This window comes from Lycorma delicatula, chromosome 12 (genome assembly GCF_047948215.1).
Source record: "Lycorma delicatula isolate Av1 chromosome 12, ASM4794821v1, whole genome shotgun sequence".
Classification (NCBI taxonomy): domain Eukaryota; kingdom Metazoa; phylum Arthropoda; class Insecta; order Hemiptera; family Fulgoridae; genus Lycorma; species Lycorma delicatula.
The window spans coordinates 6,445,461-6,509,570 of record NC_134466.1 but is presented as its reverse complement, the minus strand read 5'-3'; the positions used below and the strand labels follow the sequence as shown (position 1 = coordinate 6,509,570).

The 64,110-nt window shown below is 30.5% G+C and overlaps 1 protein-coding gene across 2 annotated transcripts; it reads left to right on the top strand.

Annotated features, from left to right (window-relative positions):
- Positions 1 to 5,982: 5,982 nt before the first annotated feature.
- Positions 5,983 to 47,358, top strand: Fip1 (Factor interacting with poly(A) polymerase 1). 2 transcript variants are annotated; one of them, XM_075379863.1, is made up of 10 exons: positions 5,983 to 6,199; positions 6,822 to 6,939; positions 16,310 to 16,572; positions 22,889 to 23,015; positions 28,660 to 29,003; positions 33,910 to 34,010; positions 37,029 to 37,125; positions 37,750 to 37,854; positions 42,097 to 42,269; positions 46,887 to 47,358. In XM_075379863.1, exons 1-10 carry the CDS (start codon positions 6,062 to 6,064, stop codon positions 47,026 to 47,028), a joined length of 1,608 nt encoding a protein of 535 aa, XP_075235978.1. In that variant the 5' UTR covers positions 5,983 to 6,061; the 3' UTR covers positions 47,029 to 47,358. The 2 variants fall into 2 exon arrangements, with proteins under 2 accessions (XP_075235978.1, XP_075235979.1); XM_075379864.1 differs by lacking the exon at positions 37,750 to 37,854.
- Positions 47,359 to 64,110: the final 16,752 nt, after the last annotated feature.

Sequence of the window (64,110 nt, the reverse complement as noted above, 5' to 3'; positions counted from 1 at the left end):
ATATGTAATTAAATAGGTCTACAAGGAAGTCATGTGGTGTCCACATCATATTTTTTAAATAAAGATTAAAAATGTAAAACAAAATAAATTTAAAAAAACATCAAACCATAACCTTAAACATTACCAGATATCTCAGGAACAGTTGGCCTGAATCTGTACAAGACTACACCTTATAAACATATCTTAAAATATCATACCCATCTCAATGGGTTGTGGGGAGCTTGCTTGTTGTTCACTGGTTGAAGAGTTTGCAACGTACACTTAATTATTATTCCTAATGTGTACATTACCAACTGTTGAACAATAAGGTGTTAACAATAATCCAACTTGTGAACAATAAGAAAACTTTCATGGCCCGAATGAAATGAGGATGACATGCATGTCATGTAAATGAAGTGTCATCTTGTACAGACTAAGGCTGACCATTCCTTGATGAAGATAATGTGGTTAATTGAACCCCAACTACCAAAGTATACCAGTATCCACTGTCTAGTATTAAAATCCTTATAAAAGTAAGTAACTTTTTAAAACTAACTATTACAGAACGTTCAACTTCAAAATATATATGTGTATGTGCCTTATTTAATTCTTTATTTATTATTTTTCTATTTTTTTTTAAGTTAAACTATATAACGCAACAAATTGGTAAAAAACCAATATTAAAAAAAATAATATAATTAAATTATTCTTCTTGAAATTTTAATATTAGGAGTTAAATCATTGGCAGATGTTTTTAATCTAGTACCAAATTCTAAAAAAAAATAAATAAATAAAGAATAAGTTTTTTTTCTTTTTATCTCATTTATTAAATTAATTTTATTATTTTAATTTTTTATTTACATTCAATTATTTTCTCCCAAAGGTCATAAATCATATGTACATGTTTACTAATATTAATATCTTGTTTATGTTATTTTAAAAATCATAAGTTATGTTATTAATTTATGTTATGTTCATGAGTATTAGGTTTTAGTTAAATTTGAACTTGTAAAATATTAATAATGATGAGCAGAGAATTAATTGATGTCAGTTTATAGTGTTTTATTTAATTTATGTATATATTTTTTTGTAATATTAATGAAATTATTGTAATAGATTTTATAAACTGCTCTGCATGACTACTGACTAAAAGAGATTATCATGACGTAGAACTCTTTTCCTTTTTGTTTAACTTACTAATTTTTCCCTGGTTTTCTAGATTTAATATTGCAAGGATCTGGTGAATTTTTTAAAATAAATGTATGTATTTTTAAAATAGTAGAGTAGTTACCACTTAACAAAAAGTAAATATTTATAATTTCTAGAATATGTGATAGGTATATAATTTAAAATTATCTTTCCTCTGTTGGCTAGCTCCACATGCAAAATATAATATGTAAATTCTCCAGTGGATCTCTCTGTAGTTCAACCGAATTCTAGATAAATAGATGTAATTCAGTCTGACACTTCCACAATAAAACACAATGGTGGGAATAAACAGGATTATCTTGAAGAAAACCTGCAACTACAGCGTACAATTAAGCTGTTAATGTAAAACAGTTCCTGCAGTATGAATTGTTACATCTTGACTGGCTAAAGATTGTGTGGATAGGGGATCCTCTTCTTTGGAACTGAGAGAATAAGAATCCATTACTTGTAAAGATACTAGAATTTTGGATGAAATTATCTGTTGCTTTTCATGGCCCCTCTTTGGATAGATTGCCATTTTCTCACTACCCATCTTTTTATCTTATTGATAATCCTTTCATCTCAAGGATCTTCTTTTGGATTTTGCTAAACGCCCGATGGATTCATGCTAAGCATGTAGGGACGTAAACAGTTATCGCAATCTTGGTTTTTATATGGTTTGGTAGAAGCGGCTCAGTAGAAAAATAAAGTTTTCATGTTCAGTAGGAATATAATCCAGTATTGAGTTCAGGTACTTAGTGGATTAAATCAGAACTTCTAATCACTCTTAATACTACATGGCTTTTTAGTTAAAAAAATAAACATTTAACAAGAATTTAAAAAAAATACATGTTAAAACTTAGTATTATATTGAATAATCTGAGAAATTTAAGAATTTGGAGTTTTCATCAGTCCGTGTAAGAGACTTTTTTTAAATCAAGCTACAACATTTTTTTATTTTTCATATTTGTTTGTTGATTAGAGCTTACCAAATTAGAGCATATATTTTGAGCATACCAGATAATCTGATGATGCTCTAGCATGCTCCCGCATAACTGCATCAGTTTCTCGCAGACTTCTCCCACCGCATTCGTTTTTTTCTTCAGTTTATGGAGTCACATTACATAATGCCTTATTTTTATTTCCATTTATTTTTATACAACAAGTTAAAAATTCTTTTACATTATTATATTACTATCGTTTTCAGTTGGTTTTTTTTATTCAAAATTAAGTAGCTGTCTATTTACTTATTACATGGCACTTTGTTGATTTTTTTTTGCAATATTAACATCTTTGTTTGTTTGCCTATAAAGAAATTATTGTTTTAAAATGTATTTATTTGAATTTTGATATCCATATACTAATAACCAAAAGATAATATTTTTTAAGTTTGAAAACTTTGTTAAAAACCTTATTTTTAAAAGAGATCATTAATATAATAAAAGCTAGCTCAGAGATAGGTAAAGCTTATGATAATTTTCGCCTCTAAAAGTGTTCTACAGTTGATTTTAGAATATTTTCAATGTTTTATTTATTTAAAAATACATACATTTTTAAAATTCTGTCACATTATAATAACAAATAGACAAAAAGTAAAAAAAAAACCTTAAATTCAATCATTCTTCATACTTTTGCCAACTTTGTTAAAATATTTTTATCTTCATTTTTGAAATAAAATTTTATTTCTTTGCTTGTTGGCTACATCAGTCAGGTTCTGATATATTTACTTTTTTGGTTGAAGTTTTCACTTAATGAAACATAAAATTTTAAACAATATATTTTTGTTATTTGTGAAAAACTGTAAATTTTGAGCTGAATAAATGCAGTATTTTTTCCACTATTTCTATCAACTGAACCACAAACAAAAATTTAAGACACATTTCAGGAATCATAGGAATACCCTTTTTTACTAAAATATTTCTGTTTTACATAACAATTATAATGAACTATATTTATAAGTCAGACCCTGCACATTTTTATAAGTATGCTTGCTACAAATTTATGCATACATAAAAATTTATGTTGTTTTGATTAATTTTAATTTATTTTCTTATTAAATTTTGAGTTAGATTTAAATAACATAGACCTACAGTGGTTTTGGTATTAGGGTATTTGGAGCTGATTCTATGTGTACTTGTGCTGAATTCAAATATGGCATTAGTTTTTGTCGATAAACAGTTCATAAATTACATTACACTATTTTAAGTTGAACCTGTGGATCAGGAAAAAAAAATTTATTATTTTTTAGAAAAATTAAAGTAGCTTAAAAATGTTTTTTTTGTCTTCAGTCATTTGACTGGTTTGATGCAGCTCTCCAAGATTCCCTATGTAATGAAGCTCTCTGCATTTTCATATAACTTAAAAATTATATACAATAAATAAACATTTGAGAAAAGAAAATTTTAGTAATACTAAACTATCTAGTTACATATAATCATAAAGAAGAGAAAAAGTCACTGATGAAAGAAAAGTCAGTTAACACTTTTGGACGCATCTTTTATGTGACATTCTTAATGAACCTCCTTAGAACAGTCTCTTTTCAAGCTCCAGCAGTAATCTGCCATCATATGCATAACCCATCTTCCTTGGTAGCAGTCCTCCATAGTTTTTGTTTTTATGCCCTGGTGAAATCTTTCACCTTGTTCTTCACTGCTGTCTCCTAAATTTCACACTCCAATTTTTTAGCATCTTATAATTTGCATTTACTAGCTTTACATAGTGTGTAGCTTTGCGGTTGTTCAGAAAATTTTTTACAACTTCTACAAATGACACCCATGTTTTTTGCTTAGTTTCATTCATTAAATCTAAAAAAGCTGGATCCCTTATGAGCTATCTTATTTGTGGGCCATAAAAATTCCACCTTTTAATTTTTCTGTATTCAACTCAGGCATTTTTCTTCATATATACTCAAAGCATGCTCCGTTCTTACAAAGAACCTTTACAAACTGTAGGAAAGATGATTTTCTCTCGTCCAACTAAAGGTTCATTAATGACATTACTTTCCCCAACAACCATGATTTCTTTCTTAGGCCATTCTTTTTTTATCCCAGAGGCATAAGAAGCAAGAATATTTTGTGTAGCCACTTTGTTGTCCAAGGAGAAAGTTGACCATTTTTAAGACCACACAAATTACTCATTGATTTTCATAATACTTGATTTTTTCAATGGCTAAAGGTATGGTGACATGTTCTTTTCTCATTTTTGTTGAGTGAGCAATCTATATTAATCCATATTTGTTGCCATTGTATAGAACACATTTCAAACTTCGCTTAAAGCTCAATAAACAGGCACCAATCATCTGGAAAATATTCAGGAAGACCCATTATTTCCTAACAAGAGTCCTCTAACATCTTAACAGAATGCAAGATTGTTTCTTGAGAGAAGAATGGTAGCAGATCTTTTTCCCTTGTACGCTAGAACATGATTTTGGTTCCATGTTCCAGTAAATTCTTGTCGTTCAACCTGGAAGCAAGTAATTCAGAAGTTTCTTTCAAAAGGTTGAGATCTCTGATGAGGTCATTTATTCAGCTTGGTTGAAACGTTAAGGAGAAGATGACGCTCCCTCATAATCACAGCCACTTCCTTGATTTGTGTCAGAAGGGAAGGATTCAGAAATATAAAGTTCATACTCTCAAGAGTTCTGGTTGCTGCTATATATGATTTAATAACAAGTAAAATACAGTCAATGATTAACTAATTGTACGACTCTAATTGATCAAATTAATTAATTTATCTAACTGAGTATGATGCAAGGATTATCTAATCTTTATTAATAAAAATCAAATTATTTAAAGACAAAAGATAAACCAATTGAAGTTAACAGTAGTAAAACATAACCACAGTCTTCTATATATCTCTATAGACTGTACAACATTCTCCTTTCACATAAAGGCTACAGAGATTAATTACACGCAATAAAATAATCAGCTGAAGGAAATGGTAACAGAAGAACACTAATGGACAGATTTCTATCAATTCAGAAAAAGTTCTGCATTTTACACAGGACAGGTAGGATACAGTGCTTCACAATCATCAAAGAATACATAGAAGTTCTTGTCAGATTTTGTTTATCTATTGTACAAACTTATGTTAATAATTCAGTTTGTGATTTTGAAAGTATACGGTAAATTTTTGAATTTGAAAGTATACCTTCTTTCCAGAAAGAGTTGGATTTCCAACAAAATAAAATTCGTAAACTTTGTATATTAGAATAGCACCAACACTATTAAGGAAAGTACTACATTATTCCAGTTAACGTTTGCGATAACAATTAAAACATTTCGTTACATTACTACAAACGATTAAACTTCTACAACATAGCGCTGTTGCAGCAAAACTATAAACTACAGAACCTACAAATTGCTAGCGTTCGTTGGTAGAAATAGTGCAGCTTTCAGTGACTTTTAATTATTTAATTCATAAAATGCATTTAATTTTCTACTATAAAAACAATCAACTATTAATTTATAGCGAGTCTGTAAATGAATATGTCATTCAGTGAGCGATGTCCTATTATTCTCAGCGAGTGGATTTCAATTATTGTTAACTAATGAGATACATGTATTTATTAAACTAAGAAACATAAATTTCTGGTTGAATTTGTAAAAAGATACATTCAGTGCTATACACAGAGTTATAGTTATATTCTCCTATTAAAAGAAAACAACTGTAAATATGTTACTATTTTTTTTTTAATTTCCTAAATATTGTGAAATCTTGTATAACTAATTGCTGATATAATTTTCATGGAGATAATAATCGGTATTACAGACTGCATAACTAAAAATTTAATCATGTTACCATGCACTTGCAACTTAGTTGCTGAAGCGGCTGTAGCTTCCAAACCACAGTTAGGCCCTAGCAACATTGTAGGTTATGTTTAAAACGAGGCAAAATGGCTGATGATGATGTGAACGAAGATCAGTGGTTGTATGGAGATTCTAATCCTGATAAATCTGAAGATGCTGCGGCAGATGATGCCTTATATGGAGATAAATTTGATACTTCTCAAGATTCGAATGCAACTAATCAGGTTCAGTATTTTTTTTTTTGCTTGGGTCCCCCGTAAGGTTTTTACCTACCGGTTTGTTATTGATCATTTTCCTTGTTGTAATATCATTTTTATTTTTCTTCTGATTATAAAATTAGTGTAAATAACAATATAAATGTTATTGTACATTTAAATTGTTATTTTATTTGCATATGCTTTGTTAGCATGCTTTTTTTCTTCCTGTGGGGTGATTCGTAAAGTTTAGGAATAGTTGTATTAATTTTGTACCTAAAAGCGCCTTATTAAATTAATTTTTTCTTCTTAGGTTGTTTATTAAGTCTGTGATTTTTTTTCGATGGGATAATCAATGATCACATTCAAACCGAAAATTAACGATTTACTTTCGATCTTTGACTACTAAACTGTCATTCTTAATCGTAAAATTTTAGCTAGCGTTGTTTTATTTTTATTTACAGTATTGTTTACTCTAGTTGTATATATAAACTTCAAATCTTATAGTTTAAATGTACAGCTAGCAAGGTTATAAATAATTAAACGTAATAAAACTGAAGTCATACTGTATAACATTTGCTGTTAATATCTAGTTTATTTATAATTATATCCAATTCTATTAATTTAAAATTATTTCTTTGTTTTTATTTAGCTACCTCCAGTATTGGAACCACCAATTATAGAACCACCTCAGAAAAATTTTAATACAACAGACAGTTCTAATCATGACAAACTATTGAATTCTACTAGTGAACATGAAAAATTACTGGGTAATTATGTTTTGTATATTTAATATTGTTTACTGATAGTACACTTAAATAATAATTTAAATAAGTTTTGTTTTTCTAATAGTTAACCATTGATTATTTTTTCTTCAGCTATTAATCAATTTTTATATCCTTGTATACTTTTTCTCTGTACTGACTTCCTTTTTATTAACATTCCTGTACTTATTTACTTGTGATAACAATTGTTTTTTTAAATTGTCAGCATTGACTTATAACGGTAATTAATTATTCATAGAACTAAAGTCTTGACTTAATTTTTTAGAAAAATTATTTGTATTTCTTTATTTAGTTATTACCATTTATAATTTTAGTTATTTACCTAAGTTATTGATGCAAAATTAGAATTATGGTATACAAAATATTGTTAGGTATATTCGTATCTTGTGTAATACTAGCTTAATAATATTGTATTTAATTTCCTTTTCTTTGTTGATATGTAGGAAGTATTAAGGTTGCTTCCATAAAAATGTATTCTTTAAAAATTTTAATATTAAATTTGTTTTCTGTTAAATTATTTATACTTTCTAGTTCATTAATTTATTGCCCAGCTTATTACAACAGATATCTCGTGTCCAGGTGATGATAATTCCGAAGCGTTTTTCACCCAGAACAAACTAAAAAAAAAGTTAGCAGTCCTAATCTACATTCCTTTAATTCCATTTTTGATGTACACTCTGATAATCAATTAAGCATTAGTCGATTTCTTACCTAAGTATAAACATAATCTTTTATTTTTCAAATATTTTATTTTTGCCAAAGCTGATTGAACCATTGCAACACACAAGTGAGTTTCTGTTGGAATCCTAATCATGTGGGAATTCCAGGTAAATGAATGTGCAGATTCCGCTGCTAAACACGACGTAATCAACCTCCTTTCACCACTCGTGCTGCTGCTTCTGACTTTATAAATTGTATAAAACAGTCTCCTTGAGCAAAATGCCAAGGTGATGGGACGGTTACCATTGATAACAAACTCTGGCACATTAAAGATTCTGTGTTGCCATGGGACTCCTCATGCAGAAAAACTCATCGTGAAGTGGTTCTTCATCAGTTGTGGTTAAGACATACCAGAGGCATGCACGGGTACCTCATATCAGCAGGACACGCACCACTATGCATACGATACAACTACCGTTTTGACTGTGTGCCACTATACTTGTGGATTACATGTTATGTGGTGTGTTGCATTGTTAATTTAAATTATAGAGAAACATTCGTCAAATTCTGTCTGGGCAATAATAAGGAAGTTTTAGATCTGGTGTTGCTATTTTTAAGAGTGTTAATATTTTACACAAAATTTAAAATTGTAATATATTTTTTTGTACTAGTGTTGAAGAATTATTTTAATGTGTTTGTTTTTCTTTTCGTTTAATTCTTTTAATTTTAATTTTTTTAGTCGGTGTTGGAGAAGGGACCTTTTACACCCTCGTACTTCATTGATGTATTTAAATTTTTTACTTAATTTTATTTCTTTTTTATTATGTTTTAAATTTTATCTTGTTAAGTTTCTTACTGTGTGATATTAATTATACATTTTTTAGTTTTATAAGTTTTAAGTTTTACTTCACTTTCATTATTTTAGTTTTTAACCTAGTTTGTTTTATGTTAATCATAGTTTTATAGTCTTTCTGTTATTTGAGAAGAGGCCCTTTATACCCTTCTCAAACTTAGTAAAATTCTGTGTATTATTAGTTAAATTTTAGATTTTAGCTGTGATATTAGTTGTAAGTTTTTTGTTTTAATTTTTTATTTTAGTTTCTTTTATAAAAAATCATTTTAAACTGGGCAATGATAACGCAAAAGCGCTTTTCGCCCTCCAAAAAAAAAAGAAAAAAAAATTTTCGAGTAGTTTTCCTCTACTTACTAATTATAATTGTAAAACTCTATTCATGGGGACCTTTGCATCCTTTTATTAGACATTTTAAATTTATCTAAGTAGGTGTGTAATTCTTTTACAGATTGAAAATATTGCTTTTTACTTAGTTATGCTCGGAGGAAGTAATGTTTTACATGATATTTTGCATATATTTTCATTTTTTGAGTCTTAAACAGCGAAACCCAGCTGTATTGTGAGATTGATATCAAATCACTTTTCCCACTACATTCTCATGTTTGACAATATGATGATTTTATGAAATTAGAAATTGTATGAAATACTGTATAAAATGTGTTTGAAAAGCAGTTGTAAAAAATTGTTATGTTTTTATCATGAATAAAATTTCACTTAAAATTCTATTTTGTTATAAATTAAAATACGTGAATTTTGAAATAAACATAAAACATAGAGAACATTAAAATTCAAAACATACGCTAAAGAAAAACAAATTTAAACATATATTAACATTACCTCAAATCACACAACCTGACAAATTATCTGTTCTTAGAAGAACATTATGTCTGAGAAGTCCCTTTAGCCCTAGATAAGTTGTTTCAGTTGTTTTCTTTGAAAAATATTTTTTTTTTTAAATTTAACATTACTCTGTCAGTACATTCTTTCTCAGCTCACTGTAACCTTGTGCCGCCATACCTGTTGTGTCGTTGCAAATGTTGATAGCAAATACAGCTTTATCATTGTTAACTTTTAGGTGTCCTGCAGATGTCATGGTTCACATTATCTTATAGTGTATCATTTCAATCACTTTACAGATTATATTGTAGTTAATAAGGTCAGCATTTAAGTTGTCCTCAGTCAGCCATTGTCATATAAGGGGTATTAGTGGTGATTTAAAACACTCGTCTACACTGCAGACCTAATCTTGGATGAAGTCTTTTTAAAGAACAGCATTCATAAATTTACAAATTCAGGTATGATAGACATGTTTACTGACAACTTCTGTCTTTTTAAAAAAAACAGATATCAAGATTTTTTTTTAAAATTGTCAACAGTTACTGGCTGAGAAGTCCAGCCATTTGACTGGTTTGATGCAGCTCTCCAAGATTCCCAATCTAGTGCTAGTCGTTTCATTTTAGTATACCCTCTACATCCTACATCCCTAACAATTTGTTTTACAATTCTAAACGTGGCCTGCCTACACAATTTTTTCCTTCTACCTGTCCTTCCAATATTAAAGCGACTATTCCAGGATGCCTTAGTATGTGGCCTATAAGTCTATCTCTTCTTTTAACTATATTTTTCCAAATGCTTCTTTCTTCATCTATTTGCCACAATACCTTTTCATTTGTCACTTTATCCACCCATCTGATTTTTAACATTCTCCTATAGCACCACATTTCAAAAGCTTCTAATCTTTTCTTCTCAGATACTCCGATTGTCCAAGCTTCACTTCCATATAAAGCGACACTCCAAACATATACTTTTAAAAAATTTTTCCAGACATTTAAATTAATTTTTAATGTAAACAAATTATATTTCTTACTGAAGGCTCGTTTCGCTTGTGCTATTCGGCATTTTATATTGCTCCTGCTTCGTCCATCTTTAGTAATTCTACTTTCCAAATAACAAAATTCTTCTACCTCCATAATCTTTTCTCCTCCTATTTTCACATTCAGGTGGTCCATCTTTGTTATTTCTACTACATTTCATTACTTTTGTTTTGTACTTGTTTATTTTCATGCGATAGTTCTTGCGTAGGACTTCATCTATGCCATTTATTGTTTCTTCTAAATCCTTTTTACTCTCTGCTAGAATTACTATATCATCAGCAAATCGTAGCATCTTTATCTTTTCACCTTGTACTGTTACTCCGAATCTAAATTGTTCTTTAACATCATTAACTGTTAGCTCCATGTAAAGATTAAAATGTAACTGTGGTAGGGAACATCCTTATCGGACTCCCTTTCTTATTACGGCTTTTTTCTTATGTTCTTCAATTATTACTGTTGCTGTTTGGTTCCTGTACATGTTAGCAATTGTTCTTCTATCTCTGTATTTGAACCCTAATTTTTTTTAAATGCTGAACATTTTATTCCAGTGTACGTTATCGAATGCCTTTTCTAGGTCTATAAACGCCAAGTATGTCAGTTTGTTTTTCTTTAATCTTCCTTCTACTATTAATCTGAGGCCTAAAATTGCTTCCCTTGTCCCTATACTTTTCCTGAAACCAAATTGGTCTTCTCCTAACACTTCTTCCACTCTCCTCTCAATTCTTCTGTATAGAATTCTGGTTAAGATTTTTGATGCATGACTAGTTAAACTAATTGTTCTATATTCTTCACATTTATCTGCCCCTGCTTTCTTTGGTATCATGACTATAAGACTTTTTTTGAAGTGTGATGGAACTTCCCCTTTTTCATAAATATTACACACCAGTTTGTATTTGTATTACACACCAGATCTATCAATCGCTTCCTCACCTGCACTGCGCAGTAATTCTACAGGTATTCCGTCTATTCCAGGAGCCTTTCTGCCATTTAAATCTTTTAATGCTCTCTTAAATTCAGATCTCTGTATTATTTCTCCCATTTCATCCTCCTCAACTTCCTCTATAACACCATTTTCTAATTCATTTCCTCCATATAACTCTAATATATTCCACCCATGTATCGACTTTACCTTTCGTATTGGTGTACCATCTTTGTTTAACACATTATTAGATTTTAATTTATGTACCCCAAAATTTTCCTAAACTTTCCTGTATGCTCCGTCTATTTTACCAATGTTCATTTCTCTTTTTACTTTGAACACTTTTCTTTAATCCACTCTTCTTTCGCTAGTTTGCACTTCCTGTTTATAGCATTTCTTAATTGTCGATAGTTCCTTTTACTTTCTTCATCACTAGCATTCTTATATTTTCTACGTTCATCCATCAGCTGCAATATATCGTCTGAAACCCAAGGTTTTCTACCAGTTCTCTTTATTCCGCCTAAGTTTGCTTCTGCTGTTTTAAGAATTTCCTTTTTAACATTCTCCCATTCTTCTTCTACATTTTCTACCTTATCTTTTTTACTCAGACCTCTTGTGATGCCCTCCTCAAAAATCTTTACCTCCTCTTCCTCAAGCTTCTCTAAATTCCACCGATTCATCTAACACCTTTTCTTCAGGTTTTTAAACCCCAATCTACATTTCATTATCACCAAATTATGGTCGCTATCAATGTCTGCTCCAGGGTAAGTTTTGCCGTCAACAAGTTGATTTCTAAATCTTTGCTTGACCATGATATAATCTATCTGATACCTTGGAGTATCGCCTGGCTGTTTCCAAGTGTATATTCTTCTATTATGATTTTTAAATTGGGTGTTGGCAATTACTAAATTATACTTCGTGCAAAACTCTATAAGTCGGTCCCCTCTTTGGTTCCTTTTGCCCAGCCCGTATTCACCCACTATATTTCCTTCCTTGCCTTTTCCAATGCTTGCATTCCAATCTCCAACTATTACTAAATTTTCATCTCCTTTTACTTAAATTATTTTTTTAAATTATTTTATTTTTATTTAATTGCTTCATCAATCTCTTCGTATAACACCCTCTACCTCATCATCATCATGGGCGCTTGTAGGCATATAGACGTTAACAATCGTTGTCTGTTTAGATTTTGATTTTATCCTTATTACAATGATTCTATCGCTATGCATTTTGAAATACTCTACTCTCTTCCCTATCTTCTTGTTCATTATGAAACCTACTCCTGCCTGCCATTATTGAAGCTGAGTTAATTATTCTAAAATCACCTGACCAAAATTCGCCTTCCTCTTCCCACTGAACCTCAATAATTCCTACTACATCCACATTTGTCCTATCCATTTCCCTTTTTAAATTTTCTAGCCTACTAACCTTTTTTAATCTTCTAACATTACACGCTCCGACTCATAGAATGTTATTTTATCATTTTCTGGTGACCCCTTCCTTAGTAGTCCCCACCCGGAGATCCGAACGGGGGGCTAGTTTACCTCCGGAATATTTTACCAAGGAAGGCGCCTCCATCATTGCTATATGAAAATGCAGAGAGCCACATTTTCTTGGAAAAAAAGCAGCTGTAGTTTTCCATTGCTTTCAGCTGCGCAGTACTCAGAGGACTGAGTGATGTTGATATGGCCGTTAACAACTACTGAAAGAGCTGCTGCCCTCTTTCAGGAATCATTCCTTAGTCTGGCTCTCAACAGATACCTCTCCGATATGGTTGCACCTTCGGTCCAGCTACTCTGTATTACTGAGCACTCAAGCCCCCTCACCAACGGCAAGGTCTCATGATTCATAGAGGAGGCCTTTATATGATTCCTGATAAAAAACTTTTTTCTTTCTGAAAAGTATCTGAAATTGTACCTTTTTCTTTCTCAGATGAACCAGGAGTATAACATGTCCTTTTTTGGGGGAAAAATTCCTTTCTTTAATGTTTCCTGCCCTCCAGATACATTCACTAATTTTTTCATAAAATGTTTTATTTCCTCTTTACATCATTGAATATTATGAAAGGTTATAATGAGCTTCATTGAATCACCTACTTAATGATGCTATCTGCTCTTCACAATGCAGTCTGAATGATTTGCCATATACACTCAGGCTTAATGTTTTGTAAGATTTTTTTTTCCATTTTGATGACAATTCCATTCAAAAAATCTTCAAATATTTTGATAAAATTATGAAATCAAAAATAATTAATGTGTCTAAGGTAGTAGAACTCATTAATAACAGTAACAGTTGTACTGGCCATCATAACCTTACTCATGCGCTGAAACTGCTAACCAGTCCCCACCTACTTGTATAGCTTGATCATCCTACCCATTCAGCTACTTCTATCCTGCCAAGCATGTTATTATTGAAGGTATTGGGTCCAGATTGTCTAGAGTTAACAGTACCAATACATTTGCAGATAAGGTGAAATCAGCAATCTTCAAAAGGTGGTTTGACCAATGTAGAAGATGTGACAAATCACGTTACTTTGTAGTGTGGGGGGTATATCATCTTGCACTACTCTGTAAAATCGAGTAGTTAAGATAGGTGGATGACTTGGCCCTATTGGTCAAGGCAGCTGATAGAAGAGAAGCCGTGGAAAGGATCTCTGGTGCCTATTATACTATAAGCACCTTTTATTTTTATAGAGGGGAGGAATACTATTTACATACAAATTGTCGAGGTTGCTAACAGGTTTCGCAAGATGTTATTAAAGTTTGAATGTGTACCTGCGCCCTACCGACTAAACCTCCATCTCTATTTGTCCCCCCCTCCTGGAACTGTTTATGTGGCATTACTTCAGGAAGAGGGATGACGCCATCTGAAACAGGGTAAAGAGTACCCATGGTTTCATTGCACCAAGATTATCTCCACATGCTCGGGAGGCTCCCTAGGCAATCAGCTGCCAGCCAGTCCGACCCGGCATCCTTTGGCATCTCTTTCCCATATGGGACTCTTCTGTTGCATGTAGTTTTGCCATTACCTTCCTTGTGAAATCCTCAACAGCCTTCCAGCCATCCTCACTTTCCATTAGCATCAATTGTGTTTCATCCGGCATGAACATGTAGTTGCAGCTCAGCGTATCTAGCATTTCCACATGGTCTTCGCACCATGTGAAATGCAGGCACCAGAAGTAGACATGTTCTGGATTCTCCTCTTCCTGACACTCTGGTTATATGTCCGAATGGTCCAAATTAAATCTATAAAGGTAAGACCCAAAGCCGCATGGCTCATCAGGAACTGTGTGAGGCTGTATCCCGGCAAACCACGCAACCTCTCACCCCAACCCTTTAAGTTGCCAATGAGGTGATGGGTCCAGCAGCCCTTTGTGACAACCTTTCTACCTTCAAGTATAAAGGTCAGTGTAGACCTTCTTTTAGCAGAGGTGATGATCACTGGCTCTGTTTTCTCTGGTGCCAACTCCAGCCTGACACCAGTCATCCAGCCACTAATCACTGAAAAGGAGTCACAGATTTTGGTGACAGCCTCCTGCTGTGTACTAGCATCAATCACCATAGCCAGGTCATCCATGAATCCAAAAAGCATCACTCCCTGCAGAAGAGCGACCTGGAACACACAATCGTATGCCAGATTCCGGAGAGCAAGTTCGAGGACTGTCCTGTGGCACTCCCCTTTCTAGTCTTTGTTCTTCTAATTCAGTCTGAACCTGGCATATTAGCCTATGCCTGGTAAGATTCAGCTGGACCATCTGAGTCAAGTACTTTGGGACACCATAAGTCGCCAAGGAATGCGTAATGGTGATGTGAGAAATGCATTTAATTGCATTTCTCACATCCAGCGTTATCAGAACACATATCCTGCCACCACCACTTCTCATAGATCTTTCCGTCATTTCGCACACTCCTGCCACAGCGCCCAGGGTGGACCTACCTCTGCGAAACCCATTTTGCCTTGCAGAGAGTCCGCCTGTCTGCCTCTTCTACCACTCCTGATATCCACTGTTGAATCATCCGCTCCAATACCTTGGCCAGTGAATCAATCATTGCCAACGGCTGGTATGAGAAGGGGAGTGACAGATCTCTCCTCGGCTTAGGCACCAGTACCAACCGCTGCTTCCTCCATCTTTCTGAGAAGACGCCTTTGGTAAGGCAAGCATTGTAAGCTTCCAGGAAAACATCAGGTTCTGCCTGAGCTGCTAGTTTAACTACTAAGTTAGGCAGCCAGTCTGGGTCTGGTGCCTTATCAGCTGGTATCTGAGATACCGCAGCCGCAAGCTCCTCAGTGGTGAAGTGGAGCATGGGTTCTGCTTCTTCCCAGTCATCTGCCTCTAATTTGTCTCTGCGGGGGAAAAGCCGTGCGTGTATAATGCACCGTGCTTCATGTGCATCTCGTGTTACGGGTACCCTGGGTCTTAATGTTCTCCTGACAAGAATTTGGTATGGTCTTCCCCACAGATCAGAATCCACCTCCGAGATTGGTTGTTCAGGCCCTTCTTTTTGACTACCGAATTAATCCAGCAACTCTTTCTTGCAATCCCTGTATAGAGTCACATAAATAGCTCTCAGGGAATGTAGGCCCTGGTCATCTGCCTCCTGGCTCGATGACATTCCTCCCTTTTTTTAGTGATGTCGGGGGTCCACCTGTAAGCGGGCACTGCCCCCCAGGGTGTAGGGGTGGACAGGCGTCCACCCCTAGTTGAACCCCTGGTTGAGCAATTAGGGTGTCCCCTGGAGCGTGTGGGAGTCGCCTAGGAGCAGTGAAGCTGGGGCCACTCCATTCCCATTGCCTGAAAGCACAAGCACATGTTAGTATAAAAGTAAAAGAAAAAATGAGAAACATTTCAAATATAATTTAGAATTTTTAAAGCCATCAGATTTATTTCCAGCCTAGAATCCCACCAAAAAAAAAAATTGTCTTCCCTTTCTTTCAGATTAAAAGTAATCTATTTAACAGATGTTTATATAATTTGGCAAAAATTGTTTAATGTGGTTTTTGTGTTTACCTTAGTATTTTTAACATTATCGTAAACTTGTTAAATTTCAGGAGATTTAAATAAAGAACAAAAAACCCAAGAAGATGGTGAAGAGGAGGAAGAAGAAGACGATGAAGAGGAAGATGGTGAGGTGGATGATAGTAATAAAAATGATACAACAATGAATTCTGGTGCTCCCTGTGCTGAAGATGAAGAAGAAGATGATGATGATGATAGTGAAGATGATGTTAATGTTGTTATCGGGGAAATAAAAACATCTTCACAATACACTATTAAAAGAGGTGGTCTCCTTAATGCAGGACCACAATTAAAGGTAAATTTTCCTTTCTTATTTTATTTATTTACTTGTGTATGTTGTACTAAGGTTTTGTGTTTATATGTTTATATTTTCTTGTAATATTTGTATTACAAGAATATATTTATATTTATATTTGTATTTAATTGTAATATTATGGGAGTATGATCTGTAAAAGTGGCAAGATGACTGGATTGCCACAGTAGACAACAAGCTTCGTCATATCAAAGATATTGTGTTGCCATGGGATTCCTCCTACAGAAAAATTTTCCAAGAAGAATTGGTCCTCTTACGATTGCGGATAGGTCATACAAGAGCCACTCATGGATATCTGATGTCAGCAAAAACTGCACCACCATGCATAAGTTGTGACTGCCGCCTAATTGTGCGCAACATCCTTGTGGATTGCAGGTGTTATGCGCTTTTACGTTGTAAATTTCAGTTGCCCAGGAACATTCATCAAATCCTGGGTAATGACAAGGAGGTTTAAGCCCGCTGTTGTTATTTCTGTGACAGATCAGTTTAGTGTGTAGAATTTAATATTATTTTTATTAGTTTTTTAAGTTTGTTTTTTTTTAGTGTTCTGTTATCCAAGAAGGAGTCCATATACTCCTCTCGGACTTTGTTGAATGTTTTATTTAAATTTTTTATTTTATTGTTTGTTTTTTGTTAGGTTTTATTTTTATTTCTCTTGTTATTATTCAGACTGTGATTTTAGCTGTAAGTTTTTTTATGGTATTTTGTTTTTGTTATTAGATGTAAATTTTAGTTTTTTGTTTTTAGATAGTGTAGTTTTTAATGTGTTTTAGTTTTTTTGTTGTTTTAATGTTATTTTAGCTGATTGTTTACTTTTTTAGTTTTTTTATCATGTGGTTTTGGTTATGTTATTCCTTTTTTTCTCTTTTATTACTCCTGATGCTGATAACATGCAAGCGTTTTTCACCCCTGCAAAAAAATAAAATAAAAATGATATCTGGAGGTTTAGTAAAATCTTAATAGTTTTTTCTTCGATTTTCTCCTAAGGTGGAATTTTTTACATTGTAAATTTATTGTAATTTAACTATTTTTAATTTCAATTTTGATTCATAATTTCTTTTAGTATTTTAACACTTTGGATCATTTTTTATCAGTTAATATAATTCTCTACTTACTCTTAATTTTTGTTTTGTTTATTGTTAATAATAAAAAAAATTATAATACTTTCTTGGCATTTGGTTTTTGGTTTTATGAATTGAAAAAAACATTATCCCTTTTGGCATGCCGGAAGGTGGAGGTAGATTGTATCGGTGTTAAGTAGGAAATAAAAAATATTTCCACCTTTTCCAAATTAAGAAAAACTTCAAATATACTCAATATGACAATAGTTACATGTGAAAAAATGTTTAACATATGACAAGCTCCATCTTCTTACAATTCCAGCAACATTTTGGTGGTACCTTGCCGTAAGGGTTGGTCATGTCAAAAATTGTTTCAGACAAAAGTTTTAGGTAATGTTTAGAGGACTAAATGACCACTTTAACCAGAGGTATGATTAAGGGAGGTTTGATTTTTTTTTATCTTTGTAACCCCATTTTTTCCACCCCCTGGGCCGATGGTTGGTGATATCAAAAAACTTTACCTAAATTAGTTTTAGGCTGTTATCCAAAGAATAGTAGGAAGTTTAAACAAATTTGATATTTCACTTAATAAGAAAGTTATAAGGATATTTTGTTTTTTCGAAAAATCTCCCCCATTTCCATTCTGGTGGTCTGATTTTGCCCATTAACAAACTTGACTGAGATTTTGGGTTGTTACATTTTATGTATCAATTCGAAAGTGATTGGCACAAAATTATGGTAATTATAGTATCCACAAGAAAGTGAAATATAAGTGTATGTATATATATATATATATATATATATATATATATATAACATTTGAACTGACAGTGGTTTTGGGGTCTGGGGGATGTGAAGTGCGAAGATATTTCAAAATTTTCCAGAAGTCGAATCATGGTACCCATTACAATGGGTAGTTTTCTTATGAAATCTACCTAAAATTTCTTTTTTAGCGGTGGGGGGTGAATTATGTTGAAATTTTATTTTAATATTATTACTAATAGTCTATTACTTAGAATTTTAATAATATTAGAAATTTAAGTAAACCAAAAAAAGTTATAAAAAATTTATTTTTTAAACTTTGATTGGCTCCCTATCCCCTATATTGCCCCCAATGTTTTTTTTTTTGGGGGGGGCTGCTTGCACTGCTACTATGCCTAGAAAGACATTAACAAAAATTTGGTTGACTGTTCAGCACAGGAACCAGTTTGATATTTAATGCCATTACCTCAAAGTTGTTTCAGAAACTAAGCATTACCGTTATTATTAAAGGGTGGCAATTTATACTTATTTCTTTCCCATAAAAATAAGGATGGTGCAAGGATTTGTTTACTGTATGTGCTCGCATTTTTATCTTTGCTGCTATTGGCGCAGTGCGGATCAATGGGGGTGTACCGAATGGCTAAGCACAGCGCATAAACGATTCATTCATTCAATCAGTTTATACTTCTTGATATGAATGATTTCTCTAAAATTATATTTGTGTTTTGGGGATAAAAAATGAAAAAAAGGGTTAGACCTGTGTTAAAAAATCACAACTCAAGAAAAAGCTAAATATGTTAAAAATTTTGAAGCTTTTTGTTGTTAGTACACTAAATTCATGAACGTTATTCAGTTACTATTGGCAAAAACATTTAACAAAATCATATCTAATGAAACAAATCTTGAAAAATTTTCATAGCGAGCCTTTTTACTAGTATAGACATACAGTAAAACTTTTTAGCCTAGAAAATTTATTTGAAAATCCAATTTGATTTTAAAACTTTAGTTATGCAATTAATTACTCCATGAAAAAAATTAATCAGATTGACAGATGATGATAAGAAAAAGTGGTTTTTGTATAAAATGTAAAAAATTTATTCTTAACAATTTATCTAAGTCTTCGATCACATTGTTAAAGTAGTAACATTTTCGTGTTTCATTTCAAGTTAAAATTCTAGTGAGAATTTTTTTAAATAATTTATTTTCAGGAATGATCGTTATCTGTAGATAAAAAATATACCTTATAATCCCCAGATCAAAAAAAAAAAAAAAATAACTTATTAGAAAATGGAAATCAAAAGAAATGTTGAGATGAGGGTGATTTTTTGAAAACTCTGAAGTAATCTATCTTATATATCTATTCTTGAATATCTGTGTTCATAATCATTCATGTAACAATTGTTTTAGTATTAATGTTGTTTATGCATTTTTAAGCAAAACTAAAGCATGGTATTAATATTAAATCTTTCCGATCAATATTAAAACTGTAGTAGTTAGTGTGTTAAACAAATTATATTGAAAACATTGTGATTATTATTTTTTTTAATTTAAAAAAAGGCTGACAACAAAGTTGTAATACTTTCCTGCCATTGGTTATTTGTTCTTATGTAGTGGAAAAATAAAGATATATGAAAAACGTTACCTGAAAGTTAAAAACGTTTAAATAAACCAAAAAATGTTTTAAAAATTTTTATGCTTTGATGGCTTCCCCATTTCAAATATTGTCCTCAAAGTATTTTTTTTTTAATAACTTGTACTACTATTACTATTAGAAAGGTGTAAAAAAATATGAAGATAGCTTTTTTTGATTTTTTGGGGGAGTGGAATTTTGGGGAAAAGTTTTTTATAAAAAAAATAAGTATGCACACATGTACTGAGCTTTATAAAGGGGGATATATTTACAAAATTTTGTGAAAATTAACCCCCAAAAATCTCCATCATAACCTGGAGATATTGACCCCAAACATTTTATAAACAGTTGCCCATATACATGAGCCTCTGTATAAAAGTTCATCAAATCTGTTCATCCAACCAATAGTTAATAAACTTCAAACATGTCAACACATGTACATAGTATGTACAAACATTATTCTCTTTTTTTTGGGGGGGGGGGGGTTCCTGGGATATGAAAAGTCAAGAAAACCCATACCTCATTTTTTGGACTGATTATTAAGCTACAATTGATAACTGAATTAGTTTTTTATCAAGTGCTATATTACTAATAATTATGCAATATATATATATGTCATAATATAAATATACTAATATTAAATAAACCACCTAGTGCAGAATATTGAGATTTTTTTACTTCCTTGTATGAAGCAAAGGTAGTATTGTCATGAAAAATTTAGGTGGTCTGATTTGAACGGAAATATCCATTTTAACCATCCCTGAATCCATTTTGACTAGTTTCAGCATGATATCTATATATAATGTATGTATCTCGTATAACTCAGAAACGATTAGCTGTAGGATGTTGAAATTTTGGATTAGGTCTGCTGTAACATCTAGTTGTGCACCTCCTCTTTTGATTGCGATCTATGAACAAAAGTGTCCAAAAAAGCCCAAAATCCAAAAAAATCCGCATTTTGGACTTTTTCTTAACTGCAGTAATAAGCCCTCGTTGAGAGATTTTCAACAATATATCATAATTTTCATTGGTTCCAGAGTTATAGCCAAATAAAATTTTTATTTATGAAAAATTTGGTTCTTACAAGGGGAAGGCACATCGATTCAAATCCGACTTCATCTCCTTTCTTTTTTTAACTTTTTTTTTTTTTAATTTAAATATATTGATTTATTAATAATTATTAACTTCTGGTTGTAAAAAACTTTTACAATAAATAATCCAATAATAACAGTAAAAAAAAAAATATGAAAAATATCAAAATTTATTCATGAAATAAAATTTTATGTACTTTTCATTTAAAAAAAATGTGTATATGTAATTTAATAGGCATACAAGGAAGTTATGTGGTGTCCACATAAATTTTGTATGAAATACTTTCACAGGATCCTGTATCCTCAGTCATGTTTGAAATAATTCAGTCCACTGATTAACAACATTTTTTTTAAGTTTGTCACATATGAATTGGTTACCACTAAAAAATTCGTTCAATTTCCCAAACAAATTGTAATCAGAAGAAGCTAAGTCCAGACTATGTGGTGGGTAATCATAAATTTCCCATCGAAATGTTCTCAGTAAATCATGTGTTGAACCTGCAACATGTGGACGGACATGCATTATTGTCCAGCAGGACAACTTTGTCGGTCGGCTGCCCACATCACCGATTTTGAATGGCGCACCATAACTTATGTAAAGTTTTGCAGTAGGCTTGTGCATTTATAGTCATTTCACATTGGCATGAAATCAATCAGCAGTATGCTAACTAAACTGATCCCAAAAGACTGTGGTCATCAGTTTGTGTCTAAATGGCTATGGCTTGACCTTTGTTGGTCTGATTGGGGATTGAGGATGACGCCATTCACTTGACTGCAGTTTTCTCTCTGGCGTGTAATACAAAATCCATGTTTCATCGCTGGTAATTATTGGATTAAGGAACTATTCGCCTTTTGTATGTAGCGCATCAAAAATTCCAAAGCAGATCCCAATGTGCACAAACTTTTCTGAAGCCTAAATGCTTATGAACAAAGTAACCAATAACAACTCGTGAAACATCAGGAAAAAGAACCTTCTTCATTATGTACATTAATTCTGTTATTTCTAAACCTTTCACACCATTTTCAGACATTCTTTCATTCGTTACATTATCACCGTACACAGCAACCAACTCCCTATGAATTTCAGCCGGCTTAACGTTTTGATGGCTTAAAAATGTATGACCACATACATATTTCACAGTCAGCGGCAACATCAATTTTCCTATTCATTTTATAATGTAATAACTCACACGTACTCAAAAATACTACAATGCGATAACTTAGGCAACATTGCAGTGTATATATTACTAGCATGGCCATGAACGACACAGGTTCGCCAACCGTTAGGAGAGAAATTTCCCACCGGTCTTTACTTTAGAGATATTCCTTGGATATAGATAATGCATTTTAATCTGTAGGCAATTACCCACCGGGTTGGTCTAGTGGTTAACGCGTCTTCCCAAATCAGCTGATTGGAAGTCAAGAGTTACAGCGTTCAAGTCCTAGTAAAGCCAGTTATTTTTACATGGATTTGAATACTAGATCGTGGATACCGGTGTTTTTTGGTGGTTGGGTTTCAATTAACCACACATCTCAGGAATGGTCAAACTGAGAATGTACAGGACTACACTTCATTTACACTCATACATATCATCCTCATTCATCCTCTGAAGAATTATCTAAACGCTAGTTACCAGAGACTAAACAGGAAAAAGAAAGAAATCTGTAGGCAATTAAGTTTCCCCACAGTATCATTAAAATTCATTTGGATTTTTGGTCATAAAAAAGAAAATGATTTATTGTTTAATTTTCAGCAACCTGGTAAATTTTCAATTGAGGAATTTGAGACTATTGGAACAATAAATGGCATACCGACTCATGATTTTAGTTTGGATTCATTAGAAGATAAACCTTGGAGAAAGCCTGGTGCTGACATAACAGGTATCTGTTTCCATAGATTTATTTATATCTTTCGATTTATGTGTTATTCCTTATGGAAGTGCTTTTATAGCTCTCAACTGCATTATCAGTAAAGTAATTTACATAAATTTTTATCAGTTATTAATTAAAAAATAAAAATTTGTTCTTGCCAAATATTAGTGATATCTTCACTAGTCCAGAATAAATTTGTTTCTGTCATTATCTTATTAATAAAATCTGTTAAATCAGTTACCACAACTACATTTTATTAAATGTAATATTTCTCCTGTACACCCTTTTTTTTTTTTCATAATTTTTAGTATTTTAACATTTTTTATATGATAGGTTGTTTATTAAGATATATTTTAATCGTATATCCAGTGACATGTAGAATTGACTGATTCGTATCCATTTTTATAGTATGTGTAATGTTCGGAAATTTTCACACTTGTGGTTTTTTTCACTTAATGTTAACTGCAATCATTACATTTAATTATACTGATCTCATATGCAGTAATACATATCACATCCATTTTTATTTATTTCTATTGTATAAATGTATTTTTATCATAAATGTGGGTAATATTTTTGATTATTTGGCTTGAATATTCCTATTTCCTTGTTTGCTTTTCTTTAACCTGCTATTTTATCTGTTTAATTTTACAATATTTTTTATATTATTAATTTATTTACATCAGTAATGTAGAAGAGTACTGGGGAAAAACAACGAATGTCACTTTTCATACATTTTGAGAAAATCAAAAAATTTACTTTGTAGACATATCTCTTGGTTGTAGTAAAACCTTTCTTTAATTTTTTTTTTTATTAACCTTTTCCCATCACAATGATCCGTGGTTGATTAGCGCTCCATGAGAATATGTTGGTATCTGATTGCCTCCCTTCATAGTCTTATGCTACCCTCTTTTGAAAAAAATTTTGAAAAAAACATTACGATTGGATATTTTTTATGCCTGTAACAACAAAAAAATTGAAACAGTACAAAAATTACGATAATTTAATTGCAGAATTTTTTTTGCACATTTCTACCGCATTTTTTGTTAGCGAAATTTTTTTTTTGCTTTGCGTTTATGAAACATAGTTTGCCGATTTTAAAAATAATACTTTCAAGCAAATCAGATGAAAATTGGGCAAAATATGATGAAAATCCAGTGTCATAAATCACAGTAACATAGGTAAGTAGTAGTAACATAGGTTAGTATAAGTGAAAGTAGATTCAGAAAACTACGTTTTATAAAAATCCCCACCGCTCAAAAGGCTATTCAGATTGACAAAAAACCATTTTTACCATATACTGTTTTTCATTATGAATCGATATGTGTTACATGTTTACCGATATCATTTGTCTGAAAAGATATTTATAGACCTCAAGTAAAAGTGACGTATTTATGACCACAAATTCCTTCTATTTTTTTTGTGTGCCGCATATCATAATTTATTATGCGTTTCAATACATCGATATGTTGCTAATAAGATAAGCTATTTTTGTAGATAATAATTAAATCCGTAATCCTCATAGCAATTATAATACACAAGTCACACCCACAAGCGCATTTCTGAGAAAAAAATGGTCATATTCTTTTTAGTCTAAATAAAACATTTTACGTTGTATAAACGTCGTTCAATTTGTATAATAAAACTGATTCCTTTGCGAATATAAAAAAAATAACCGACTTAGATGCCATATAAAATGATTTTGTAACAGCGTTTTATAACTGACGCCGTACATAACCAGTTCCAAGTTTACATGATCTGAAAAGGTTAAGAAATACAGCTTATTTTATGACAGGATATTGTACGATAAGTCTTGAGAAACAACTGAATTTACGTACGGTCCGTTGTTTGATCTACGCATCATAATTTGAGGATACCGCTTATCAAAAATTATTTCTTTAATTTTCTCCATTTTGAAAGTATTTTCTTTTCTTTTACGATGGGTTCAATAGCTTTTCCCAGTCTTTCACAAAGTGTTCATCGACTTTTATTATGGTAAACGGTACCGGGTTGATTTTAGAATTTACAAGCAGTTGAAACCAATATTTTACCACATCCATTTTTGTTTTTAAATTACGATAGGGAAAGTTTTTATCACACTCCAAGCAAGAGTGTCCTCTTGCTCGATATGTATTGATAATGCACCAAATAATACGTGAACTTAAAAACATTAACATTTTTATTTTTTCTAACATCTTCATTTAATACATCGCACAAAAATTGATATAAAAATTAAATTACCTTATTAGACCCTTTCTTAGAGACTGTTTCAGGATATGTGTAAAATAGAGACTTTCCAGATGACAGTACATATAAGAAATCAATCGTTATTTTACGCTTATAAAACATGTTAGTGTGCATTAGACTGCGGGTAACCAAAACTTTCATTATATTTTTTTAATATTGTGTGATTCGTAGGACACCTTAATATTTTTATTTTCACTTGGAACATTTAAAACATTTTGCTAACGTTCAGTTCTTGAGGCAGGTATTTTTCAGCTATAATGGTTGCTTGCTTCTGTTTTTAAATTCTTTAAATGGTAGTATATGGTTTTTTATTGTAGCTGATGTTTAATCATAAGATTATTTCTGTACATTCCTTTTTTGTCTTTAGAAGACATTCCAACACTTGTAAGAGATTTTTATATATATTGAGCTTTTATCTTAGGAATCATAGGAGAAGAAGAAATGCTTTAAAGCAAACTGGTATCTCTTCAGTAACATTATTTCTTACAATATATGTAAGTGTACTTCCTGCTTCTTCACAAACGCTTATTAAGGAATTGGTTATTTCATTAAATTTTGAAATAATAAGATTGTTCTCAATGTCTGTGCGACTGAACTCTTAATTTTTTTAGCTACTGTGTGATTTTTTCTAGGTTAACCCTACATTTGGTAGGAATATTTAGATTTCATTCTTCATTACTAGCTTCTTGAATCATTTTAAATTGATAAAAAGAACACAGAACTCTATGATTAAACAACTAGAAACAAATGCACGCTAAAGCAGGTTACGGCAATAAAAAGTGAACAGCTAATGTAACATTACTTGTTCTTACCCAGTAACAGACACACCTGGTTTTAAGCTTGACTGATATATCTTCACAGCTGTTTTTTTTCTTCAACAACCCTGCTATTAACCTGAAAAGATAGTATTTCTGATAGTATATAAAAATAGCTAGTAGAAGGTGCCGGTAACTCAATTTCCAAAAAAATGGACCTGTACTCTTCATTTATATATTTAATCCTTTGGTAAAATGGCTTTGATGCTATTCCACACCGTTGAGGACAGGCGAATTATATATATTAAGTCTCGTGGTTGGCTGGAATTCATAGTGTTATTATTTTTTAATGATCTTCTATATACGGTTGAATTCCATTAAAATGCGATTTAACAGGATGAAGTGAGTACATTAATTACATCTGTTATTCATTTTATCTGCGACTTGGCAAAAGCATATCTACAGAATGAATACGGATAATAAGAATAGATGATAATAAGTATCATGAATTCGATTAACTTATGTACTGTTTTTACATTGTTATACGCCGTACTAATATTTAAAAAATACATACATTTAAAAAAAAATAAATAGTTATTTTAAAAACATTTCATCTGAATTTTATCCTAAATCTGTGATATAAAAAGCTGCTTATTCAATCAGATTAATAAACAGTTGTCTCGTTTTAGAAAAAAGAGTAAGGCTCTAAAACATTCTTGAAAAGTTATAAGTTTACCGTGTAAATTGAAGTACAAAATGAATCCGGTTTTCTGTTTTAGAAAATGAAGAGCGAAAAGGTTGTAAAAACTTGGATACTTTAAGCAATGAAAATCGATAAGCTATGTTTTAAAAAAGTTGACCGTCGCTTGTGTTACTTTCTCGGTGTACTTCATTTTTCTGAAACTGTCTCTTAAATCATCGCCTTTGGGATGTTATTTAGTAGTGCGGCTTCTAGATTCTAAAGATCCAGATAAAAGAGCCTTCACGTGCATCTTTCTGCGTAAAGGTTTTTGGGGTGGCTGTATTTTAATCTGATTTTGAATCGCTGCTGTTTTGTACATTATTAGAAATGTTCTGTATTATTTTATCGTTTTTAGAATTCCTCGATTTCTTCTCTTTTGTCTCTTTCTATAAATCGGTATAGGTAAACTTCTGAAAATGGACAATTGTTTCTGAAGTTTGATGACAGAAATTGTCGAGATAAAAGGGGAGTTACCGAGACTAAATTGTCTGTTCCACTCGTTTGATATGGACATTGAATTTAATCCAAAACATATGCTGACTCTTGGCGTAGAAACTTTGATGAAGAAAAACCAGGAATGAGCATACTGTAAGACCACAGCTGAAAGGAAAAATAGAAAATGTATGAATTAGCTCTATTAGGAGTTGTACGGGCTGAAAGAAATATAAACAGAATTTTAAGAAAATTGGAAAAGATGATCGATGGAATGATGTTATTTGAGAAGTTACCTTTAGGGGGTCTGTTTAACAAATATAAAATATTTTTAAGCTGGTAATTATAAAATTATAAAGAAAAATAGGAATAAGTATAAGAACAATATAACTTAGCAATAATAATATATATATAATAATAATAATATAACTTAACAATATATCACTTTAGGTGATACGGAGAAACAAAATATTGAAACAGAGGTTGGCAATCAAACCCAAGCAGAAGATGTAAGAAGATAACAGAAAGGAAGCGGAATTGGTCCAACCACATAGACAGAAACGATAGGTGGTCGTTCATAATAAATTGGTTGAAGGATATTAAAAAGAAATTGAGGAATTTTGGTAACTAGCTGGGAGGAGCAACTTAGCAAAGTGTGTTTGGTGAAAGACCAGAATGGGAGAAGAAAAAAGTATACAGCAGTGTATATAGAGTTTGATTTTTATACAGATATGAATGGGGGAACTGGTACTCATTAACTTTTTAAATCAAAAGGCAACCATGCTAGTAAGCTAAATTGCTAATCAAAGGTTATTTTTAACAATTATAACATTTAAAAATAAGTGTGAAAGAAATGAAAGTAATAATTGCTTTATTTATAAAAGAAGTAGCAGATTAAAATAAAAGAACAGACAATAGAAAGACTAACAAATGTGGAGGCTTGTTAGATGTTAACCCATCTGATGGATGTAATCAAGGAAAAATGATAAATTTTACCAAGCATTTTTGTAATTATTATTAACTTCCATTTTTAGGGTAGATTTTTAGATTTGAATTGAAGCTGTCTTTAAAGCTTTACCAAATGGACAACTTGGTCATTGTTGAGACCTTTTTTTTTGTATGAAACCCTGAATAGGAAACTAGAAGCAAGGTAATCTCAGACAGATTTACCATCCGCAGTAGATAACTGACTGATCTTGCCATAACTACTAGAAGGTAGCAGCATGTATTGCTACAGGAAAAGAGTAGAAATATGATATTATTAAAGGAATTGCTCTGACCAAGATAGTTTGCTATTCTTAGTATATTAGTTTACTATAATACAGGAGAAAGATGAGAGTTAATGAAAGAAAAGCTAAAAATGACCTTTGACAAAATTGGCAAATAGAAGTACAGCCTGTTGTATGAGTAATATATTTCAGAAACTATGCCAATTTCTTAAATCGTATGTTTAATAAATTATTTCTTCTGTTTTTAGATTATTTCAATTATGGATTTAATGAAGAAACATGGAGAGCTTATTGTGAAAGACAGAAAAGAATGAGAGTTCAGGAGTCAGGTGTCGGATTGGGTCAGTTGAGTGGTATAGCTCCCCAAGTTGTTAATCAGGCTACTGCAGTTCGTGGTAATATACCAGTTACAATCGTCAATGATAATAGTAAATATGCAGCTGCACCTGGTAGTATCGCGCCAGCTGTTGTTGGCCAAAGAAAAGCAGGACCACCTCCTGGTAGACGTGTTGCTGGAACGATCGATGTTCTTGGAAATTCCAATTTAAATCCTAATAGAGGTGAATCACCACCAAAAGGAAATGTTATACAGGTAATTCAGTTTATTTTAAATTGATATACTTTTAATTTTTTTTTTTCTTTCAATAAATACTATAAAAGTTTTTCCATCGACTTTGTAAGCATATATAGAAAAACTAGTGGTTACTTGTGGTTTTTACATGCATACTTATAACAATGTAGTCTATAAAAAAGAAATTTTGTATGAAAAGATAAATAAATAAAAGACTAATCAAAATTGGTGCAGTGGTACTTGCTGAAAAAAGAAATTTACATATTTCACAGACTGATGAATTTTTTCAAAATTGCATATATTCTTCATTTTTTTAAAAATTAACAGCTATTGGGTTTTTGGTAGTTTATATGTTTCTCTATAAAAAGAAAGAAAGAAAATAAAAAAGGATTGATAAAATTAGTGCAGTAATTTTTTTTGCATGATTAACAAATAAATTTTCAGATATATGCATAGAACTATATATATATATATATATATATATATACACAGGTGATTCCAAATTGCACAGCAATCTCTTGGAAGATGATTCTATAGCCTAAAATAAGAAAGAAGGCTCATGTAAACAGATCAGACAGTATAAACAGGAAACAGTTCACTAGAGAGTTTCGGCTGGTGAAACTTTTGCCCTGCTTTCTGCTCCCTCTGTGAAATTAAACCATACTAAAATTCTTGGGGTACAAATCGAGGGGTAAATTTGCTGTTTCCTTATGATTTTTGACTTAAGAATTTGAGTAAAAGTGACCCAGACCTCTAGCTCACTTAGGTTTTAAGAAAAACAGGGTAAAGCATGAAAATATTTTTGTTGGAAAATACACTTTTTTAGGTTTGGAGTAAAATAACTTTGTTAATTTACAATAAATAAATAAAAATTTTAAGTTAATTTTGTATAAAATTTATTTTTGAGAAAAATTGATGTAAATAATGTTTATTAATATTAAACGCAAATTTGAGAAGTTGAACTTTAATTGGAAACCGCAAAATGGATTGGAAAAGTGTAATGATTTTAGAAAATTTTAGAAAATTTTCATCAATATTTTAACAACATATTGTATATGAAAGAAATAGAGAAATTAAAAACCGAAGAAAGTGTATTGCCAAAAACATTTTGTTAAAATTTAAGTGAGGTAGAGGTCTGGGACCACTTCTATTAAATTTCTTAAATCAAGAACCATAAGGAAGCATAAAATTTACCCCTTGAATTGTATCCCAAGAATTTTAATATAGTTTAATTTCACAGAGGAAGCAGAAAGCACTGCTAAATGTTTCGCGAGCTGAAACTCTCTAACAAACTGTTTTCTAATGTATGTTTATATGAATTTCTTTTGTTATTTTTAGTTACAGAATCATCTCCTGAGAGATTGCCATGCAATTTGGAATCATCTTTATGATGAATAGATTTTTGTGTATGTAGATTGAAATGAAAATGCAGAAAATCTGTGCTTATTTAATTTGTTATTTATTTAAATACGTAAAATGAAGAATTTTGTTAAATGTAATTAGATGTATGTAATCATCTAATTTAATAAAACGCAAATGGAACCATAATAAGTTAATTTCTTGTAGGCTGAAGTATTACATTTTATAATGATAATCACACAGTAAAATAGTACCTCCTACTGTAAGAAAAATTTCAAAATCAAACTTTCTCATTCATGATATATTGGAATTGTAAAATGTATAGAAGCTTAATAATTTAATTTATTAGCAGTTAAATCTTCTTTAGGTTCTAACAAACATTGTTTCCATTTCGTTAATAAGATGTTCAGGTAAGAAAAAAACTAGATATTTATGTTTATATAGAAAGTGAATTATTAATTTAATAAAAAAAAAAATTCACACTCATTACTGCATTAGGTCTTTGTTGATGAGTTTATCCGACTTGTCAATAACATTTCTGTTAACGTGTTCAATTTTATTTCATTATTTTACTAAGAGAAGCTACAAAAAATCCATTTACTTTTTAACATGATTCAACTTAAGCCCCATGAAATTTGCAAAACAAGATATTTAACCTTTTCCCACCACAATGATCCGCAGTTGATTAGCGCTCCGCGAAAATATGTTGGTATCTGATTGCCTCCCTTCATAGTCTTATGCTACCCTCTTGTGAAAAAAATTACAGTTTATTAAAGAGATTTAACAGATTCTGACAAAAAAAAACCATTACGATTGGATATTCTTTATGCCTGTAACAACTAAAAAATTGAAACTACAAAAGTTACGATAATTTAATTGCAGAATTTTTTTGCAGATTTCTACCGCATTTTTTATTAGCAAAATTTTTTTTTCTTTGTGTTTATGAAACATAGTTTGCCGATTTTAAAAATAATACTTTCAAGCAAATCGGTTGAAAATTGAGCAAAATATGATGAAAAGCCCGTGTCATAAATCATAGATTAGTAACATATGTTAGTATAAGTGAAAGTAGATTCAGAAAACTACGTTTTATAAAAATCAAATCCCCATTTGAGTGGTGGGGATTTCCATTTTTATAGTATGTGTAATGTTCGGAAATTTTCACACTTGTGGGTTTTTTCACTTAATGTTAACTGCAATCATTACATTTAATTATACTGATCTCATATGCAGTAATACTTATCACATCCATTTTTATTTATTACCTAGATTTTTATTTATTTCTATTGTATAAATGTATTTTTATCATAAATGTGGGTAATATTTTTGATTATTTGGCTTGAATATTCCTATTTCCTTGTTTGCTTTTCTTTAACCTGCTATTTTATCTGTTTAATTTTACAATATTTTTTATATTATTAATTTATTTACATCAGTAATGTAGAAAAGTACTGGGGAAAAACAACGAATGTCACTTTTCATACATTTTGAGAAAATCAAAAAATTTACTTTGTAGACATATCTCTTGGTTGTAGTAAAACCTTTCTTTAATTTTTTTTTTATTAACCTTTTCCCATCACAATGATCCGCGGTTGATTAGCGCTCCATGAGAATATGTTGGTATCTCCCTTCATAGTCTTATGCTACCCTCTTGTGAAAAAAATTTCAAAAAATTACAGTATATTAAGAGATTAAATAGATTCTGACAAAAAAAAAAACATTACGATTGGATATTTTTTATGCCTGTAACAACAAAAAAATTGAAACAGTACAAAAATTACGATAATTTAATTGCAGAATTTTTTTTGCACATTTCTACCGCATTTTTTGTTAGCGAAATTTTTTTTTGCTTTGCATTTATGAAACATAGTTTGCCGATTTTAAAAAATAATACTTTCAAGCAAATTGGTTGAAAATTGGGCAAAATATGATGAAAATCCAGTGTCATAAATCACAGTAACATAGGTAAGTAGTAGTAACATAGGTTAGTATAAGTGAAAGTAGATTCAGAAAACTACGTTTTATGAAAATCCCCACCGCTCAAAAGGCTATTCAGATTGACAAAAAACCATTTTTACTCTATACTGTTATTTATTACGAATCGATATATGTGTTACATGTTTACAGATATCATTTGTCCTAAAAGATATTTATAGACCTCAAGTAAAAGTGACGTATTTATGACCACAATATCCTTTCTTTTCTTTTTTTGTGCCGCATATCATAATTTATTATGTGTTTCAATACATCGATATGTTGCTAGTAAGATAAGCTATTTTTGTAAATAATAAATAAATCTGTAATCCTCATAGCAATTATAATAAACAAGTCACACACACACACAAGCGCATTTCTGAAAATAAATTTTGTTTTATTCTTTCTAGTCTAAATAAAACATTTTACATCGTATAAACGTCGTTCAAATTGTGTAACAAAACTGATTCCTTTGTGAATGTAAAAAAAAATAACAGACTTAGATGCCATATAAAAGGATTTTGTAAAAGCGTTTTAAGACTGACGCCGTACATAACCAGTTCCAAGGCTACATGATCTGAAAAGTTTAAATGCCCATACTAACTGCCTAATTACTAAAAATTGTTCTTGCTGAATTTTGAAATTTTTGAATTAAAGGTTTTCCAATTACTTTCAATTTTCTGAACATAATTATTTCTATAAACTTTTTTTTTAATTTAATAAATTTGTATGTAGGTATTAATATAATGCAACCAGTAATGAAAAGTATCATTACATCACGGTTAACTTGATATTTATAAATAAAAATATGAATAATTATTTTGTTTACCAGAGCAAGCATTGTACAGTAATCTCACAAGAAAATATTTTTTCTGCTCATTGTTTTATAAGCAGTAGTCTACAATGTAATCCATTTTGTCAAACGGTGGTATAGTATTTTTTCTTCTCAAATGGCAGTTAATTTAAAAGAACTTTTATTTTCAAATATTGTTTCACCCTCCATCTTGAAATAATAGTTTTTATTGTTAAGTTGTCATATTCACCTTACGAACAACAGTTTTTATTAACCATTCTTGAATTCTAAAATAGAGTTTTACTTGGAAAATAGTTGATAACTAGAAAGTATGCTCTAGTAGGGTCTGGTTAAAATAAAAAGTAGGTCAAAAATGTGTGTTAATTTAAAAAATAGTCAATGAAGATGTACTTATCTTAACTTCTTCACTTCCTGATGATAAATTTACACAATTCAATTTGAATAGCAAACTGATTAAGCGAATAAAATTAATTAGTAGGCATTTTAATAAACTTCAGACATCATAACAGTACTCAAGTATAATTAATTTAATATGTACAAATGATAAAATGCAATTAACAAAAAATAAAATACGGTTTAACGATCGACAGTGTCTATAAACTACAGTGATCAGTTCGCTTATTAACTTTAAAAATTTTCACAAAATTTATATATTATAAACATTATAAAAAATTATCGATTAATAAGTGAACATTTTTCTATTTTTAAAAAAAATTGTCTAGATTATTTTGTATGTTGTAGTTAATTGGCATTTAAATGCTACTGATATTTTTTATAAAGGTAATGACTGCAGATAGAAGAGAATATAGCCGTAAAGCTGGTTTTCCAGACATGTCTTTGCCTCCACCTGGAATTCCTCCTCCTGGATTTGATGGTGGCCCGTAAGTAATTGTTGTAGAATTCAAACTTTTATCCAAGGGTAGTAACAGTTGAAAAATAATTTAAAAAAAATTAAAAATAATTTCTTCTTAGATAAAGAAAACTAACTTTTTAATCGATTTTCTACTAGAATTTATTTAATTAATGTGCAACTTGATGTAAAAAATTAGAAAGAGAATTGGTCTAAATAGTAGACTAAAAAGTATAAAATTATATTAAATCTGTAGTTTTTATTTAGAAAAAAGGTAGCATCGTACAAAACTTTGGATCTTAAATTATCAAATATTTATAAAATGAAATCAGCATACCTGACTAGATCATACATGTGGCTTGTAATTCATTCTCTCCTTCATATTCCATAGGCCGCTACATTATACTTAATTCAGAAATAAGTTTTATTTTTATAATTTACTTTCACAAGCACATATATATGAAAAACTATCAGGATGGATAATATAAAGTATTATCAGATTTGCTGAAAGAAGGAAAAGAAGTAGATTGATGTCAGATAAATAAATAAACTAGTCTGGTAAAGAATAGAAGCGTTTGAAATTTGATTGTAAAAAAATGTTGGAAATTAAGTATTTAGACAAGTTTAAATGAAAAACTTTTAAGAGAAGAAACCTATCAAAAATCTTTATAAAAAGTTAATTTTTTTATTTTGTTTTTTATTGACTTTATTGCATCAGTTTTGATAATAAAATTTACAGATTTATTAATCATTTAACAAGGTGGTTGTACTTCAAATCTTTTGTAACCAAATTTTCTGGTTTTACCGTGGACATTGTGAAAACTATGGGCAATACAGTTCTGAGATCTGTTTTATTCAATTTTTCAGGTCAAAATGAATAAGAAACCATCAAGTTTACCCTATATATAATGTACATTTGTATAATACTAGCGGACCCGACAGATGTTGTCCTGACGCGGCATTATTATTATTCTGTAATAAATGCACACACATAAATATAAGTAACTTAATTAAGTTAAAATTAGCAGGAATGAGTATGATATTATCAGTTTGTGATTGTTGTATTATTGTAATGGGTTTATTGATTAATTATGTTTAGTATGGTTAATATTTATTTTCACTAAATATTGAGATGTCTGATGAAAATTGAATTAAAAAATCAAACGTCGTAAAATTAATAATTAGTGTAATTAATAAATCCACATTACTACTAATTTTCAGTTAACATCATTCTAAAAAAGTACCTCCTACATATTTTTTATTTATTTAATAATTTTGATGTTTCATAACCATGTAACAGCTTAATTAATCAATTAATTAAAAAATTAAAGCGCTGTAAAAAAGCAACGTAGTTAAAATTTTAGTAGAAATTTTTATCATTTTTCTCATTCTTTATTTTAACATCTATTTTACCAAATTTTAGATAAATTGTAAATTAAAAATAATTTTAGAAAACCTTTTATAATCAGCTAAAACATTATAAATTCAATTTTTTAAATATACTTTAAACTATATTATAAGTAACTTATATTTTTATTTTATAAATGTTATAATTTATTTTACAAACTTAAATTTTTATTTTCAAAGAGCCGTTCAATACTTCATAAGTTGCATAGAATCAAATGAGAACTGACAATTTATATTTGTAGGTTAAGTTGATTGTTATTGAATGCACATGTATACATCATTAAAATTCATGAAAAATCATGTAAAATACTCGCTTGAATACTGCACTTTACAAATTTGCACAATGTACATTTTTTAATGAAACTTTAAAACGTTATTTCAATAAATAATAATATAATATTTCTCAATACGCGTACAATTCTAAACGCGATCGCAGTGCTGCCTACTTGTTACTTAATCAGTTGTGATTTTGTTTACATTGGCAACGGCCATACAGGCTCTTTGTGATTGGTCGTTGTGTTTGACAGCGGCCATCTTGCATTGATCTGATTGGTTTTCCTTTGTTTACATTTCCATCTGATTTATTAGCTTCTTATTTATTAAAAAACTGTTTTCTCGTGATTTTTTGTAACACAATAATAACACAAAATTACGAAATATTTTTCTCAATTTGATCGCAGCACCAACTGTCTGGACAAACTAAAATTAAAATAGAATATTATTGAATATTCGATACTGCGATGGTAGTGCAATCTGCCGGATCCAATGTAAAACATTCCAAAATCAACAACTACTTATAAATAAAAAAATAATTAAAAAAACATTTTCCAGTGGACCAAATTGTGAATCTAAATCATTCTCGAATCCCCTTGAACATACACACAAAATTTCATCAAAATCAGTCCAGCCGTTTAGGAGGAGTTCACTTTCATACTCACGCACACAAGAAATATATATATATAAAGATATACCCGTCATATATATACCTCATTTCATTATGAGAACTGAAATCCAGACAAAATTTTTCACTAGCTGTAACTTGATAACGAAGCATTTTCAGACATTTATTTCAAGCTCTAAAATCAGTTTCAAAGTTATTTCCCTTCCTTTGTGAATCGCTCTGTGTAATAGATTTATTTTATATATACTGCTAACCACGAATGTATAAAATGAAAGAAAGATATTTCACCTAAATTCCTATGCTTTATCAAGTGCAACTCTTTCAAACTTCACATTACAATTTTTTTAATTTATTTAAGTCTTGAGATATCATTTCAACTCTTTGTGATGCAGTAATTGTAGTGGGCCCATAGGAATTTTAATTAATTACCTGACTATAGCATTTATTTGGCCAAAAATTTTGATGTTTTGGCAGCTTCAGATAAATGTAAGGAATCTGTATGAAGATTGTTTGTGTGCATCACATTTGTTAAAGCTTAGGCAAAATCTAGGCGGTATTTGTGTTATGTATTGGTCGGTTACCCCAAAAGTAAAGAATAATATTTGAAAATAAGATTTTTATTTAAATATTTTACTTTAAAAAATAAAATAAGTATAAGAAATATCATAAGTTAAGTAAAAAATTAAAATTCTGTTATTGAGATGTAACTGCAATTTATTTTCAAAGCTTTATTTCTTTTAGATTTGGCGCTGATTATAGTGGAGAATATTATAATTCTGAAATGGATCCATATTACCAAGCTTATGAACCTACTCAAGATTCACAGTGGGCTAATTCTGTAAGTATACTGATATTTAATGTGGAAATCATTTCTCTCTCTTTCTTTCTTTCTCTCTCTCTCTCTCTTTTGCTTTCTCTATCTCTCTCTCTCTCTCTCTCTCTCTCTGTGTGTGTGTGTGTGTGTGTGTGTGTGTGTGTGATGTAATTTGTTTATTTCTAAAAGATAGATAAGGAAATGAAAGTAGGGAAATATGCCCTTTGGTAAAATTTTTAACTATTTTGATTGACGAAGCAGAGTCTCTCTGTGGGTTAATTTTGTCTTCCTCTTCTTAGTTTACCGTTGATCCTTGTTTCCTTGTCATGAAATTTGTGACAGCTACAGTGCCCCTATTTTTGTGACATGCCAATATCACTTTGATAGCAGGTTGGGCTCTGCTGCATCGATAGGATAATTTTAATATATGATCATATTGAATAATAGTTAATGATAACCTAAAATTTATGGTTAATCCGATAATATTTCTCAGTATGAATCTATTAATGCTAGTACAAAAAATCTTTATGGAAAAAATATTCGGTAGTAAATAAAATTTACTGATTAGTTTAATTTATGTAACATTAGTTTAAATATATATATATCAAAAACTAGCCGTTACATTTAATTTTTTTCCTTTTTTTTAAGGGTTGGGATCAAGAAGACATGAAAGTAACTATGCCTCCAGCATATGTCCCACCAACAGCTCCCGCACATGTATTGACTAGTGAAACGTCAAATCAGGATTCTCAAGTAAGCATGAAGTAATGTTATTGTGTAATATAGCAAGTCCTGCTTATAATGACTAGTAATATAAGTCTTACTAATTTCAAGAATTGAACATTCTGTTTTCTACAATTAATAACAAACAAGATTGAAGGAAGACCGAGTGACATTGAATACTGAAAGATATCTTGTAAAATGATTTTATCTGTTTCTTAACTGTTTTGTATAAATTTCATATACAATTGTAAAGAATGTGAACACCATAGATCACTTAAATTGCTTTATCTCTTTTTATTCAAAATATGCATCGTGCAAACTGTTAATGTTTATAGAAAATCTACCTTATTACCCCTTCATAACTGTGGATGTAGTTTTTCAATTTTATTTTCTAATATAAAGAACAAACTTACAAAAGAACTCTTATACAACAAAATATTAGCACTTCTTGGGCTATGCACCTGCATTTATAGAAAAGTATGTTGCTTTGAAAACCATCAACAAAATACACAAGTTCATAAGGGTTCTAATAAAACAGTAACCTATACCGATTTAGCCTGATTGTAGATCATCCTCTTTCTTATTTCTGAACCTTTCTTTATCCATTATGTATTTTATAGGTACAGATCTGAATCTGTTCTCCGTACTGAGGATGCCAGGACCTGTAGAACCAGTGCATCCTTGATATCTAGTCGAATCTGCCTGTGGGCCAATTCAAACATTTTGTTTCTTGTCTAGTGTCTGCATAAAAAAACCTAATGACTGAAGCAACAAACAAGTAAAGCTGAACTTTTGAATCCCTTAAAAATACATGTAAATATTAAATAAAGCGATCTACCTTTACTTTATAAAAACTACACGTATATATGATTAAATATGAATTAAATGTTGACTATAAAATTGAGATAAACCTGCAATATTTATTATTTTTGTGTGATTTGAAAACATTTTGAATAAACTATATTTACAAACATGCTATATTTCAAGTAATTCAACATTGTTGGTGGCATTTATTAGAAGTAGAGGGAGTTTGGCGTGAACATAAATACGCGAGTGAGATGTTATTAATAGAGAGAGAAGAATATGTAGCAAGTATAAGCTGCAAAAAAATTTTCTGCTATAAAAATTACTACTACACATAATAGTTACTTATCTTTGCTTGCAATCTGATCTCTGTTATTTCGTATTTATAAATGCTGTATTGCACCGTTAAAAAAATAAACTATGTTTTTATGAAACTTATTTTATTAAAAAGCATTATATTTAACATGCAATTTCTGTATACTAGATATTCTCTCTTGCTATTACTGGCTTAGTTTTTAGCTAAATTAATTATATCATCGACTTGATTATCTGATTCGAGTCTGTTTCTATTAATTAATTCTCTTATTAAGTGTACTTTTTCAGTAATTTTTTCACGCTCCAAAAATAAATTAAAAAGTCGCAAGAAACTTTCATCATTAAAACTGAAATTCTAAGATTCAAGTCTTTGTAGTGGCAGTTGCTTTTATATTGATTTGAGTGCTAGACTGTGGATACAAATTTTCTGTAGCGGTTGGTTTTCAATTAACCATATGTCTCAAGACTGCATGTTTACCGGTATATTTAGTCGTACTTTGCACTACATCAGCAGCTATGTCAGGCCTGGTAAGCCGGTAGCAGTGACTGAAGTTGCTAATTGTACACATACCCAGACCTGGAAAAATGGTACCTGGAAAACTGGTTGGAGAAAAAAAAGTAGAATTTTACTTTTTTCTTTTTTTTAGCAGTGTAATTTTGTAAATATACCATTTTAATGTAGGTCATCATGATAGGTGCAATATTTCATTTATCATATTTTTTAATAATTTTATCCATTTTTTTTTTCTTTGTCTTCAGTCATTTGACTGGTTTGATGCAGCTCTCCAAGATTCCCTATCTAGTGCTAGTCGTTTTATCCATAACATACTTTTTTTTTTTATTTAGGCATATATAATAATATCTATATAAAACAAGTTTTTCCAATGATTATTTTTTAAATATGATGTTTCTGTTTTTTTAACTGGTCCTTTCATAACCTGTTTCCTAGAATTAGACATGGGTATTTCTGTAATAGTTTATTGTGAAAAGATTTATTTATCCACTATTATAAAACTTTTTTATAATGGATATTCCATCATTTTTTTCCCCGACCATTTTTTATAATTGTTAAAGTTCATCTTTTCATGACGCTATGCCAATTGAGTTTTGAATTTCCATGTCTTCTGCAAATTCTTGTTTACATCCAGCATTGATGATTGCCAATCTGTTGATCATTAAATTTTGTTTTTGAACAAAAAAAGCTTTTTCATTCAATCAAAAAAGCTTTTTCATTCAATCAAAAAAGCTTTTGAACATTTCTTTTTCAAACCTTCTTTGATCAATGCGTAAATTGTGAATGTAGGTTTTATCAGTATAATCTGCAATAGAACCGTTTATAAATAGTGTCTTCATGAAACCATTTGTGAATTTCTTAAACAGTTTCTTTGGCGATTATTGCTATAACTCTTATGTTTATAACTATTAGTACTGCAACATGATCCTAAACTGATAGAATTATTGGCTTCTTTCGAACAATTTCTTCTTGCATAAATTTCAGTATTTTAGCAATAATTTCACAGCATTGGGAATATAATGTTTTACTTTTCACATTACTAACAAAACTCGCATTACTAATTTTAATATCCTACTAACAAACTGATAATGAAATTCAATATTTGTGTAAAAACTGGTTGAAACATGAGTGAATAAACAATACTGGACTAAAATGCTCTAACATTTCTAGAAGAACATAGATACGAGTCCATAGGAGATTTTAATTGTATTAGTCAATTTTTGGAGTAACTATCACTTGTGTATTTAAGAAGGAGACTGTGATTCAACAAACTCTCTGTTCCAACTGAATCAGTGAGCATCTACAGCCATCAGCGCACTGTTAAATCACTTGGATTTTGCATTGAAAAAATCAGTGTTAAGTCAGTGATGAAATATTCTATTCAGCTACATGCTTTCAGGATTCCATAACTACTTCAAAACAAGTGCTGTTAGCAAAGACCATCCATAAAGGACCCGTGTAGTTAATACCTTTGTAATGATCTATTGAAAACAAAATTCCACATATTTTGAAAGAAAGTTCAGGTTTTTTTTTTTTTAGTCATTATCGCAGTTTGCCATCTGGATTAACAAATTTAAAAATCATTACTTTTACATTAATTATCGCAGTTTATTTTATTTTTTTTATCAGGTCATTTTCAGTTATCATTGCAGGATATTTATCGGCAAGAATATTTTTTAAGAACTTCAGTTATGAGTGTTTATTGATAAGATAAAAAAAAAAAACTTTTATTTCTCATTTTCTTTCTTTATTTCATGCATGCGATATAAAATTTCTTTGTTTTATATTAGTACAGCTGTAAAAAAGTCTTATTTTTTCATCAAATATTCTTTTTTAAAATAAAAACTATGTAAAAACATTACTTATACTATAAATTAATATTTTATCATATATAGTAGTTAGAGAATAAATTATTTCTTGTAACAGCATTTTATGCAGTTGAAGAAGAATCTCATGTTTTAGAGCAAAATGTTACATCTGAATATCATTAAAAAAAATCAATATTTAATTAATGTTTTCCACAAAAAAAAGCAATAGTACTGATTGGATAATTTTTTTACAACAAATAATTTTTTAATGGATCAATCTACTTAAATAACTCTTGTTTAAACTTTTCTACCCGTGTATAAAAACTCGCACAGTTCATGCAACTACTGCTGTATTGTTTGTTCATCTGAGTGAATATTTCTGATGGCTGTACACTTTTCTGAAAGTAAAAATCATTTCACAGAATGCTGTTTTTCAAAAGTACTTTTGTAAAGCGAACATACCATCGTAACTAAAGTTTTAGAGGTTATGTTTACGAAAATATTAATCGAACAGCTGACTAACATTCTTTGCAAAGTTGCCAACTAACACTTAACAAAGGTTTCGAGCTCCTGCATTAAGTGTTTCCTTTAATAAAAATGTTTGTCTATTTAATTATTGAAGACTCTTATATGATCTAATAATATTGCAATTTTTAACATTTGTTTTCCTTGTTTAAATAAGAAGTATGTTATCTTCACTAAGTAACAGAATAATCTGAGTGCCCATCTAATCCCATTCATCAGAATTTTATTTTCAGTAATTTACAGTCAGTCTATAATTTACAACCGATATTTGTTACTATGGTAAAGTAATCTTTAAATAAATTTCAGGATGCGGCTGACAAATCAAATTCAACATTACCTGGAGGAATTACTATTAAACAAGAAAGAGATACCAGCAAAGAAAGAGAAAGAGAACGCGATAGAGACAGAGATAGAGATAGGGAGCGTGACAGAGATAGATCTGAGAGAGAAAGGGAAAGGTCTGAGAGACATAGAGAGAGGTAAAGTATAATATTATTTTTCTTTCGTTTTATACTAATGTAAATTGAAGAGACCCTACTTTATTCATTTCTACTTTTTAGGAATTTTATGATATTTGAAGGATTTTAACAGTAAAAGATAGTCTATGTTTGTTGATATTACTTTATTAAAACATACTGTGAAGCAGAACATTAAATGAAAGAGCCAGGGTAGGTGTGCAAGGTCGGTTGCAGTTTAGATTTTTATTTTGACCAAGCATCTACATCTTTCAATCAGATTTGTCATCCCATTTGTTATAATGTCATAATTGTTAGGAAAGGTCTTGTTATTAACGTCTTCTTTCTTTCACTTTTCAGTTAAATAATTTAATGTTATTAGATTCGATTAAAGCTTGAAAATGTGAAGTTTTACTAGGTTGAATGTTCTTTTGTTAAATTGCTGTTACTTTGGTCCACGAGAGATTTTTATTTTCCAAGGCGCTGTCATCTGAGTATAGAGCCTCCAGAATGGGTCAGACCACAGACTAGCAGAATTTCTTTAGATATAACATTACATTACATTATCCTTGACTTGATAAATCTTGTGGATCCCATCATCTGGTACAAAAGCCTCCACCACCTCTGCTTATCCTTCGCCACCTCCATGCAGTCCTCACTAAAATCCTCTCTGATATCATCACACTGTCTACGTCTCTTCTCTTCTCTATGCCTCATCACCCCTGAAATTATCCTATCCTCTTCAGCTCTAGACACGTGACCCAACCATCTTGCTTTAATCATTCACACCACCCTCATCATTTTAATTCCATCACCAATGTATACCTCATTAAAATGATAACTACTGATCTTTTTGGAAAGATAATATACATTTTTCTTCTATTTATCATTCTGTAGTGAATTTGTATGCAACAGAATTAGTAATATATATATATATATGTATGACATCTTCCTGATATCATCCTCTTTCAGGTTTCTCCACCTCGTTGGTGCTCAATTTCATTTTTCTGTATATTATTTGCATTGTCATCACTCTAATTTTTTCACCTATTCTTCATATCTTTTCTCTTTTACTCATATTAACTCCAACCTGTTATTCTTGCTACATAACCCACCAATCTCCATTCCTTCCTGTATCCTTGAAAAGTTTCTTTTTCTGACCGTCAATTTTCAACTACACCACTCTTACCATTCTTCTCCAATTTTCTCAACCTTTCAATCATTTTTATTTAGTTAGTGCACAGTATTCATCTATACTTTTATGTTGATATCATAAACCGGGATAATACATTGTTTAAATAGTTTTGTCTTGTTTTTTCTGATACGGTTCGCAACATATTGCCTTATTTTTTAAATGAATTATTCACCTTATAAACTTAAACCTTGTCTTCGGGAATATTATTTGATTTTTTTTATAGCACTAAAATGCTAAGCCTGACGGGTTCAAATCTCAAAAACTTCCAGATGAAAGGCCTTCAGATGCTATTATTCTGGTACGGAAAAGTAATTATTAATCATTTAAATAATATAAAACATTAGAATAGACCTAGAAAAGTTAATATTCTGCAAGTTAAAGTAAAAATTAATTACATTAAAAATAATGTTAATAGAAGTAATAAATAAATTAAAAAAAAGAATAAATAAAAATTGAAAAGTAATTTAGGATTGCTGATTGCATTGTTAAACTTCATCTAATACAAAAAATTAATCCTTCTTAACCTACCCCTCGCCCTCCCATTTAAACTTTTAATGACAAAAATGCCTCCAATTAACCAGAAAAGATTCTAATTAAAACAAAAAGAAAAATTGAGTTTGGCTGATACTCGCTGTAAAAAAAAATATTAAAATTAAGTATATATGGAATACTATTACTACTACTAATCATTTGAATGTGTTTCACATCTCATGTGTAATATTTATCATAAAATTTTAAAATGTATGGTTTTAATGTATATAATAGGGTGCCCAAAAGAGTAAAATTGTGATTTATTTTTACGTTTTGAAAATTCAGTTACCTTCAAAGTACTCCACTACATACAGTGCAATACAATTGTCCAAATGTTTTTTCTGTGGTCAAAACAATCTTTGAACTCTTCTCTTGTAATGCCTTTCAAGGCATCAGTTGTGTTTTTGTTTCATCTCTTAAACTGTACCAAATCGCTTGCCCTTGGAAGTCTCTTTTCATCTTGAAATTTAAAAAGAAGTTGCACAGTGCGAGATGGAGGAGGTCATTCTTTTTTTTGTCAAAAACTGCTCTGTGGTTTGGATTAGGGGGGTATTGTTGTCATGCTGTATAAACCAGTCAGTCACCTGTTCGCTACAGTTCTGGTCATTTTTTCCATACAGAAACGCACAGTTTTTTGAGAAGTTCAGGTGAAGTAGCTAGTACCATCTTCATTGATGGTATCACAAATTGTTTCATTATTTTCATCGGTTTGAATGTTTGTAGGACACTGAGATCACCGGTGACTTTCAATTGACGTTTCTCCTTGTTTGTAGCATTATGACCGCTTCTCATAAACATGTGTTTTATGCTCATCACAGACTCTTTTGTAGGGTTTCTAAATCATTTCAAGAGTTTCTGCCCCATTTTTCCTAAAAAAGAAAAAATCACTGCATTTTGCTTATGATTTTCAAGCTGTGAGTTTTTGTCAAAAACATGAAATAATTCTATTTTAAAAATTCATCATGCTTGCAAGTACCTCTTTGGAACAGGTTCACTTTGCGTACTCACCCGGAAGGGTTCCATCTGGACTCTTCCAATGACTGAAGCGTGAACTATGACCCAATTTCCTGCTGTAATATAATTCTCATTATGTTTAGATCTTCTTTCATACGTAAACTTGTTAAACTTAAATTAATTACTTTTAAATGTTGTTGCTGTCTTTATCTAGGTTTTTAAAGTTTATTTTCAACAAGAATTGCTCTACAAATAGAATTAACCAAAATACTTACATTTGATTCAATAGTTTTATGAAAAAAATCATTTTTATAAAAAAAACTATTTTTATATTGAATCCAAAAAAATATTTAAATTTTTGAGGCGCATTTAAAAAAATAAATATACTTTTCTTCTTTTAGTAAGAACTTAAAAAATGCAGAAAGCTCTTGAAATAAAAAGATGTTTAGTATTTTAATGCTTTTTAAGTATTCATTTATTTTTATGGCTATAAATAGATCTTAGAGTAATATTTTTCTTTGGATTGTTGTCACAGTAAACAATTTTATAATTTTTTTAAATATAAAGAACCATGTAAAAAATCACATTCCAGCTGCCTTTTGTTTTGTATAAGCAAATATTGATTTTTTTTTTTTTCAAAAAAAAATTATCAGAAAAACAGAATTTTCTGATATTTTTTTCAGGTTATCTTTAAAAAAATGCATTGACATTTAAAGGTAAAAGTTATCTCTAAACAGATTGGTGTGTTATTTTCATGAGATTTTTACAAATATTTCTTATTTTGTTCCTGATAAAGCTAATTAATTTCATTTTTATTTAAATGCATGGGTTATTTGAAAATTACTAAAAACTTAATCATTTGACCCAACATTGTAACATTTTCAAAAATTAATAGAAAAGTTTTATAGAAAAAAAGTTAGAGATATACAACTCCCACCTACTCACACTTTTAAAAAAAATTGTCATTCATTGGTTACTAATAAAAAATTTTGTTTTTGAAAAAATTAAAAAAAAAAAAATTTAATGTTTATAATTATTATTTTGAAAATGTTAATGTTGTTCAAATAAAACCCTACATTAAGTATCTGATTATGAACTCCAAGGTAAATCCAGAGAGTAAGTTCTATTTCTAAATATTGTTGCTGCAGTGGTATAATTGCAATTACATATGCGTGTTTTCCAAGTTCAGTATTCTAGTCTTAGGCTTTGTAGTGTATGTTGAAATGTTTAAGAAGGCAAGACACTCCACATGTGAAATTTGGTTTGCGATTCATTTCTTGAATATAAGAAATATTAAACTGGTTGAAAAGATTTACGGTGTTTATGGAGAAAATGCGATGTCTGATTCCAGTGGTGGGTGCAATTGTTTAATGAAAAGGTATGGTAAGTGTGCCATACATCCATACATTTTCCAGAAATTTCTCGTTTACTTCTACATGAAATTGTGTGGATTTTGCATGCCTAAGATGTTTACAGAAAAGTTGGGAACAGTTCAAACATCACCTGTTCCTAGGTCTTGAAACCTTTCTTGTTCGCCAATTCCACATTGATGACAATGAGGTCAAACGATTAATAAATATATGGCCTGCTTGCAGGCGACATCATTCTATGACAAACTGGTTGCCTCAAAAATTGTAGGAATTATGTAGAGAAATAGAGTACAATTTGTAATAGAGTAAAAACTACTACTACCAGTCTAAATTAGTTTTCCTGCACCCGTGTCATTTATTTTGTCTTGTTTTTGTCTTAATAGAATATTATAGTTTGAAAATGTTGTCAAATTATTTCAGTTTTATTTTGTTCTGATTATGTATTTTTATGTGAAGGTTCTGTTGCGGTTAGTAAAATCATTTGCATTCAGTTATAAGGTACAGTAACTTAAGGAAAAACTTGTGGTATATCTAAAATGCGTATTTATAAAAACTTTAATTTTTATTTGTATTTGTATTTGTTTATTCTAGATCACACAGACATAGATCTCGTAGTAGATCAACTGAAAGGAGGTCACGTAAACATAAATCACGAAGTCGTAGTCCTGGTCATCGTAGTCATAAAAAGAAGAAATCAAAGAAATCTGATAGAGCCAAAGAAGAAAGCGATTAAACTTTTTAATACAAAGAGTAAAATTATGTAATTTATATGTACTTTTTTCTTTTGATGTACAAATAATAATTTAAATATAATGTAATTTTTACATTATATTAACGTGTGAAGTACCGTAGGTATTAATTATGTTATTTAATTTTTTTTCACAAGTTGCTGTAAGTTTCTTATAATATTATTGATTATGATTTTTATTGTATTTTTTTTTATTCATAAAAGTATACACATTCATTTTAATGTAATCATTTGTAAAATAATTGCAGTTAATATCATGCAAATATTATGTATTAATATTCTTTACTGTTATTGTAATAAATATTTCTAAAATTATTATTTTGTCGCATTTATAATATTAAACTATAGTGGTAGTGATGGTTCAGAGATCTCATAGTATTTTACTTATTTTTTTATATTTTTTTTTACAACCTCAGTTGTGCATTAACCCTTTAGGAGCTGGCTTGGTCAACATGTTAATGTAAGTATAATTTGCTACTTTTGTAGTCGACTACATATTCATTGCACTATAAATTTTCTGCTTATCCTTCTTTAGGTTCTATAATTTTGTCATAAATTACAAATAAAACATGTTTAAACATCTATAAGGTCTAATCAAAAAGTAGCCAACCTGGGCCCATTAAAACAAGAATACTTAAATTTCTTAGTTCAATGACTTGTCTGCTTCAAAGTAGGCCTGTTGTTATGTTTCCATTGTTGAAAGCATTTCTCAAAGTCATTTTCAGCGAGCACTACATTAGTCTTCTTGAAGTGAAAGGCTGAGACACTACCACTCTACCGGCCTTATGATGTTCACTAAAAATGATTAGAAAAATACCTCAAAAATGGAAACGTGGCTAGGATAAGAATGTAAAGACAAGTTAGGCCTTGATAAATACATTTTCCTGGAAATTTGATTTGTTCATATTAAGTATGATTGTCAAGACTTTAATAAAATTAATTTATTTATTATTATTTTTTTTAAATTTGTATTATTTGGTGTAAGTTGTTTATTGTGTAACTTTGCTTGATAATTAAGCTTTTTTCTTGAAGAATAATTATCAAAAGATGTGTTTACATATACAATGCACAAAGTACATTATTATGTACATACTACAATTTATATCTATATTTTTTATTTATTTATTATGTATATAACACATTTTGTATTTTATATATTATGTTCGGCCATATGAAATTTAAACTACTTCTTTCTTTTTTCAATAATTTATTACTATCTTTGTAAATCTCAAAAAAAAAACTTTAGTATTATTTTTTACTTAGTATTTATTAGTAATAAATTCAAAAAGTTAATGATTTTCAAATATAATTTCTGTAAGTTGTACCAATAACGTAACATAACCTCTGACATACGATCCATGGTGTTAACTCTGTTGTAATAGTAAATATATGTTGTAAAGTATATATATATATATATATATATACTTTTTTTCTATATTTTGAAGTATGATAGCAAGCCTTAATTACATCTATGAACATTTTAATTCAACTGAATTCAAATAATCAAAAAAATTTCAGACTTAAATGAAATTTTCAAGTATGCTTTTGTAGAAATTTTTTTTCTGTAAAATGTTTTACAGTTAAATTTGATGTAATCAGATTTATCCAACATCATAAATAGATAATGATAACATAACTTCATAAGTCGATCTTTTTTTGTAAACTTAAATAAATTTAAAACAAAATATAGCTTTCAGATTGCTGACACTTTTTAAAACTATTCTAAATAATGTTATTTAGTTAGGTTTTTTTTTAATCTCTGGATAGATGTTAGGAAGTAATGTTAACCCGTTACTGCCTGAATTAATTTTTTGTAACGCTTGAATTTTTTCATTATAAATACCCTTTCATTATGTTATTTTTCTACAAAAATTGATTTTATATTATTTATTGAAGCCTTATGTAAAACTTAGCATGAAAATTCAGCGAGTGCAGCTTGGCATTGCTAGGTGCTTATTACTTACTGCCTTCCTGGGCATGAGCTGCAATTGCTGTATTGCACCACTAGGCGTTCTCATTGTCTTTTTTTTAAATTGAGTTTTTAAAACTCAAAAGTTTTTAAAAAATTGAGTTTTTTAAAACTCTTTCATCATTTGGGATTTTTATTCATATTATCATATTTTTTTATCAAATTTCTGCAAACCTCTTTTTTAAAAGATTTATGCGAGGGTGAAATTTCCACATTTTCTCATTTGTCTTCATCATTTAGAGAGTAAATAAACCGATTTATTGACAGAAACTGATCTCTTCTCATTGATCTTTACACAAGTTCATTTCTCATATCGGAATTTATTTTCCAGTATTGATGTTTTCCTGGCAATATAATGTATTCAGAAACAATTAATATGCCAAGAAATACTTTTATTTCTTCCTTGGTGATGAAAGGATTTGGGTTATTTGTGAAAAGGCTATAAAGTGTCTCGGTTACTGATGCATGTAGGATCAGACCTCATCATCAAAAAAATAATTTGAAAATATCACACGGAGACATTTCACAATATTTCCTATAATTACTTTGCAGAAAATTTATGTTGTGACTTGATATGTCACTGTCTGCCCAAGTTGAAACATGTTTTTTACATGGTCGTGCTTTAAGCCTACTAGAAAGACAGGATGTAGAAGTAATACTTCCATAATTATTATGACTTGAACAAGAAGGGCTATCTGAATCATTACTGTTGACTAACAGGTATGTTTTCAAGTACAAAACCGATAAATTCTTCGCGAATCAGTAAAATGTACTGTGGGATCAGGTGGTTCAATAAATATAGATTCAACAGGAGGAATAAGAACTTTAGTACCATCAATATTTCATTCACATTCAGAGACCTGAAAACTGCCATTGCGAATGGGATTTCATACATACTATTTTGTAAAAAAATTAATAAAAAAGTTATTTTGTGAATAATCTAGAAACGATTTTCCCAGATATTTTAAAATGGTGACGTTATGGTAGAAATATTGAAAATTCTCTTTACAAAGTGTATTGCTTAGTATTTTTCTTTGTCTTACACAATAGCTATGATACCCATATATAATTATCATTTTTATTTATGTCAACTTTCAGTTGACATAAATAAAAATGATAATATCTAAAAATATCTCAATAATATCTAAAAATATTATTAAAAAAGAAAAACACAAAAATAATTAGCAAAATCAACATTGGTTAAATTAGCAGTGTAGGTGTTTAGTGGTGTTGCTTGGCACCCGCTATGGCTAGTTACAGTTATAAAATAACTATCTGGACTGTTGCAAAACTAGAATGTTATATGATTTTTAGGATCACTAACCAAGGTAATAAGACATTTTGTAGAAAAAAATTATAAGAAGCGACAAAGAAATTTTATTACTTACCTTGATGGATTATTCATTATAACAGAGTGCAACATGAAGTCATGAAAACAAAACATACAGTCACACTAACAAAGAATTGTGGGTGCTGTTAAGCACTACTAGGCGTTAAAACGGGTTAGGATAGCAAATTATTATTCAGAGAGTTAATGTAGTATATTCATTATGACTCCATATTTAAAGGGTTAATGTACATATTTTAATTAAGAACATTTATAAATTTACTTATCTTGATATAGAAATTGTACTCGAGACATGAGATCGCTAATAAATTAAGCAGATTTTTCCAGATTGTAAAGATTAATATGAATCGACCCCATATATGAGATAAAAGTGCTAAATGTGCACCTGTGTATTTTTTGCATTTAGGTACTTGGAAGTAGAGGTATGGGTAATATCTAAGATTGTGTAGGGCAGAAGTGTTAACATTTTTGGAGATCAGTGTTGGGTAAGCTGAGGAACTGTGATATTAGGAATACAGTTAATGTTAAATAGATAGATGGTTTGAACGTGTGAGCAGGATGAAAGAGAAGAAAGAATGACTAAGAAGAATCAGATAATGTATGATTGAGAGATGTAAGGAGATGTGGGAGGCAGTGGAGAAGGAATTCCTTCACAAATATATTTATTTTGCATGTAGAGTGCTGCAATTTCAGTGTATAAAGCATTTTTCTTTTTTTTTCCATTTGGCTGGGCATTTTATCCATTTATCTAGAAATTTGAAAACTGTTTGTAAATTGTATTTTAGTTTATATTATTCAAGAATATCTATCGATAATTTATTTTTAAGACAAATTAATTTGCATTTTTAAGATATTAATTACAATTTTTTTTTTGGCAGTATTTTCCTCAAAAGTTTTTTATTATCACTTTGTAACTTTTTTATGATGCCCCATGCATGACGAGAGAAAAGAGATCATATTACCAAAAGCTTACAATCATGTGAGCCAGTACCATCAGAAAAAACAACTTCAAAAGGAGTTAGGGATGAAGTAGATGTAGTTCAAAGAGCCAAAGGGAACTAAAGGATATTACGGTGATGATGATGATAATTCTACATCAGATGAGTAGTCAAATGAATATTTGAGAGTGATGGAGGACCCACAAACAACCCCTTTCAGGTAATACCAGCACACCATCTGACTCATTTCTCTCAGTCTCTGTTCCGTCCACTTCTACACAACAAAGGACTTTAGTACCAATAACACAATTCACTAAAGATCTAGGCATAATCAGGGGATGAGTGACAACTGGTGGTAGAAGACATTAGTTTCATATGTTAGAAGTTTTCTTAGTTTCAGCGGTTCGAAGGAAAAGAAGATAAAGATGACAATTAAGATTTGGGAAACAGGAGTAACTGCGGGAACCTTGTTAAAAGAAAGGAAGCCTATCATAAGCAAAAACTTTGCAACTTTCTACATTTACAATGTAGAAATATGTAAATAAACACTTTAAATACAGCATCGCTATTCAGCGCAACACACAAGCGAGTTTCGTCTGAATCCATAGCTATGTGGGAATTTCAGGTAATGGCATGCAGAATCTGCTGCTAAAGACACATGTAGTTAGTTAACTACAGAGAGTTAGTTAACAAAGAGAGTGATAAAGAACTTGTTCTTTATCACTCTCTTTGTTACTACAAAGATTCAGATTTTATTAATTGCATAAAACACACTCTTTGAGCAAAGCGGCAGTGTGATTGGACTGCTACAGTGGATAATAACTCTCAACACATCAAAGAATACTGTGTTACCGTGGAATTCTTCATGCAGAAAGATTTGCCCGGAGGAAGTGGTCCTGTGCCGATTGCAGGTAGGACATACCATAGCCATTCACAAGTACCTGATGTCAGCAGAAAACACACCACTGTGCGCACTATGTGACTGCCCCTTGATTTTGCGCCACATTCTTGTGAATTGCATATGTTATGGGCCTGACATCATAAATTTAAATCTCCCTGAAACAATTGGCAAATCCAAGGCGATGATAAGAAAGTTTTAGACCGCTTGTTGATTTTTCTATGACGTATCATTTTTTGCATAAAATTTAATATTGTTTTTGTTATGTGAAATATTCATTTGTATAAAGAAAATAAATATATATATATATTTTTTTTGGTGTTGACATTTTTTTTCTTATAATTGTTGTGGGTTTTATGTTAGTTTTGTAATCTTTCTGTTAACCGAGAAGGAGCCCTGAATATCCCTCTCAAACTTTGTTAAATTTTATTTAAGTTTTTATTTTTGTTTCTTATTATTAAGATTCCAGCTGTGATGTTAGTTTTAAGTAAGTTTTTAGTAATAATTTATCTGTGTTATTAGTTGTAAGTTTTGGTTTTTAATAATTAGTTTTTTTTTGTTATAATATTTTAGGCGATGAGAACACAAAAGTGTTTTTCATCCTCCAAAAGGAAGAAAAAAAAATCACTATTCACCTCTAAAATTAATAATAGTAATAAATTAGAATTTCATAAAACATGATTCATAAAAGTTTGTTTTTTGATACTATGTCAAACATCATGTATATTTAAAAAAATTGTAAGTATTAAAACATCACTGCAATCCAATTTTTTAAAGTGAAAATTATAAAAAAGAAACTTTATCTTCATCAGAGCTAGCTTTTGCTTTATATGTTGTCTTTAAAAAAACGCACAGTAATTTTTTTTTTTCATTGTTAAAAAACTTCATTGTTAAAAAAAAATATAATGAGCAGATTTTTATAATGTCCAAATCTGTAATATTAATTGATTTTAAGACTGTGTAAAGAAGAAATTAATAAATAACACAATAGAGAAACTTTAGAAATAAAAACTTAAAAACTCACGCTGAAAATATTTATCTAAATATTTTTTCAACCTATAAATATTGACCTTTGGAAGAACAACTCATTAAAAAAAAAAAAACAAACATCTTAACTTTAATTTAGCGCTTGCTTCAAGAAATGAACTGAAGGATTGAAAAATATAAATTTTTAGTACAGTTACTTTTTAAGTTTTATTTTTTATTAAAGATTTTGATAGGGATACAAAACTTGCTCTTCTTTGAAAAAGTACTGTTTGCAAAAAAGGCAAATCTGCACCTCCATAACAATAGGAACAGAAATGCCCAAAAACGACAGAATGTGATTAACCAAAAATGGGCTAAGACTCTTGAATATGAAATTGCTTTTATAGCATTTTGATAAAATAAGGAAAGGAATATCGGGTAAAAATGTTAAAGACTATGAGTTAAATCTCAGTTATTCAGGAATTTGTATTACACATTACCGATATTAAAAGAAATTTGCAAACATGTATAAAATAGATTACTTTTAAAATCAAAAATAAATACATCCTTTGACAAACTAACAAGTGATTGATACAGTAGTCGAGCTGTATGCAAATTAAACTACAGAGCGGGTATACTTTTACTCCTATATAAAAACCGTACAAGGACCTGTACAACAGAATTGACCTCATTGAAACTTGGACGCTGATATACAGGTATGTTAAATAAAACATGATAATTTTATACATACTCATAAGCAATGATCTTAAACTGTGCAATTTTCAAATTCACTATTTTTTTAATAAAAACAGCGTACAGTTTAATTGCATGCATAATAACCTTACGCTGTATTAGGGGCCATCCATAAATTATAAAAACATGCAGGAAGGGGGAAATGAGTCAAAACATTTTTATGTAAATATCTGATAAAAGTTTTTAGATGATTTACTTTTTGAAGGTTAGCAGTTCAAAGAAATCTTGATTTCTAATTTTAAAATAAAAAATAATATTGAAAATGCAGTGGCTACAGGTTACATAAATTTTTTTTTGAATTTTACCTGCTGAAAGTTGATTAACATTTTCATTTTACTAGTGGTATTTTAAAAAGTGTATTTTGCTTAATGCTGTAAAAAAATTTAAACCAAATTTGATTTTTTTTTTTTATATTAAAAACATAATAAAAGTAATTTTTATTTCTGATTAAAGATTACTTATTTTAATAATTTAATAATGTGTAATATTAATACTGCAGTTTAGAATAGATTGTTTGTTTAAAAAAGATTAATTATTGCCAGCATCCTTTTGTATTAAGTAGAAGACAGGAAGGTTCTATTTATATCCTATTTTCTTGTTTATTTTTAGAATTAATAGACAAGGTTAATTTCAAAAGATTGGTGTAATACATATATAAAAATAAATGTTAACAATCGGAAATCTTGAAATAATTTAATATTTTCCTTAAAAAAGTTTCATTTTTCCTTTTTTATTTATATATTTTTTTAACCAGAAGAAAATTTTCTCTATTTTTTATAATTTTTTCTTCGCATAAGAAAAGAGGTTTTTGATGAAATCTCACGTATAGAGGAGGACATCTAAAAGTCATATGTTATGTGAAGTGTTGGTGGCCCTAAGTGGTTTTCTAACATTTTAAGACGGACAACATTAACGCCGGTACCATATCCGATGGAGTTGGCTCCAATTTATTGAGTTGACTACACAACAGTTCTAAAAAGATCTAAAAACACTATTTCATATATTAATTTATTTTTAAATTTATTTATAAAAGAAAGATTAACCGCATTTTTTCCATCCTTATCAATGAACCACAACGTTTGATAAAAAAACATTTCAGTGATAATTAAACATACCTCATTAATTATTTTACAATAGTATCTTACCAAATTTATTATTCCATTTTACTATTGAGGATATCAATTAAACTATAAGCAATAAATAATAATCAATTACATGCTGGTTAATTAATCTATTTTAATGCCATAGTTAATAACAATGTTTTATTGTATAGTAATTAAAAATACGTTTACAAGCTGTTGTTTGAATACGTCACGGATAAGCAAAATTGTACAGGATTTGGAAAACTTTCTTTAAATTATTTTTTATCAATACCTTTAATTAAGTGAACTTGAATCGATTTTTGTTTAAAATAAATTTTTAAAAGAGACTAAACAATTGTCACTTCATATTATTATTAATTGTTAAAAAAAAAAACATTTTTAGCAAAGCAGCCAGTATAAACAAATCAAGACATTCATTCATATTTAGTATTTTCTTTAATTATAATACTTAAGATTACCAGCGCTGTGTAAAATATGAAGCAAAAATAAACAATACACAAAAAAAATTGCTTTATAGATAAAAAATAATTAACCAAACAAAAATTAGGGGTGTGCGTATTTTACATAATATCTTAAAGAAAAGAAAAAACATACATAGGCTTACATTTATATATACCCATGTATATACGAGGGTTATTTTTTTTCAAGGTCCAATCACTTGCGAAATAAAAACCCGCACAAAAACTGGATGAACCTTTGCGCATATGTGTTGCGCAGCGTCTCTATTATGGCTTTCAATCACGCCACGTCACTTCGTTTAGTTCTGAACATGCAGGTAGCACGTAAAGATGTCTACAACAATAGCATCTCCCGCCAAGTGTGAAATGGTCCAGTAATTCGATTTCTTCAGGCTGAGGGGTGTAATGTGGCTGAAATTCATTGACGAATAAGTAATGTGTACAGTGAAACTTCGAGTGACAGCAAAGTGCGACAATGGTGCAAGAACTTTAAAGCAGGATGTACAGATGTTAATGATGCAGGCGGTCATGGAAGGAAGCGAGTGTCAACTGATGATCTCGTTGAGCAAGTGGCTGAGGCGATTCGAGAAAATCGTCTGTTCACAATTGTATTGAGTGATTCGTTTCCTGAAATTTCAAGGTCGGCTCTCTACACCATTGTGAGTGAGAGACTTCAGTACTGCAAGATGGGTTCCCAAGATGCTGTCCGACCATCACAAAACAATGAGAACGGATGCCTCCCTAACATTTCTCCAGCGCTATCACAATGAAGGAGAAGATTTTTTGAATAAAATTGTCACAGGGGATGAGACACTGGTCCATTTCGAAACTGAAGAAACAAAAGAACAATTCAAACAGTAGATGCATTCTCATTCTCCGAGTAAACCAAAGAAGTTCAAGCAAACCTTCTCCAACAGGAAGTGTATGACTACTGTGTTCTGGGACTGCCTCCAAGAAATCGTGCTTTCACCTCCAAGAAGCCCAAATTTGATACCCTCTAGATTTTTTCTGTGAGGATACGTTAAAAACATTGTCTACACTGAAAAAATTAGGGATGTACAAGATTTAGGACAACTGATCACCACTGCTATTACAGTTATGCCTGCGATGATCCATGGGCAGAAGTTGATTATCAGCTGATTGCAGAACAACCTATTGAGTTGGCTTGGTTGAATTTATGGAACGTGGCACGACCACCACTGCAGCCTCATACTGCGTGACTCTTCAACATCTACGAAGGGCAATTCAGAATAAGCAGAGAGGAATGTTGTCATCAGGCATTGTCTTTCTTCATGACAAATGCTCGGTTGCACACTGCAGCTGTAACAAAAAAGCTCCTGCAGCGTTTTCGTCGGGAAATGTTTGATCACCCCCTTACAGCTCGGACTTGGCTCCATCCGATTTTCACCTCTTTGCTCACATGAAACGCTGGCTAGGAGGACAACAGACATCGAGCGGCAGGCCGGCGTAGAAACATGGCTGAAAACACAGGCAGCTCTGTTCTATGACAAGGGTATTGGAAAGTTGGTACCATGCTACGACAAATGTCTAAATCGGAGTGGCGACTATGTAGAGAAATAGCGTAACTATGTAAGTACTTGTTACAAATAAAAAATTTTTTATTTGCACTGTGGTTTTAATTTCATGACCAATCAGACCTTGAAAAAAAAATAACCCTCGTATAAAAACTGTTTACCACCAATAATAAAAAAAATAAAAAATAAATTTTTTATTTTATATTTTTAATTTTATATTTTTTAATATTTATGACTACATATTTTTATATGTTATAATTTTAATAGTTTGAATTTAATTTGTGATTTAGAAGAAAAAGTTTAATTGATGATGAGGGAAAACTTCAAAAGCGTTATTAAAAAAAATAATAAGCATAAGGTAAGAAACATTATCGAATTCTGTACTCTTGGTGGTTTTGATACTTTTGTCTTTGAGATAATAGTACAGAGGGGAGTATGGACAAATACTATAACAAAAGAATTGTTTTTGCTAAGTTAATAAATGAAAATATATATATATATATATACAGGTCATCAAAAAAAGTTGCAGCAATTTAAAAAAATCGTATCTTAGAAACTACTGGGGATAATCCGATTATTTTTTTAAAAATTCACTAACTCAAAAAGTTTTTTTTATATATTAACATCAAGTTAAACCTACGGATGTTACTAATTGTGTTGAATTCGCAAGTAAAATGCTTAATAACATTGATAATGACTAAACATTTTTAAAACATGTTATGTTTACAGACAGAAGTGACTTTCTACAACAGTGGTTGCGTCAGTCAGCATAATTGTAGGATACGGGGATTTCTGCAACATAGTGAAATTGATATGTCAGATTTCCAAAAATAAACGTGTGGTGCAGTTTGATATCCGATCGTGTGATTCACCCATTCCTTTTTAATGAGCCTACTATCACAGGGAATGTTTATTTAGACATTCTACAACTGTACATTTTCCCCACAAGTAGACCAAATTAACAAAAAAGTACCGTTGCTGTAATATTTCAACAAGATGGTGCATCCTCACACTTTAGTCTAGATGGTGCACTCTCAGTGAAAGATTCCTAATTGTTGGATTGGTAGGGTCGGTCCTGTGCTTTCGCCTCCAAGAAGCCCAAATTTGATACTCTAGATTATTTTCTATGGGGATACGTTAAAAACATTGTCTACACTGAAAAAATTAGGGATGTACAACATTTAGGACAACTGATCACCACTATTACCACAGTTATGCCTGCGATGATCCATGGGCAGAAGTTGATTATCAGCTGATTGTTTGCAGAACAACCAATGGAGCTCATATTGAAACATTCTAAGTTATGTAAAAAAACTTTTTGAGTTGGTGTATTTTTTAAAAAAATACTAGTTTGAATATCTCTCTCTAGTAGTTTCTGAGAAACAATTTTTTTAAATTGTTGCTACCTTTTTTGATGACCCTGTATAAATGCTTTTATATCCATATATTATATATGTATTATTACAGTATTATATACTGTATTATTACTATATATATATATATATAATATAGGTGTCAAAAAGTGACACAACCTTACAGGAAAATGAGTAAGTTACAATAGTTGTGGATGACCTGCATTATGTTATGCGATTCTAATAATTGAATACAATGTTGCATGTTCTTAAACACATGTTGTGATGTTTGTTGAGAAATTACAGCGACAGATTGATCAAATTTGCTCTGCAATTTGGGAATGGTGTGAAGACGAGTTTTGTAAGTAACGTCCTTCTTAAGTTATTCCCACAAGAAAAAGTTAGGAGGGGATAAATCAGGAGATTGAGGAGGCCAAGAAAAAAGGGAAATAATAAATACTCCAAAACTAAAAGACATAAAAATGAAATCACTTGTCGATAGAAACCGATCCAAGAAAGTCATAGTGTTGTTGGCTGTGTTAGCCATAGCATCTACCTGCTTAAACCATATGTGCTCTAGCCAATCTGCAGGTATAGTGTTTACAAATTGTTGCACTATCTGCATATAGCGCTCGCTGTTAACTGTATCATGAAAGAATGTCTTGAAAATTCACCTCTATGACATTACCCATCAAACACCTCCTTTTGTCTGTGTAGGAAATACTCGTGCAGCTGATGTAGATTTCCTGTACATCAAACGCATGAATTCTGTGCATTTACGTATCCATCAAGGTGGAACCGTGCCTCTTCAAACCAAAACTAGTCATCGAGTTCTTTCCCATCAGGTGTTAGAGATGACATGAACCGCTGACAGAAAGCTACATGTTTTCCAGTGTCTGCAGATAACAACATGAATTCTGTACAGATACATTTTTAAACGCTTGCACAATACTGTGTGGGCACTACAAATGGTAAAACCCGACAGAGAGACCAGATTGGTTAGATAGGCATTGCAAAGACTTCATGGGACTATGCAGCTTGCATGTCGATCAACTTTTCTGGTATTAGCACTTTTGGCTGCATTTGCCACATTCCCTGACTCTTAGAACTTATTGTACAGCCGCTTTATGGAGGACTTGTTTGGTACATCCATACCATACATTTATGTGAAGGCATTCTGGGTCTGGGAATAACGTACATCTAATGTATTGGGAGAGAATGGATATTCTCTACTGCATTATGTAACCCAATTTTCTTCAATTAAACATGCAACAAAAGAAGGAAACACTTTTCAGTAAGATTGTGTCACTTTTTGATCACTCTATATATGTATATTTATAATATGAGAATATATAATAATATGCCTGGGATTTGCAGATGACCTCGCTCTTTTAGCAAATAATATTCAAGAAGCCAAAACACAAATCACGAGCCTTCAAAACCTAGCACAAAAGATAGGGCTTCATATCTCTTCCAAAAAAACTTAAATGATGGCCATAGATCCTCGGGTAATAGAGCGCATTACGGTAAACAATCAGAAAATTAAAATAGTAAAAAATTTAAATATCTAGGGGAAATAATAACTTATAATTTAAATGAAAAACTGACACGGCAAATAAAATGATTAAATCCCAAAAATTAACTCGGTCAACGTATAACAAAAAATGCCTTTCGACTAAAACAAAAATTTAAACATTATAAAACTGTAGTTCAGCCAGAAGTCACCTACGGAAGCAAGATCCTTTTCAAAATCACTCAGAAAAACTGAATCGATAAAATTCTGAAAATAGAGAGGAGAATTGTCAGAACGTGTATCGATAAAAACACCAAAAAGAAGGCCGATGGTGGATTGTGCCGAATGAGGTGTGTATCGAGAAATAGAGCCTGTTACTGATACTATGCGGAAAAAAAGAATCTCTTTCTTCGGTCGTCTCATAAGGACACCGGAAACAAGACCGTCAAGAAATATCGTTGAAAAGCTCTGATTCCAAAAACTAGAAGTAGGATGGATCGAAGAAATTAGAAAAGATATGAAAGAATTGGGAATTTCCCTGACCGACCTGCAGAATAAAACTGGAAAAATTACAAAGCTAAAAGACAAAAACATTAGATTTAAACAAACGATAAAATAAAACGAAGAGGGTATTTACAGATGAAGAAAAGAAAGCAAGATCTGAACGGATGAAGAAATAACACGCTTTTCTCAGAAAAGATCTAACTAAAATTGACTTAAGTGGCCCCATGTTGGCCGTAAAAGCATAATAATATGAGAAACTCCTCACTATTTGCTCATCACTAATTCCCTATTGTATAATGTGGTAGTTATTTCCCATATGGTGTGTGGGAAAAGGAGCAACAATTGATTATCAATTATTAATTGTTATCAGGAGCAATTTTGATTATCAGTCTTTAAGGAGTTAGATAAAAAAAAATTGCTGAAATCAGAAGAGCTGGAAGGGATATTTCTTTGATGAAGTAAAGTAATTATAAGAAGAGGATTTTTTCCCTCTCATCGTAAATGAAAGTAATGCTATGTTTTGGGTGGAGTAGGAACAGAATTGCTCACTACAAGCTCCTGCCGTCTGGTCAAATGATATATTCTGCTGTAAATGAATAGAACACAGAAATTGTATGTTGAAAGGATTATGAATTTTATTTCAAAAATGTCAAAAGGTGGTCGATCAAAATGGCATATATTTGGTTGTAATGGCATATAGGCAGTTATAAAAAACTAAATGTATGGAACAGTATCGTAATTGTTTTTGGTTTTTAATCACAATAATTGTTTTTGTTACAGGAGTTTGATAAATAGAACATCATTATTTACAGTGATGCGGATGGGTACTGTGAACTTTGTACAGATAATTGTTATACATTTATGTTTTGGAAAATTGAGTGGAAACATTTATATTTTGGGAAAAGGTAGAAAAGAGCTGCGATTACCGGAGGACATGTTTAGTTCTGTAACATGAACAACAGTTGCTGATGCATTAACAACTTCTGAGATTAGTAAGCAAGGTATTTCTTTATTTAAACGGTATCCCAGGAAGTTTATGTGAATATTTATATGTATATTCCACAGATTAAAGTAATGAAATTCAAAATTCATATAAACATTAGTATGGAAACGCTTTTTTTTTGACATACCATTAGTGAAAATTTTTATTGTGATTTTTGCTTGATGGCAAAATGAGGCTGTACTGGAATTCCGGGTAGTCAAATTATGTACAAAAATTGGTTTGGTATTTTTTGACCTAAAAGATTGTCTCTCCAGTGCAGCATTTCATTTATTTTGCGACTGTGGTTATCCTTGATGACAGCCTAAGACCTAATGCCGGTATTAGGCCTTAGGCTAATACTCATGATTAAGACGAACAAAATTTACTGGGATACCTTAGAACATTCCCATGCAGTCTGCATTTATCCCCCCTGTGATTTCTTTTTCTTCTTCTTTTTTTTTGGCCATTGAAGGAGGCACTCAAAGGATATAGATTTTCTAGCAATAATGAAATGGAAGAATTCTTTTCTTGGAAAAAAATATGCAGAATTTCAGGACTATGTTGAAAAGCAATAAATGTATACATAGTATTTTTATTTTCTACTAATAAATGTTAAAAATAAATGTCCAGATTATATTTGACTGACCCTCATATTATAAATCTTTATTCTATTTAAAGTTGTAACTTTCTGTCATATTTTGGACTGTTTTGTTTTGAATTAAACTGAATTTTCAAAATTTCTATGTATGTTGGTTGACTTTATTTATATTAATTTTCTTCAAAATTAAATTCACAGAAAGTTTTGTTAGAAATTTTTATTTGAGTATTGGTAGTTTAAACAAAGTTAATTTAAAGTAAACCTAAAAAGTATTTTTTTCAATCCCGATTGTACTTTACAACAATTTTCTCAATTTCTGAATTGTCTTGTATAAGAATCATAGTATAATTATACAATGTTCATAAAGTCACGCAACCCATGTGCAGAGCTAACCATATTTGTTTAATAAGAGTAATTTAATTATACGATATAGAAAACCAAGTAAATTGTATTTTTTATTTTTTCCCTCTTACTTGTTATAATAAATGTTCAAATGTACATCTTGAGCGATTATGCAAATGTCAACTCATTCTTCGTGTTTAATGCAACTTTCCTTCAAATTACCATGCCGATGTTATAGATACTAACTTCAATACTTTCTTTCAGTTCATCCAAACAGTGGAAGCTGTTCTTGAAAATAGTACCTTCTGGATGACACCATAAAATAAAAGTCTTGTGATAAGAGATCCAGAGTCTGTAGGAAATTACATGGTCCTCAAAAAAGTCACGTAAGAACATAGTCAAATTCGCAGTGTGGCATGTAACATCATCTAACATGTAATCAGCAGTTTTGCTCTTCTTTCTCAAGCAAGGTTATGAAATTTGTAATAATTTCTGATTTACATTCTGCAGTTAATGTATCTGTGAAAAATGAGTCCCACCATTCTTCATCTTGAAATCATGCACTGAACATCAACTTTTTGAGAAAGCAATGGCCCTTCATGGTGAAGGTGAACAATTGTCAGAACTCCATATTCTATCGTTTGGGCTGTTAATGTATGCAGAAAGATGAACTCATGCTTTTGTCTGAATAAAAAACATTTTCCAAAATATGTCAGCATGAATGAAACATTTGAACTACCTAAAGTACTGTAGATACTTGTTAGAAATCAGGTTCTTCTACAAATTCTTGAATTATTTGAATTTGATATAGGTAAAACTAGAACTGTTATTGTAGCCTTGTGCATAACCCTGACCAAAAGTCCAGTTTGTTGAGGAAGTTTCCAGGGTAACAACTGGAGAATGTAAAATGACCGATGAATGTTGTGCAAACTGTATCATCATATAATACTAATAGACAATACTATGTTTATTATTAGATAGATTTTCTGTTTCATGAAATCTAGACAATAAACAGAAAATATTCAATTTATTTGTTTCTGTATTATCAGGAAAAGTAGCCGTAAAAACATTCTGGGAATCTGAGTAAGAATGAGCGATTAAAAATGTCTCACAATAAAGACAAACGGGGTTTGTAAAAACAGCATGCTTGTTCTACTTCTGTGAAACTAATGACGTAGACAGAGGGACAGACAATGAATCATATAATCTATTCATTTTGATTTTTTGCAGTGCAGTCTCAGCATAACATCTTCTGGCCAAGAATGCTGCAATAAACATACTTACAATTATAGGATTGGCAATTGTTTTGAGTTGTGTGATCTTATGAATGCTCTGTATAATTAATAACTGTATTTATTAATAGCATGTATTTAGGGATTGATTCTTTGAACTGATATGGAGTTTTACTTAAAAGTCCTTAAAAGTGTACAAGTGCTATGGACAACAAATCTAGTACCTGAAGAGGCTGTTGGATAAAGCTGAATTTTGAAAACTCTCAAAATAAAATTTCAACAATGATACCATCAACATACTGTTAAAGGAATTGCACTTTAATTCTGAAAAGATTTTCTGGAACCATGTTATTTATTATTTTAAAAATTTATTACAAAACCTTTTTTTTTTCCAGCTCAAAATTATTTTATTACAAATTATCAGTGAGTAATTGTTAAAATAAATTGCCTTTCTTACTGAAATGTAATTTATTAAGAGGCTTCCAACTTTATCTAATAGGTGCTTCAATCATTAAACTTAAATTGAATTGCAGCGACTGGAAAGGAAGAGGAGTCCTTGAGCAAGTCAATAGATGA

What these genes read in the sequence shown, in the direction of transcription:
- Fip1 (XM_075379863.1), top strand. Translation starts at nt 6,062, where the DNA reads ATGGCTGATGATGATGTGAACGAAGATCAGTGGTTGTATGGAGATTCT. An exon ending in GCCTGGTGCTGACATAACAG is followed by an intron (nt 23,016 to 28,659) that starts GTATCTGTTTCC and finishes TTCTGTTTTTAG; the next exon opens with ATTATTTCAATTATGGATTT. An exon ending in CAAAAGGAAATGTTATACAG is followed by an intron (nt 29,004 to 33,909) that starts GTAATTCAGTTT and finishes TTTTTTATAAAG; the next exon opens with GTAATGACTGCAGATAGAAG.